We start from the raw sequence: 72,089 nt of genomic DNA, 5'->3' as shown, positions 1-72,089 counted from the left end.
TCATAGAAGACAACTCCTCATTCAATGAAGATTAATTTTATTTTCCCAAATTCTAAGGCTGGTGAATATACAGGATGACTGTACTGGAATACTATTGGGGACCAAAGCAAATGAATGATCAGATTATGAAACTCATATCCTTTTGAAGGTAGCTACAAAAGAGATTTTTTCAAAGCTGCCTTAGGCCATTCATGCTTAGAAAATACTCTCATGATCATTAACTTCAAGCATTACTACTCATTTGACTATATAGATGTTACTATATAGTTAAAAAGGTCAATAAGTCTCATGACTTTATACCTTATATTTAAGATGTTTTTAAAAAATATTTGGATATGTTGATTGGGCAAATGTATTTGATCAATAAAATATCTATTTAAATAAATCATGAGCTTCTATCTTCTAGTTATTGGTAAGTTTTAAAGCCAAAATATATACACAGTCATATAACAAAACCTATTAACTTGCAAAACGTAGAATATGTGATTTCCTTATTTCTGAATAACATTGATCATTTTCAAAATAACTTTTTATTGAGATTTGCCATTAACTATTTTATTTGAAAGATTGAAATTTTGTACCAAGTGAATCCAGGTTTCATGTGCAAATATGCTGGTTCTTTTATTTGGGGGTAGGGAAGAGGTGGGTGATGATGGGACTTTCCCAGTATCCATAATAAACTTTTTAAAAACTCATAAAATGTGTTTATTGCTTTTACTACATGTCAAACTCATCAATAAAGAACATTTTAAAACTAATTTTTCCTTATTTAAAAAACTCATAATATATAAAAATACATGAGTTATTGCTTATTCAGGAATGTATTTGTGGAAAATTACAAGATTGGTAATTTAACTTTTTTGTTTTCCCAGCATTTAAGAGGTTCCCTATAAACATTTCTATCATTTGATGAATATGATAGAATAGCATGTTCTTAAACCAACCATACTTCATATTCTTCATAAAATAAAGTATCTTGCTAATGCTAAATAAACTCATATTTCTGTTTTCAATTTTTTAAATAAGAAAACAATATAAGTCACATGTTCTTGGATACCAGTACCATGAAGCCAGACCAGAGTCCAAAATTATTTTTGGAAAGTCAATATGTGAAAAGTAGTTGCTGATATTGGCATAGATTTTCTTGTTGTTAGTTAATCTGGAAAAATGACCAATCTCCAATAATAAAACATGCGTTTAGCTTTTTAAAGTGCTCTTTAAAGTTGTGAAGAACTTAAAAGTCCCTCTTTTCAATAGTTGTCTACATCCCATGAATTTATTTAAATACCTTTCTTGGGAAGCTGTTGGAGTTTAGTGAAAAGAGCCCTGCCCTCCAGGTCAGGCATCTGGATTCCTGTCTCAGCACTGCCATTACTGAGGTGTGTCACCTCCTGCAAATGGTTTAATCTCAAGGTCTCAGTTTTCTTATCTTTAATGAGAGGATTAGACTCAAGGATCTCTTAGGAGCGTCCCATCTCATTGTTTCCTGTGACTTCTGTAGAATGAAGACTTGGCTATGTACATGCATGTATATGCAATCTTGCTGTTCAGTCCAGGAATTTTTTTAAAGGCATTTTTTTAAAATCATGAATATTTTATCAATTAAAGGACTGGCATACTATAAACACAGGAATTAATGCATTCACTTTTCACAGTTCTGTTGATTATGAGACTGTATGTGGCTTTGATTCTTCATGACAGGGATTCCTAGATTTACAACAATTCTAAGTCTTTATTATTGTGACAGTTTCCCCCCAATAATATGTTACTCTATTTTAAATTAATTACAATTTATTTTATTTATAGATTTTTCTACCCAAATCACTGCTATACCACCATAATCACGGCCATCTTCATCTTTTGCCTACCTAGTTGCCACAGCCTCTTAACTGGTCTCACTCCCAGCTTCAATATGATCTTTTCCAATCCATCTTCCCCTTCAAAAAAGAAGTGATCTCATGAAGACTCCATGTCATTCCCCTGCTTAAACTATCAATTATATGCCATTGCCCTTAGAATAAAATCCAAACTCTTGAGCAGTGTTCACAAGGCCTTCACTATCAACCCACTGTTGTCTTCAGCAACTATCTTCTGCAGCCCTCACTGAAGTGCCCAGCCCTCTCCTGTCCATGGCAGCATCACTCTTCCCCTCATGGCCTGTCTAACCCTTCCTGTTTCCAGAACCCCACCACATTAAGTGCTTCTTCTATGTCTTCATATAAAATCTTGTACAAACCCCTATTATCACTTACCACATGGTAAAACTAACCCTGTTAAATAACCCCACTAGACTGCTGGTTAGGTCTTTGAGAACCAAAAATATGACTTCATCTTTGTTTCCTGGGGTTCTAAAATGGTGCCAAGCACTTAGTGAGGTCAATCAATATTTTCTGAATGAACAACTACATGAATAAATAATTGAAGAAAATTTGGGATGATTGCAGAGCTGGAGTGGGAATCACATTTTGACATCATAATTTTCTTCATTTGCATGAGGGGTTTGAAAAGTACTGATCCTAATAAGATTTTCCTTCTCATCATTTTCTCACTCATGAATCATTAAGTTGGGAAAATGAAAATGTATGTAAAGCATATCAAGTATATTTCATCTTTTGGGGTAATGCCTATCTTTACTCTCAATTTTCTTGCCTGAAATTTATTTTCACGGCTTCAGGGGTAGGAAATGCTAGTACTTAAAACTGGTTTGGAAACATTCTCTCTGGCATTTTAGAATGTTGCTATTTCTTTTACTATCCTATTTCCCATTTTGAAATTTATACTAAAACATTGTTTTTATCGAGTTTTACATTTTAGAAAACACAGTCCCATACACTGTCTCATTTGAATCCAGGACAAATTAAATAGCATAGTGGAGAAATCACATAAATAATGGCTCAGTTTCTTTAGCTTGCAATTTCATCATTTTTGAATGTTTACTTAAGATAACAAAAGCTTAAAGAATTTTTACAAGATTACATATTACTTTCAGATAAAAAAAAAGTAGGTAGTGTTGCAATGAAAATGTTGCACCACTAATGCAACTTATCATAAATCAGGATTTGGTATATTTCCTTCCTTCACGGTATATGTGTATGTAGGGAGGACAAGAGAAGGAATTGAAGGAGGAGGGAGCAGAAGATAAGGATATACTAGATATCTAGGTTATATGTTTTAGGAATAAAAATAATTTCGGCTTCCATAGCTAATCTTCCCAATTTCTTCTCCCTGTTTACTGCCAAATGAGCAAAAGAAGGCACCTGTTGTATTTTAAAACCATTTTTGCACCCACTCTTCAGCTTCTTTCTTCAGACTATATCTGAACTGCTCCCACTGCAGCCTTACACCCTGATGCTTGTTTAAATGAATGATACCTTTGGGTGAGGTAACATTTCAGTCTACTAGTAGACATCCATTACTTCACTGTGAATGGATGATCTGAGAAGGGGATGCTGAAAACTATATAAGGGGCCCTAGCATGAGGGCCTTGAGTGGAGTGCCACCTGAGAGCATCTTACACTGATTAAAAGACACGCCACCAAAGTGAAAGTCAAGACAGAAAAGGGAGAACAGGAGGCTCCAATGACACAATCTTTACCCTTCACAGTTTTGCTTTTGGACACCTCTGTTCAAACCCCTAGCGAAGGGGTCTGAACAGGGTGGAAGGAGTTGAAGTCAGCTAAGACCATAAAGGAAAGTTCCTTATGTTTTGTTAAATGAAAAGGGCCTTGGGAGGGGGCATGAGGGCTCTCCTAGAACCCTGTGCCCTAAAGAAAATGGCAGAAGAGCAAAAGTTAAAATGAAAACTGTACTACAACTTGTGACCATCTGTCTCTCTTCCACCTCACCTCTCTGTGCTGTTGACTGTTGCCGTGTATCTGTGGCAAAGAAAGAAGACCATGCAGCAGTCAGAGAAATCAGAGGACACCACTTCAACAATTATCCAAAAATAGGACAGACACCTATCTGCCTGCACTTGGACGTGTCAGGTCATTCAGCTTGGCTGCACAGCTGGAGAAGTTGTTTTGCCATTATAGGAAAAGGTAGGGGTGGAGAATGATGAAAGAAAGGAAGAGACATGACTCAGAGTGGGAAAGAGCACGTAACCAAGGGCAAATATTTCTCCCAGACATAAATGGTTCAGGAAGAGATAGGAGCTACAGGTCATCTTTGGAGCATTCTTTTCTCTCCCTGCCTCTGAGTAGCTTGTCATCGAGCACCTGCCAGTAACAAAAGGGGAGAGAAGGGCAGGAGGCAGGACCTGCCTCTAACTGAATGGCACACCAGTTCCAGCCAAGTGCTGGCTCAGCTAACTGGGACAGTGAAACAAGGAGTCATTTGGAAAGTTGCAGGGATAAACACAGCATTTCCCAGGGAGGCAGGTGGCAAAGATAACATGTTTCTTTTACTGAGGAGGACACCGGTTGGAATCCTTCATGCATTACAACAGTGGGAGAATCCTGATCTCTGGTACAAATAATAACATTTCCATTTGTTAAGCATTTATTACTTGCTGGGCATTTATTTAATCTGCACAATAACTCTATGATGTGGGTTCTATTATTGTTTTTCAGATGAGAAAACTGATGTCCTTAAGTTGAAGAATTTTCCCAAGATCACATGGGAGTCAAGATCTGGGCCAAGAGAGTCTGACACCAGAGTTCAGGCTCTTAATCACTACAGAGATTATCGGCTATTTCTAGGATGTGGGTATGGCTGTTCTAATGACTAATTCTGCCTTCCGACCAAAATCTTCTTTTTTATTCATTGTTCAGTCATGTCACCTTTCCTGCTATGAGAAGCACCTTTTTTCTTTCCTTTCTCCCATAAGTGGAGTCAGTACAAAGTCCTCAGTGGTGGGAGCGCCCTACAACCTGGTATCTGGGCTCCCTGTACCTTCCTCACTCTGCCCCCTTCTGATCCCTGAGCCCTCCCCCAGCCCTATTCTCTACTTTCCTGAGCACACCATTTCCTTCCCTGTATGATCTGTGCCCTAGGCCCTAACACTCCAGCTAATGTCAGAAAAATATCTTTCAGGAACTTCCCTGGCAGTCCAGTGGTTAAGACTTCGCCTTCCAATGCAGGGGGTGTGGGTTCTATCCCTGGTCAGGGAGCTAAAATTTCACATGCCCCAGGCCCAAAAAATCAAGACATAAAACAAACAATATTGTAACAAATTCAAATAAAGACTTTAAAAATGATCCACACCAAAAAAAAAATCTTAAAAAAAATTTTTTAAAAAGAAGACTATCTTTCACATGCTATTATTCCCATGTTTTATAAATTTCATAAAATTGTACTACCTTTAACAAAAACTTTCTTATTATGTATCAGAAACACAATGATGATCTTTCTCCTCAATACTAAACACCTAGACATGTAAAATTTTAATAATTACAGTAATAATTTCTCGTTAGGCTAAGCATATACCTTTCGAGATAGGGGCCATATTTCATATCTTCATTTGGTTGGAAATTTCTTATCAGTTTGCACAGCTTTTAGTATGTTATCCAATCCTATTGTCATTTATTTTACCTTGAAAATTCCAGGGAAAACCATATATAATTTTATTTTCCTCCAATAAGATAATTTGCTCACGAGAAATTTTAAAAACAGAAAAACCAGATTGGCGTATACAATCATATTAATGGCTTGGTTGTATATTGTCATACTGCTTTTCAATAGGCTTGTACAATTTACAATTGCAATAGCAGTGTATGTGTCTCCACACATTATCAGCATTCATGTGTATATATGTATATCAGTAAAAGTTACATATATATGTAATTTTTACTAAGATATTAGGTGGTATTATAGAACAACATTATAGTATTCCATTTTGCACACATAAAATTTTAACAAACATTTTTCTACAGTGATAACTCATACTGTGATCCCCACACTCATTTTCCCCTAATTTTTCATTCACTTTAATATAGTAATGCTGTCTGTGCTTTGCAATAACAGTTATGCTGAACACCTATCATAGGGCATGGTGTTTATATTTCCCACTATTGGCAATGGCGAGCAGAGATCCACCCACTCTTCTGCTCTTCCTTCCCTCTTTCTCCTCCTCTTTGCTCTCATCCAGTCCAATGAACTGAATATTTTAGATGGCTTTGAAGGGTGAAGGCTTACAATGTTTTGCTATGAGACAAAGAAAAACTCAGTGGATCACACATGATCTTGATTTCTTTAGAACTCTGTCTTAAATGATCTCACAAAGTTTAATATTCTTTCTGATTGAAACTTTGCAAATAGTGCACCAAAATAAAGAAATCACCAAATGAACATGTCTGCAAAAACAAACATTTTTTACATACATATTTTCTCACAAAGCAGTTGTGGTAAACTAGTCAATATCATAATAGGGAGCCATATGGAAAATGAGAAGTCATCACACTGGAATATATATAAAGCGTAAGATACAAGCAAGCCTTCCTTCCCAGTTTAGATATGACTGTGTTGAGGCAGTCACAGAAATAGCACACATTATTTAGGGTTAGGTAATATAAACTAAATGAAATCTCCACAGAGTATCTAGCATATTCGATCAATTTCATGGTAGCCTCCGTGTGCAGGGGCCATGAAGAGGGCGGAAGGGGTGAGGGAGGGCCATGATCAAAGCATTGGAAATAAAATATCAAAAAAAAAATTTTATCGTATAGAAAAAACAAGTGAGCAATCAACTGAATTATTTATGTACATTTTATTTAGACAAGAGAAAGATCTTATGAAGATTATAAATTTGAAAATAGACCCCTGAAAAAGAGCCAGAGTTGTTGATATTATTTATTCTAAAGGTGAGTAAAGGGCCACATAAAAGATGAAAAATATTGTACAAAGAACGATTTTATTAAAACTATTTTTTTTCTGAGAGAGAGAAAGACTAAGTGGGGTCATCTTAAGTGATAATTTTATTAGAGTAGGCACATGCAAAAAGAATTGTGATCCTAAATATATTGAACAAGAGGAAATGGCAAAAAAGATCATAAACTACTTTTCATGTTAGAACTTTTGGAATGATGAGACAGATCAGATGCAGGCAGTCTCTATGCTGCATGATGAACTAGGGATTCATGTAAAGATTTCCATGATTTCATGATTCTTAGAGTTGAAGAAATATTCAGAATTGGAAAGGAAAATCCTCCCAGTCTTAAAATCTTCAATGAAGTTGGCCCAGCATGACACGCTTCTAGTGCAGGGTGGGTTTGGGCTACTTTGAAGCCCTCCCTAAGGCCAGTGCTGCCTCAGCTCTTGCCACAGCCAACACGTTTTGGGTGTGGCTAATGGGAGAATTTAATACAGCTCAACTCCTTTCGTAGCAAACAAACAAACAAACAAAGCAAAAAAAGAAACCAACAACAACAACAACAAAAACCCATCCTGGCTGCTGTCCAGTTTGTAATTCCTGATTTCACATCCCATGAAGACTTCAGTTTATAGAAATGCAAAGAACTGCCAGTTCCCTGTAAGCAACTTGGACAACTTAGCCTGTAGGGTTTCCCCTTAAATGATGCTTCCTTCAATTTCCTTCAAATATTTCTTTAATAGTATGTTACTTCCTTTTCGGAGTTGGGATTCCCTGTAAGGCATCCAGGCTGCCTTACTACTGCTCTTCCTATGATGATGTACAAGCTCTGTTATGCATGTATTTGTGGAGGTTTTTCTTCATCCGTGGTTCTTATATATGAGGATTTTTTGTTTTGTTTTTTAGTTTATTTGCTGACATAACTTCTGCCTTTTTTTTCATTTTCCCAAGACTGAATGATTATTTAATAAAAAGCATTCCACACTGTATAGAAACCAACACTCTCTCCCATAATTCTGTGTATATGGGACTACAGAAATGTCACTGTCCCTGTCCCACATCTTCAAATTGACATTCTCAGGTCACAACAATAAGTCTTCCTAAAGGGGACCTTCTGGAAAAACAAGCTATTTCCTCGGCTCATATTTCCCTCTTTTTGTAGCAGGCACCAGCCATCTATCCAAGAAGTATATATTGGGGAGTAAGGAGGGCATCCATCAGCAAGCGCACAGCTGTTGACAGCCATAAGATTAGAGAGAAGCACAAAGGGATAGATCAACACACTGGCAAAAAAATCCTGTGACAGCTAGGGAATAACTCATTTCATTCATAGGGGAAACCCCACCGTTTGGTGCAAGGACATTGATGAGGTAGGCCACTGAGTTACAGAGCCACAAAGAAATGATGTCACCTAGGAGGCGAGGAATAACACCCACAAAAATCCTAGTATGTCCTCTTCCTGATAGATAGTTACTATGGAGTCACAAAGTCCATGGTACTTGGATTCTCTGCCAATGAATTGTACCATAGATCTCAGGGTGCTCACGTGAAAGGGATGAGTGATGAGAGTAGCAGCAGAAGAAGCCATCATCTCTCCAGTTGTCTCCTTGATAACTCGGTCAGAGACGAAACTTCTTTCTGTACATTTCCAAATCATGACTCCTCAACCTTGTCACACTACTGGTAATGTTGTAAAACTTTACCATGGACCACAGTTCCAAGGACCCCTGAACACAGTCTTGGAGTTAAGCCTGTGCACAACCCATACTTTCCATGGATGTTTGCAATGTGCTGAGCCTAACAAAAAAGACCAGGAAGCTGACATACTTGCCGCCCCTAAATATTTCGTCCAACTGTTGGAGGAAGAGGCTCATATCCCACCTTCACATACAAGAGCGGCTGGGACAGGATGGTGAGACGAGAGCCCAGGAGCACCTGACTGGTAGCGTCCGCCATGATGGCACCCACTGAGGGACATACAGACTGAGCCACCAAGCAACGGAGCCTGTCTGGGATCATGTGCCAGGGCCACAGGGTTCACTGGCCCACCCTCGTGTGCGCACACTCACTCCCTGCCCAGCTTCTGCCTAACACCTCCCTAACACCTTCAGAGAATAAGCATTTTCAAGTTTCCTCTAGAATGCTGCTTTTCAAAGTTTAATGTGCATACGAATAACCTGGCAATCTTGTTAAAATGCAGATTCTAATTCAATAAATCTGGGATTGGACCTGAGATTCTGGTTTATAACAAGCTCCCAGCTGATGCTGCTGGTGAGGCTGCAGGTCCCTTTGGGTAGCAAGGCCCTAGTAATTAGCTTGAGTAAGACATGGAGAGAGATGAAGATGAAGTAGCTAAAGACAGAGAAAAGAAGAAACTGAAAGAGAGATTATTTGACCCTCTGAAAAGATTCTAGGGCTTAACTGGTGGCGCAGTGGTTAAGAATCTGCCTGTCAATTCAGGGGACGCTGGTTCGAGCCCTGTCCGGGAAGATCCCACATGCCCCAGAGCCACAACTACTGAAGCCCCCGGGCCTAGAGCCCGTGCTCCTCAGCAAGAGAAGCCACCGCAATGAGAAGCCCGTGCACGGTAACGAAGACCCAACACAATCAAAAAAGAAAAAAGAAAAGAAAGATTCTACAGTCTGTCCCATAACTATAATCCCCCATACTAGGTTTAAAACACATTCACATTCCCTCTGAAGTAAGTTGAACTGATTGACAGCAAAGCCAGCAGTGCCGAATTAAACCCATCCTCCAGTATGTACAAAAGCTCATGTTACAGACCAAAATTTTCCCTGGAATTGGTTAAAAAAAAAAAACCTTCAATATACTCAATATATAATTATAAGAAAGTAAAGTTCTCTATAAAGACCAGACCACTTAATAAATGGTCAATATGAACTGATATATACTTTTTGAAGAGTGAAATATTTTATGATTAAGCATTGTTGCCTCAAAGGGAGTGGTTGTAGACATAAATTTCCCCCAGGTAAAAGCAACTCCTGGTAAATAGTTTATTTACTAGGGAAAGGGCCAAAAGGAAAGAGAGTTTCCTTTGTTAAATAATGGAGCTCTGACAAAGCCAGATGGGTTGGTTACAAAACAAAGGGCTTTTGTAAAGGACTCCTCCCAAATATTTACATTAACTTAAGAAAAATATGAAAGTTTTACAGTGTATATCTCCTTATAATTTCATGGTAGTATTCAGGGACTACTACCATTTTTGTTCTTCATCACTTCATTAAAATAGAATTTTTAAATTAATTATTTGTTAAAATAAAATATGTGATGTTCTAAATTTAGATTTACTTGTAGGCTGTTCAAACACTCTACTAGTATACTATAAAATGCCATTTATCTCAGATATATATTATATTACATTATACATTATATTACATTTTGTTGTCCTATTAGGTTTGCTGAGAGTTAGTCACACTTTGAATAAGATTTATGGAGTTTCCATATTTATAAAGGGTGATCAGAATTTTGTTTCACTTGAATAGAAGGAAATGTAGTCATCGTCCACATATCTAAAATTCTGCTTCTCTCAACTAGATGTTATGTAGCAATCTGGCTCACCACTTGACACCAATTTTTCTGAAACATTGCTATGCCCGAGCCTCATATTAAACATTTTCAATCTTGGGTTAGTTAGGACTGTAATTAGCATTACTTTTATTATTTATATAAATCTACCTAGGTAAAAAACAAAATGAGCCAAATGTTGATATTTTTACCTCTCTTTTCACGTTTTCTGAACATATTATTCCTTGATTATATCAGTGTTTGGACTAAGACTTCCTCTCTTTAATAAATGTTGGAACAATTATTTTGGTAGGGCTATTATCCAGTTATTAAAATAGTCAAGGTAGGTAGAGCACTGCTATCATGATGAAATGATGAACTGAACCTGGAATTTTAGCACAAATAAGAAAGAATTCAATGTGATTTGTGTTTGCTTACATTTAGCATTTTCTCAATATTTAGATTTACTTGTATGCTGACAAATCAGATTGTATTATGATTTTGTTTTTAATGTAATTTATGGGGGAAAAACTCAAGGAAAAATTTACATATAAAAGAAAAAGGAAGTCTGTAGATTTTGAATACCTACTCTTAGAGACAAAATTTCGCTGCATTTTCAAGGAAAAATCACAAGTTTCATCATATTGAGTTCTAAATCCGGAACAATAATAATGACGATGACAATAAGATGGCCTAATTTTTGAAAGTAAGGTAGATTGTCAGCTGCTTTGAAAATCATATTCTGTTTAAAGCCAAGAGAATTTATTTTGTGACCTGCTGGGCCCCTTGATCTGAGGCCCTCTGTCAAGCATTGTATTTGAGAATCCTCATATAGAAAATTTGCATTTAATGTAAGATTAAGAGATTTAGTTATTGTTGTTACCAACTGTTTAATACAAAGATTTTTAAAACATATGTAAAGCTTTCTGAGAATGAAATAAAAGATAGCAAAGGGTATATCGCAGAAATTAGATTAAAACGTGAAAAATTGAAAGCCAGTCGCTGAAGACCACACACAGGTGATGTAGATTTGGGCTTCTCACATCTTGCTGCATTCACACCCTCACCTTGGCCTCATCTTGGTGGGATTTACTTGTCAGTCCCTTGACTTTGGGCTGAGTCATATGACTTGCCTTGGCCAACAGAAAAGGACAGAAGTGTCAGTATGTCATTTCCAAGTGTAGGCTTCTAGAAGTCTTGCACATTTTATGTTGTCTCTTGTGCCTCTGCTGCTCCTTGGAGCATGAGAAGAACCTGCCCTAACTAGCTTGCTGGTCCAAGGAGGGTGAGAGACATACGGAGCAGAGCCAGCACAGGCCTGCCATGGGAAGCAGAGTTGCCCCAGCCATCCCAGCCTAGACCAGCTGAGCCCCAGCCAAGCCAACCCATGAATCTGTGAAAATAAATGGTTGTTCTTTAGAACCACTGAGCTTTGTAGTACTTTATTTGTGCTGAATTATTGTAGCAATAATTGATACACCCTAAAATTCAATTTTAAAATATGTGTTAGATATATGATGACAAAGAAAGAACCAGTTCACTGCATCTTTTGCTTTTAATTAGCTGTTGTGAATTCAGACATAGTCATCTGTACTGATTTAGTACTTACAACTATATTTTTACCAATTTTACTTAGGACACAGACAAGAATTGTACTTTTCTACAGAAGATTTCCTACTCAAAACTTTTCCCAAGAATTAAACTTATTTCAATAATACTGAATAACCAGTCAGATTGATTTGGTCTCGAATAACAAAGATTTTACAGGAAAATTATATAGTAAACTGATACAGTAAAAGCTAAAGGCTAAAGATATTATTCCACCATCAATATTTTGAGCTAATTAGAAGGATATAAGCCTTAATATAAGGCTATCAATGAAATATAAATGTTGGCAGAAGTTCTAAAGTTACATATTTGGAATTTGAATTTGAGGGTTTGTTATAATTCAGAAAAACCAGATAGATCTTATATGTCACCAGCAAAATCTTACCAGGATTATGTTTTCTTCCAGTTTATTGAGATATAATCGATACACAGCACTACATAAGTTTAAGGTATATAGCATGATGATACATACATCATGAAATGATTATCCCAATAAGTTCAGTGAACATTCATCATTTACTATATATATAAAATTAAAGAAATAGGAAAAAAAGGTTTTTCCTTGTGATGAGAACTCAAGATTTACTCTTTTAACAATTTTCATATATAACATACAACAGCGTTAATTATGTTTTATCACTCACACATTACATCTCTATTACTCTTATAACTGGACGTTTGTACCTTTTGACTAGCTTCATCTAATTCCCCCTCCAAGGGAAAGAGGAAAACTAGTGAATGATGACACTTTTGAAATGTTTACTGATGTTCTTTTCTGGATGCCCATGGAGCCTTCCCCTACCTCACCTTCCACCATACCTAGGGAAGGATTATTACAACGAAAAAGCAGAGATAAGGCTTCTCTTGATTCCAAAAGCCTTGGTCCTGGGGGAATTCAGGGCATTAAAGAAATTGAGTGATATATGAGCAAGGCTTCCTGCTCAAGGGAGACAAAATTAGGAAAATAAAGTAATTTTTGACACATGTGTTTCCCTAGCATGAACCCAGATAAAAGAGGATCTGAGAGCAGAGGTACTTGTGCCTCCTGCTTCTGAGTAGGGCCTGTATAGATAGCAACCCTCTAGAGTTCCTCTGCACGGTGGTAGGGCATTTATTCTGTTCTCTACACCACATTTACCATAGGAGGCTCCATGATGCTGCATCAGGCCTGCCCACCCAGATTCATCAGACTTACACAGAGCCCCAAGAAAAGGACAGAAGTAGCAAAAGGTGTCTCTAGCCCTAAGGGTCATATTGAATCAGCATGAGGACATTATAGCAGCATCCTGAACGGACCAATGACAGACAGGATATGTACCTATCAGCAGATCCAAGATGTACAACTAAGGAAGAGACTCTCCTCCACAGACCCACCCTGAGACTCCTTGGCAATAAGCCCCTGGAACTTAGATGCAATACAACCTTAACAAAATGGAAGAAACTAGGACTTGATTGAGGTGAAGGTTCTGCCACCTGAAGGAATGGGGTTTGTAAAAGACATTAAGTTCAGTTATTAATAAAAGAGAAAGTTATGCCTCACAGGAGACCAGAATAATATCTATGTTTTCCACTTTAAAAATCTGAAGCAAACCAGGCAAAACAAAAGTATTTGATCAGGCTTATGGTGAGTGTTCATTACACTATTTGGTATATCTTAGATGGTTGAACTATTTTACAATAAAAATACTATAAAAGAAAATACACTTATTTCAATCCTGAATCTGTGGACTGAAATTTGTCTCCTTAACCCTAGCATCTGTTTTGATTTAGGCAGTATCCTCAGTGGTTTAAATGCATCACCTCATTGAATGTTCACAGCACCCCTCTTGGGTAGACATCAATTATATTTTTCATTTTACAAATAAAGAAAGTAAAGCTAATTTAAAGAAACAGTATAAAAAGAATACTTTTTCAGCCATCTTGATCAGATTTTTAAGATGTAGAAATAGTTGTCCTTTTTTTTTTTAAGAAAATAAATAGAAAAAAATCATTTAAGAGAGTCAAAATGTAAAGACCAATGAATTCCTCAAACTGAGGAAGATTCCAGTGAGGCCTTCAAACCAGAACAGGGATAGGAAGGGACTGGGTGATGAGGCAAAGTCTTCTTCTAGAAAGCCATTTCTTTCCATGTATAAAATGGAAGGTATGGAAGAAGGTATGGCAGGTATGGGAAGAAGGCCTGAATGGGATCTGGGTTATGAGGGTGAATAGGGGAAGGTATGAGAGGTGGTGATGGTGAAAACAGGGTAAATACTCAGCTGAAACACAGATTGTAAAAATATTGCCATTTATGTACTTGTGTATAAATAGTCACTGCTCTAAAATGTACTCCCTCCCCTCCTGTCCTTCTCCCAAGGGCCCCCAACTCCCAATAAGCCAGCAGCTAGCTGGCAGGACACTAAGGCACAGCTCCAGAGCTGTGACTCAAGCCTAGAATGACTGCTTGGTGGCTCTGCCATACTAGTTATTAAATTGTTTTTATATCACACCTAGTGATAATTCTTATTATAATCTAAGCTACACTCACTTTTTTGAACTCATCAACAAAGGCACATTTGGGCAGTATCAAGCTTCTGAGTGTTGAGAAATCTTGGAAAGATGACTGCTTTTTTAAACCTTCATATCATTATAAGCGGTCAAACCTTAGACTCCTAATCCTGGAGTGGGAATGAGATGAAGCCAGCTGAGAGTATGAAGAGGACCTAGGGTGGAAGGGATGGGAAGAGGAAGCTGTGCTCAGGGGTTAGGGAGCCTAGAGAAAGAGATGAGAGAACACGAAAGGCAACAAACGTCACAGTACTGCCACAGCCGTCCTCATTACACTACTTAAGAATCCCACGCCCCGCAAGTTGTTAACAGGTGCTATAGTTATTTATGAATTTTAAAATGTTTCATTGCCCCACAAAACTCCTTAAGAACACATCATTTTCATGTATTTAAACTTCAGTTTCCTTATTTCGAAGACGGCCGGTTTGATGACCTGTGTCCTTTCAGCTCTCTATATAGTAACATATAATGCATGAGCTGACCTTTAAGGCTGCTTTCTAAAAAAAAAAACGTAGAGGGCAAATGAGTTGCCATTTATCCATTTTTTTTTTTTTTTTTAGTAAATGATTTGGAGAAGTTATTAACTTGCCTCTAAGCCTAAAGTTATATCTGTGGGTATCAAAAAATATATATATCTCTTTACATCATCTATTCATTTCAAATCTCTGCTAACAGTCTTCTACTTCATCTTTTCTTTGTATCTCATGAAGTTGGATGGAGCCAGTTATCCCAATCAGCTATTATAACCAGAATATGATCTGTTTCTCTTTGGTGCCAGCTTCTTGTTGGGGCAGGTTAATGAAGAGTTTGTGGTTTTTCTTCTCATTAGGAATTCATTTTGGCATTGACAGCGCTTCACTGATCATTATGATTCCATGTGCTGTGCTGACTTTGGGGTGGACTTCCCCAGGGAGGCTGCTTTCCCTCCTTTGAGTGCTAGTTAAGCATTCACTCACAGGCCTCCCCACAAAGTCCATTCCTTGCTGGAATGCAGGACATGCTCTCTCCCTGTTCCTGTTGACTTTTTTCACAGTCAAGATTACTCACTGCAGCTGAAGACTGAATAACAAAAGATGGGAAACAGCTTCCACATTTTTCCATAGAACAAAACTCAACTGCTTTGCAGCCAACATTTTTATGAAGGAGTTAGAGGAATAGCAATCTTTTCGCAATCATTAGAGGTAGACTAGGCACTACACAACACACTGAGCCTGACACCTCCCTTTTCTAGAATATTATGTTTGTTAACATGTAATCTGTTCAAAGCATTTAGAAATGCAATTTGGCAGAAGTAAAATTAAGAAAACCCAACTTTGGGAAGATCTTTAGTATTCTAATGATGACTAGTCAGCATAAGTGAAGTCATGCCAACATTTGTGACATTTTCTCTGCCATCTAGTTGAAATTGATCTTTTCTCCAAAAACTGTATTGCCTTTCTGCTATCAACAATAACAAAAACCTGTGCTTTGTCATTCTCTTTTATATGTTTATGTCTTCTCTCCACCTTGATAATCAACTCTAGGAGTTCCATCCTCTAATTCCCTTTCTCCTCCTCCTTTTGTGTCCATCCCCATTTTCCCTCTTCTAGACTGCCAGTATTTTTAATGTATCCTGTGCCCTTTCAGGTATAGTACCAGCTTTTTCATTTCAAATCATAATTTGACTTTCGATCGCATGTGGAACATAATGCAAAATGTCCTTTCCGTTTTAGGATAGTGAATCTCCTTATTATTGCCCCAAAGTAAAATGACTGATTATTACTCAATTCATCTTGTGCCACTTTATAATAAGGTAAAGAAAACCCCGATTTAGGAACAGATAAAATATTTTCATTGCTAACAACTTTTTTAAAAATTCTAATCAATTACTAGAAAAACTAAGCCTCCTCTAACTCACAGCCAAGCACTTAAAAAAAAAAAATCTTCTCTGGTAAACTTGAAACTCCAATTAAATATTTGTACAATTGTAAATATTTTATGTATTTTGTAAATATGGCATCACCTGTTTCCTTAGTTCCAGGGGGGAAAAAGTAATGAATCAATAGAAGAGTTAAACATTTTTATTTCTTATTTCAAAGCATTTGAGAGACATTTCAGAAGCGGTTGGTAAATGTTAAATTCTGCATGCCTGCTTCTCCAAGTTTCCATCCACACAGACTAGATGTAAACCAGTGTCACCAAAAGCACACCACACACGCACCCACACAGATTCCTTCCTTGTGTTTAGATGTGAAATGCACCTAAAGGTTCCGGGTCATTTTTCATCCCTTCCTCTGTGAAACAGGGAGATAGTTGTGTCTTAAGCAGCGATGGAACGTGGGCGATGAGAAGAAAAGGCTTAGAACAGGGCAGAATTCTTTAAGAAGCTCGGTTGCCCATACTGGGCATCTCTGCAGGCAGTCGACTTCCTCCACTCCCCACCCCTGCTGGGATGATGCACTGCGAAAACATTAGCTCCCCTGCCCGGACGCCTCTCAGTGGCTTATAGTTGGAAAAATGTTGCCCCAGGTTTAAAATATCTGCCCAAGCAGCCCAGACGGTGAAAACACTTTCTCATTGCTCTTTATTCCTTGCGAGCGCTCCCCGCCCTCTGCTGCCAAAACCTTGGGGATGTGCCTAGACCCGGCGCAGCACACATCCCGGCCAACCGCGAGCAGAACAAACCCTTGGCGGAGAGCCAGGAGGCTCCCTCCCAGCCACCGCCCCCCCCACCCCCGCCAGAGCCTCCCCACCCCCCCCACCCCCATACAATACAAGATCTTCCTTTCTCAGTTCCCTTAAATCACAGCCCAGGGAAATCTCCTCAGAGCCTTCATCCAGCCACGGGCCAGAATGTCGGGGGGCAAATACGTAGACTCAGAGGTAGGCTCGGGTGGGTGTGCTCCGGTATCGCGGCGCGCAAGAAGTGCTGCTTCTGCTATCACCCACTCCAAATATTCCGACTGCTTTGCTTGCCTCAGCCCTCTCTCGACGTCGGAGCACTCCTCTCCCCTGGCATTGCTGAGGAATGGGTCTGGGCGGGGAGGTGAAGAGGAGGCAGGAATGTTTTATGTTTTCCTGTTAGGAAGGGGGTCAAGGGAGCCCCTAAGCTAGAGGATCGCGGAGAAGGGGGTCGTCGGGGTCCTCAAGTTGGGTCTGCCAGACCGAGGGCGCGTTTCTGAATGGCTCAGGGGCACTGCCTTATTGCGGGACCCCCACGGTCCGGCCCCAGTCTTCTGGGAGGCAGAGAGCCAGAGCAGAGGGTGGGAGCTCATTCACTCGCAGTCTTGGGGACAAGAACAAGGCGCCTGAACCGGCTGGACGGGGCGACAGCGCGCGTCTTGTTTGCACTTTCCAAAGCTCTTGGGCCACCTCAAGAACTCTTCCTGCATCTCGGCGCCTGGCAGGGGTGTCTGGAGAGGAGCGGACCTCCCCTCCCCCTAACTACCACTTCCCCCCCGCCCTTCCAACCACCTCTCGGCGCTCGGTCTCCGCCTGGGTGTCGAGACCTCATTTTCCCAAACTCAGCCGCCGTTCAGCGACCGGCCGGCAGCCTGGGAGTGACCTGAGGGTGGGCCGGGGGGTTGTGCAGGTTAGATACCGTTCTAGAGAGCTTAGGAGGGTCTGACACTTGGCTCGACCCAAAGATGGGGGATGCGGGATTGTGAGCACCAGGGGAGTGGTGGGAGCTGCGCAGGTACAGAGACTGCAAAGGGAGGGTGGGGGACGCGGACAGGTGCGGAGGATGTTCCATGGGTCGGGGGGTTCCAGCTGGGTCTTAAGGATGAAGCTAGAAGGGATTATGGAGAGAAGGGAAATGGAGGCCAGGGACGGGAACAGGTGAAGAGCTCGGGTAGAGGGTGGCGTGGCGGAGAGAGGGGCTGGAGAAAAGTCGGAAGTCTGGTCTTCTCCCCTGCGGGGGTCTCCGCGGGGTGCCGCGGGCAGGGCGTGCACAGGGCTGAGGCCGGGGCGGACCGCACGGCGGGGTCTGCCCTGACCCCTGGCGGTAGCGGGCGGGGGAGGCAGGAGCTCCCTGCCTGGTACCGAGGGGTGTGGTGTCCTCTCCTCGATCCTCTTAAAAAGCTTGCGGCTCCAAGGAGTTTACTGTGCGCGGAGCCACCGCTTCCGAAGCGGTTAGTTCGATTTTGAGCCTCGGGGTTTGCCGCGCTACTAGGCTGACTTTTCTGATCGCCGGTTTTTGTTTTTGAAATTTTCTTCCTACCGCCGGTGCCACCCTCCCCCTCCTGGCCGTCCGCCCTCCGCAGGGACATCTCTACACTGTTCCCATCCGGGAACAGGGCAACATCTACAAGCCCAACAACAAGGCCATGGCAGAAGAGATGAACGAGAAGCAAGTGTACGACGCGCACACCAAGGAGATCGACCTGGTCAACCGCGACCCCAAGCATCTCAACGACGACGTGGTCAAGGTAAGGTGAGGCGGCCAGCAAGGAAGGGATGTGCCCCGAGAAGACACTGAGAGGGCTGGGACAGCTCTCCTCTGGCCAGCAGCCTGTGTATCTTTCCCTGTCTTTGCCACACACTCACCATTTTCTGGGCTTGATGTGCGGGAACTCCCGCGGTTGTCAGAAATGTCACATCTCCCCTCCCCACTCCTGCCGGTTAGTTCAGCTGGAATTTAGCTAACTTGAGTTTTGTAAGAGTTCGTTTAACTGCACCCTTCTCCTGGCAAATGAACCTCTGGATCTCAGCAAGAGACAGCCCCACACTCCTTGAGAGGGTGAGATGTTTGCGCTGCAGGTCACCCTTTTTCCGTTTTCAGGTTGAAAGTCTAAGTGAAGGGTGGCTCTCCACTGTATATAGAATTAAGCAGTGAGATCATTTGGTAAGGTCTTGTGCCAAAGGTGACAACCGGAATACTAAGTGAGCAGGTTCCCTCAGCTAAAATTAAGATAACCTGAAGAGATTTTCTTAAAAATAACAAAGTAGGTAGAAATACTTCTGACTAAAGATGAAATATATATATATGTGTGTGTATGTATATATATGTATATATATACACACATATATATACAGAATAGAATCAAATATTTAATATTTATATGAAGGGTATTTAACTGGAAAAACATGGCGCTTGTTGTACACAGCTATGCATAGTTACACAACCAAAATAATATGTGCCTTTTGATTTCTCCTATAGACCTCTAGTTAGGTGTGGAAAGTTGCCTCTTTAGTGACTGCTTGGGTAAGCCTTCCCTGAGCTAATGGGATGTTCAGGTTGGAGTTCCTTTTCATACTTTAAGGATGTGCTTGGTGAGATTAAAAATAGGTTAACTGAATGGGTATTGGCTAAACTTAGATCTGACTGGATGGTCACTTTTTGATTATGATTATGTTACTCAACTTTGACCCTTTGAAGAAATCTCATCAGAGGAATTTGTTGCTTAAACCCATCTTGATTGGGAAATCATAGGCCTGAGCCATCCTTGGCAGAGGGTTTTCTTTCAGGAAGGGGGATGACCAAGGAAATTCCTGGCCTGGAAGATTAAAGTGTGAAGACCCCCAGAGCAGCCAATGGGGTGGATGAGCAGTTTCCGCCCACGCAGCCTCCTATCCAGGATGGGAGGGGCCATAGTTCAGAGACTGTTCACATTTATGAATAATATATTTCAAAAAGGGGAACAATTTAATCTGCAACTGGAAGGAAAATGTAACTGTCAGAATTGACTCTCTTGGCTTGCTGGTGGAGGAAAAAGGAAAATTGGAGCCTTAGCAGGCTTTTCTACTAACCAGATTATGGAATATTTAAAAGCAGCAGCAATAACAAAAATAGCTTATAAACTGGAAATTAGAATTGCTAAAAACTATTTACTAAAAACATTGCCTTAAAGGAGGAAAGGGCATTTTTGCTTGTTTCCCTTCTCATGTAGCTTTGGACAAGAAGGAAAAGTGCCAGGAAAAGATGCAGATTTCAGAAGGGCCTAGCTTCATTAGAGCCTCCCTGTTGTTCCACTGCAGCGTTGAGTGGGATTCCTGAAGCAAGTGAACCTCACAGGATGAGTCAGAGAAGCCAGCAGTGTAGATGTGGGTCTCCACACATAGCATGACTAAGTTGAGAAAGAAAGGCCCCAGTGGGAAAAGAGACTTCAACACAAATGGAAAAAAGGCATAACAGACTTAGAGGAAATAGTTCACATAATAGCATTTCAAAGAGCAAGTGTGGGGATCCTCATATTAAAGAAATTAAAAGGAAGAGTTAGAACAAGCTTCTGCTGGCCTAGAGAAAGCAAACTCCACCCACTTGCTCATAGAACTGTGAGCAAAACAAGACAATCAGACAGAAAAAATCTACCTCGAGAAGAATTTGGTAGGCCCACTTACTCAGATGTCTTGCTTAAAGAGGCCTTCAGAGAATGCCCTGCAAAGAGAGACACAAAGAGTACATCTGCCAGTAGGGCCAGGAAAGGGGGCCTACACCCAGTGGAGACTCCTATTTTATAATTTTTTTTTTCTTTGAATCCAAGCACAAATCTAATGATAGAAACAGTGATGATCCTCTCCATGTTACCGAGACAGTAAATAATAAATTTCTCTAAATTTTACTTTTGATTACACAGACTTCTTAAAATAATAAAGACACCCAAAGCTTCACGCTTAATGCATGGTAGCTTAAAACTTCACATGATAATAAAGAAACAGTGGCCAACTGAATCTACTGTTAGAGTTACCAAATCAGGTAAGAAAAGGTCTGTTCTAAAAGCAAGCAGCTCTGTAAAAGCTGCCAATTCTGTCCGATTCTATAGTCACTAACCACTTTTGGCTATTTCAATTTAAATTCCAAGTAATTAACATTAAATACAATTTAAAATACAGTCTTCGGTCACACTAGCTACATTTTGAGTTCTCAGCACTTAAGGCTAGTAGCTACTGTAGTGGACAGCACAGATTTAGAACACTTCCACCTTCATGGAAATTACTATTGGACAGCAGAGGACTAGAGTGTTCATTCTCTCTATATTAAAAATGTCCCCATATCAAGTTTAGAAACTTGTAGATGGAGATGAAACGAAACACTGATGGACAGTGTGAGGAGCAGCATAGTGTATCTGCACAGTATCCTTTTAGTCCCATAAAACAGCTATTTAGGGTAGGGAAGAAAACTCAGAAGATGGATGTGTTGTGATTTTATACTTCAAGAAGGTAGAGTATTATCACCTATTCCACTAGTGATAATGACATAAATTAGACTGAACAATTTAGTTCCAATAAAGTTGGTTTCTTATTTCACTAAAGGTTTGCTACACCATATTATGAGATGTCTGTATAGACATTTATAGAAAAAAAAGAGTAAGTTATGAACGCTTTTTAAAATTTCTTCTAATTAAAATGGTCATACCTTCAGACTGTCCATTCTCCCTCTGAGATTTCTATGTTTTCTTATGCTCACATTTCATTCATATGTTTATTATGTACTATTTTGATTTTCTAATAAAGAAAATGACTTCAAATTTATGATTCTGATATCACATTAGCCATCAATCAATTTGTTAAACTCATCATATGCTAGACTAGACACTGTGCTACGTACTACAAAGTGTAATTCCTAAAATAAGTCCTAGAAATCACAAAGATTAGAGTTAGTGAAGACAAGATGCATACAGATTAAAAATACACACACACATACATACATACACACACACACACAATATCACAACAGTAAGTCACTTCCAAATGCTATCTAATTGGTCCTTTTTTTATTTGCCAGGAAACATATAACTAGATTTTTAAGTTTCATTAATCCGTGTTACTTATTCTCTCTCACATATGGGTTTGAATTTTCACTTTCTTTTTCAACTGGCATGCGCTTTTATGCAGTCTCTATCATAAGGTTTCTCATTATCATTTTGGAAATATACCAAATATATACTATAATAAATCAAAAGTAAGTAGTATTGAATATTGCATAATAAAAAGTTTATTTAAAAGTGAATCATTAATTATCTTGATCTTGGTAATCATTTACAATATGGATGTATATCAAGTCATCATGTTGTACACTTTAAATATTATATTTGTCAATTATTCCTCAATAAAGTTTTTTTGAAAGTGAATGGTACTGATATTAAGTGTTAGGGAGACCCTACTTGGATAGGGCATTAGGGTGAGAGAAGGATGCATTATAGATAGTTTAATGGAGAAGGGCATGAAGGAGGTGCAATGTGAGTTGGGTCATAATCGACAGATGGAATGCAAATAGCTGAGAAAAGTACAGGAGGTAATTCTAAATGACAAGGCATGGAGATGGGAATGTCACACACAGGGCATAAGTCTGGAAGGTTTAGCAGCCCATTTTGACTGAAATTAGAGTTCATGTGGCATAGTGGTAGGTCATAGAGATGAAACGACTGATCGTGGCCAGATGATAGAATCCTGAATCCAGTACTCCTGATAAGTTTGAACTTTATCATGTCAGCAGTGGGAAGCCAAGAAGACTTCAAGCTTAGAATGACATGATGAAGGTGGGCTCTTTGGAAGATGACTGGTTAAGGTACAGGATGTAATAAAAGATAGCCAGTCTGGATGAGGAGCAAACAGTTACGATGTAATTGCATCATGGTCTGGACATGAAATGAGAAGAACAATATGCAGTGGCACTGGGAATAAAACCATATAGGTGCAAAATGACAGAATTTTAGAATTGGAAGAGAATGTAATGGTTACCAGGTTAACCTCCAATTCCCAGTTCCTTTTTTTAACATTAAGAGAAACTTAAGGGTTAAAAAAGTTTAAATTTCTATCCACGTTTTCACATGGTTAGTGTCCAAAACAGATATTTTGAAATATAACATAAGGCATGAATAGATAAGATTATGTGATTTTCATGGATTATTGTCATGAGAGGAGAAATGAGCTGAGATGATTCTGAGCCTAGCTCTGAGACAAATCAGTACATCTGAGAGGAGATCTTTGTTAAAAATAAAAATACGCATTTGTATCTTTCTTTCCTAAAATTTGAATTAATGATTCTTAAATATACACAGATACAAAATTTTCTTTAGCAGTCAAGAAAAGGGATGCGCAGGGTAATCAGTTTGGGTTTCAAAATAACGGCCTAATGCCGCCATGATCTCTTTCAACTATAAAGCATTCTAGAGCAACTAGTAATTAATATTAATATAACAGAGATTTTAAATTTCATGTTTGCTTGATATAATCAAAGCATAAGATTTAAAAGGTCAGGCTGGCCCAAAGCACTCAGCGCCATGTTAATAGTCTCTTCTGTTGGAATTGGTTTTGCTTATTTGTTTGTTTAGGAGATAGCCTCACAAGATAGTGACTAATACTCTGCCACACATGAGAATATGCATGGAGTTCAGAATCCCCAGCTTGTAAAAGAGCACTATGGTCATGTGTGGTGGGAAATTATTCTCACATCACTGAGCAAATAACAATATTAAAATGGGGGACATTATTCATTCATAACCATCTGAAACACTTTCAATTTCAGTCAACAGTGACATACCTTTTAAATGCTTATTAAAAGAAAGTATTTTTTCTTTCTCCACCTCCAAATTGTTGTCCAAAAAACTTGAAGAATTAGCTCAACTTTGGTTCTAACTGAATAAAATTTCATATTATTTATTAAAATTTAAGATAAGATACACCAAATATTCTTGAATTATGAAAAACTTCATGATGTGGGTTATTCTTCCAATCGACAGCAGTGCTGGCTACCTTTTAAAGGGGTTTGAAGTAAGAGCAGCTGCAAACTATTGCATCTGGAAAGTCCAATAACTTCAAAAACCACCTGCTTATGCATCCTGCCCACTCAAGTTCATAAAATAACAGACACTTTCATATTCTAAATTAAACTGCTTTTTAGTTTGCCCTACTTTTAACCGTAAGTTATTGTTCTCTATGATGAAATATCCAGAGTGAGCTGATCCCTAGAAGAATAGGGCTGTGTGCACTGGGCTATGGGCTCCTGGGCCCTTTCATGATCCTCCTGGCCAGATTTGCAGCGGGAAAAGGGTAGGGCTGTTATTTTCATACAAAGATGGTTTAGGCCAAGAAACACACACTCGTCTTCCACTCTCTGGACCCTATGTATACTATCTAAGTTACTATACACTAAGGCCCTGGAGAAAAAGATTTGCATGCTATACTTTTGTTAAAAGAAGTTTTCTGAAAAGGTAGCCCTTAGCCCCTAGAAATATGCTTAACCACAGGTGCTCAGAGGCACCTGGACAGAGTAGAAAGAGTACTGTGCCAAGAAAAGAAATTTTTGTGACTTTTGTTAACTTTCTTTTTTAAAACTTGAATGTTAACGATTCTTAAATATATAGACACAAAATTCTGTTTCTTTAAAAATCAAGAAAAGGCATGCACATAGTAATCAGATCAGTTTTGGTTTCAACCTAAGGGCCAAACTAGAAAGTGTCTAGTCCCATATGTGTGGGACACCAAGGAAGGAGGGGGAAGGATGTCAGGGCAACAGATTTCTCTTCCTCAGCAGTCCCTGAGAGTGGAGCTCATAAGCAAAAAGCAAACTTGTTTAACTAATCAAAGCTAATAAACACCAGCCTTAAAAATATTTTGAGCAAGCTATTTTACGTTTCTATGCTTCAGTTTCTCTAACTATAAAGAAAAGAATGAGAGTCATTCTCATATAATAGCATTCCCCTCCCAAACCCATTCACCTTTCAATAAATGATTACTATATATCTATTATGTGCCATGCACTACAATATGGAACAAAGATAGATGTGAGTACTGCCCACAAAGAGTTTATGACTATCTTCCTTGTCTCTCTTCATTGCAGTTTCCTTTGAAAACTTTTGCTGAAATTCCTTTACCAAATTCTACTGTATGGTAAAATCTTAAAATCTTTAGGGCATAGTTTAAAACATGCCTCATCTCTAATGCTCGAATTGTTCCTGAGCCAGTAAGTAAGGCTAGGGGAAAATAAGGAACATATATTTATAATATATATATATATATATATATATATATAAAATATGTAATATATATATATATTTTAGAGTCCAATGTACCACTTTTATTTAGGAAAACACCAAAGGAACATATATTTTTTAAACAATTTGCCCCTGTTTGGGTCCTATAAAAATTATAATTAACTTATAGAAAATATTTCAGTTCTTCTCTAATATTCTCCCTTCCCATATTGTTGCTTGACTTTTAATCATCCTATTGAAAATTTAAAATTTTCAACCATTTTAAAAACTCATATCCTCTTTACAAACCCAAGAGGGCTCTCATATTCACCTGAGCATCAGAATCATCACAGGAATTTTTAAAAATACAGATGCCTAGGCCCACTACATAGTTACTAAACTAGAGTATCTAGGGATGGGGCCTAATCTAGGGCCTCTAAGCTCCCTAGATTGTGAAGTCAGGTTTAGAAATTATTGTACCCAAGGCTGGCTTAAAGATATACACTTGAATGGTTCTACCCTAAGAGAACAGTTCAGTCACACTATGTAATTCTAGATGTTCCTCCTGCCAGAAGAACACTTGAAGGTTAGGCCAGTTTAAACTCTGCCAAGGAGTTCTGAAACACCATAGAGGGTTCCCAAGTCAGCCTTGCTCAGTGGTCCTCCATCCCTTGAGGCCACTTGGGCTTACAGCCCACTGCAAGCTTAGAGCCTCAGAGTGGCCTAGGGGTGGGGTGGCCATATGTTCTAGGTTGTCCCATGCAGGCAAGTTAATAATGGTCAATAGCTATCCTGAATAACTATTAATTATTTTTAATTATTAATTATAATTAATTATTAACAATGCCCCTTTCATTCTCAGAATTGTCCCAGTTTGGAAGAAAAATTATATGGTCATGAATGAATTGGCAATGACCTGTCACTGATTCCTGTACCTGAAATACATTGGAAGTCCCTACTTGCACTATTTTTTTAGCAAAATGGGCAAAATTTCCATTTAAGAATGTCATGCTTTTCTTTCCTCTCCAGTCTCCAGTGTCACCTCTCTCCTATCCTTCATTGGCCATAACTTGGAGGAGTTGCTCTTAAGTGCCAATCTACTCTACCCTCAGACCTTAGTTTCTTTCCCTGCAACACAGGGTTAATGAAACTGACATCCTTCCATCACATATTTTGTCAACTACTCAATCAAAGATTAAAATGTTTAAAATAGTTTTAATTTTTTTCAGTTAGTCCAGGAAACATAAAATGGCATGCTTTCACATGAGCCATTGTTTAGAGTGGGGAAGTGCCTTTAATTTTGTCTTAAAGGAAATCTGCATGATCCATGTACTGAGCAACTACCAAGGGAATTTAATTGGTAGAACAGATTTACACCTGCACAGAATACATATTTCCTGCCTCTCCTATTCTGATGTTTTAGATATAAAATACATTTTGTTTTCTTTATTAAACCTTGAGAAGATGTCTCTTGTTGGTCATTATTTCATAGCAGGGGAAGACACAACTGAGCTTCCCTTTAGCCACTGTTAGTTATTTAGGTAATTAAGAAGCAGGCATTTTTAATTTTGAGAAGGCTTAAATAAGTTTTGATGGTGTATGTGTGTGCTTAATATATTATTTCATAGCAATTTAAAAGTGAAAATTTTAAAAGGTGAATTCAGTATTTAAACCTTTCTTGAGCCCAGCAAGGACATTATAATACAAATGGGCATTGATAGATTCTATGTAAAAAGATAAATTGCATCCTGAGATTATACCGGGTCGTCTCACTGATGTAGGCATCAAACACAATTACGGTTTCTCATTTATAATGAAGAACTGAGAAAGATTCTGATTTCTGAACCCAAGTAGTGAGAAAGTAGGAAACTGGGAGGAAAAGAAGCAAAGACAAAGAAAGGACAACAAGGCCCCTTCTCCCTGCCCTGCCACCTACCCTGTGCTGGACTGGGCTTTGCACGTGCCAACTCCAGGAGCCCCCCACATCCATTGCTTTGCACGGTGCTGTCATGTCTGATGACACGATCAGGTTCAGGCATTGATTGAGTATTAACTCTCAGCTCCTGCCCTGAAGAGTTTATCAGGAAAGCAAATATATAAACAAATCTGAGTGAGGTCACTGTAACTTAGGGATGCGCTATAGTTGGACACAAAGCAGAGAGTTCTCAACAATCTCCAAGGCTGAGCACCAGGCATGTGTGGCAGGAAAGGGATGCCAGCAGAGGGAGCAGCAGGAGCAAAGGTACAGAGACCTGAGGGCACCTAACATGTTCTGGGCACCAGTGGCAGGTCAGTGTAGCCAGAGCAAGGGACACAAGCAGGAGCCAGATCCGCATGACCTTCTGTGCCCAGTCAAAGCACCTGTCCCTGTGTAGGCCACAGCAACCCACAGAGGTGTTTTTAGGCCAGGAAGTGACCTGATGAGATATGACATCTGCTAACAGAAAGGGCTAACTTCAGTGCAACGGGGCAAACCAAGGGATGCCAAATGTGCAGGTGGGACATGGAAGCCTTCCTCCAGCACTTTCTACAGGTTAGCTTGCTGGCACAGATTATTTTACTTACTCCTCCAACGGCCCTTTGAGGAGGTGCTATCATTTTCAGTTATATTCATCTGGCAGATAAGCAGATTCAGACCTGACCATTTGCTCAGGATTTCATAGGTAGGAAATGGTACACTCAGAATTTGAACCCAGACAGTTAGACCCCAGGACCAGGGTTCTTAACCACTGTGCTCCAGTGCCTCTCTGTAATAGATCATGATCCAAGCAGACAGTGGTGTCTCCATAGTGAGGAAAGACATGACTGTGTTCTCAGAGTGGCTGAGCAGCATTCGGCAGGGGGATTCCAGACATGGTCTGTTTTGGGAGTGACAGGCCTACAGTTCTAAGGTCAGACTTTAGATCCTGGTAGGTGAGTTGGGAAAGGAGGAGGAAGGACCAACGTAAAGACCAAGATAAAACCCCACACACCTCAAGAAATATGCAAGCTGGGTGAGCTCCCAACAAGGCAGGGAGGGTCAAATCCCAGAGACAGAAGTGGGGTACAAAGTGGGGATGTGTCCCAGTGATTAGAAGTGGAACACACACTCAGGACCAGACAAGCTGCAATGCTGGCTTGTGTTGAATTACCTGAGTCTTTAAAGCACGCTGACTGCCCAGGTTGGCCACAGCTCCTGGGCTGCAGCTGATCCTGCCTGGATGTGCAGGGAGGGCTAGGTGTGAGAAAATGAAGCAGGTCCTGACAGGCACTTTGCATCTAATAGCTTCATTTAAGGTTCTCAATTTTTCTGTCCAGTTTCTACAGATATTCGTGCCATTACAGCAATACATTGTAAAAATAGGAAACAATTGAGAAAAATCCTAGTTTTATGCTAGTGGGAGAAATGCCTATTTAATCCTGAAAGTAGTTTCTATGAGACTTCCTCCCTAATAACTACATATTTGTTCTCAAAAACAAATACCAGAAGTAAGGAACAGTGCATTTTTACAACGTACCATTAATCTCTCAGAAGAACAATTAAAATGTTCCATCAATCATGGCTCACTGTTTTTTTCTATATTAGTAATAATAATATATAGCTGGAAGTGGGCATACCAAAACGTGTCAAGGAAATGCAACTGCATTCATTGGATTTCATTGCCAGTTATTTTGGTTAGGTCAACAGAGCCCTCTTTCTCACTTGTTCTTAAGTGTCAGGCTTTTTAGTAGGGAGAGAAATTGTTTGTCTAAAATGGTTAATAACCACCAGTTCACCAAAATATTTTGGGTAAGCCTATTATTCTAGTTATAAAGGTAGGAATGAGAGTCATTCTCAGATGGGTGCTCCCTAGAAAGGCCATTCAGCAAATATTTAGGAAGCACTTACTCTGCACTATGCATGGATCCTGCCATGCATCCTTGTGCACCAGAGCCTGCCTGACAGAACCACAGCCATCCACCAAGGCTCACCTCAGATATCTGGGCCTCTGTCAGCCTTCCCTGACTGCCCTCATCAGAACTGGTCATCTCTTTTCTTGGCTCCCACCACATTCTGTTTTTGTTTCTATTTTAGCATGTATCAAAGCCCTCTAAGCATTCTGCTTCTCTATCCCCATGCCTCTCTCCCCTCTTCTCTTCCCACATCATATGCAAGTCCTTCAAGACAGAACAGTGGCCCCTGGTGGCCCCAGGACTGTGGCTGCCCAGTGCCCACCCAGGGCCCCACACGGAGTCTGCTGTCAGAAAATGGATGCCAACATCATCAAAAAATCTACAAACAACAAATGCTGGAGAGGGTGTGGAGAAAAGGGAACCCTCTTGCACTGTTGGTGGGAACGTAAATTGATACAGCCACTATGGAGAACAGTATGGAGGTTCCTTAAAAAACTAAAAATAGAATTACCATATGATCCAGCAATCTAACTACTGGGCATATACTCAGAGAAAACCGTAATTCAAAAAGAGTCATGTACCACAATGTTCATTGCAGCTCTGTTTACAATAGCCAGGACATGGAAGCAACCTAAGTGCCCATCGACAGATGAATTGATAAAGAAGTATATATACTTCTTTATTATGATAAAGAAGTATATATATGATATACTCCATATATACAATGGAGTATTGCTCAGCCATAAAAATAAACGAAATTGAGTTATTTGTAGTGAGGTGGATGGACCTAGAGTCTGTCATACAGAGCAAAGTATGTCAGAAAGAGAAAAACAAATACCGTATGCTAACACATATATATGGAATCTAAAAACAAAAAATGGCCATGAAGAACCTAGGGGCAAGATGGGAATAAAGACGCAGACCTACTAGAGAATGGACTTGAGGACACGGGGAGGGGGAAGGGTAAGCTGGGACAAAATGAGAGAGTGGTAGTGTATATATGGACATATATACACTACCAAATGTAAAATAGATAGCTAGTGGGAAGCAGTCGCATAGCACAGGGAGATCAGCTCGGTGCTTTGTGACCAGCTAGAAGGGTGGGATAGGGAAGGTGGGAGGGAGGCAGACGCAAGAGGGAGGAGATATGGGGATATATGTATATGCATAACTGATTCACTTTGTTATAAAGCAGAAACTAACACACCATTGTAAAGCAATTATACTCCCATAAAAATGTTAAAAAAAAAAACAAAACAAAACTTCATGTCTAGAGGAAAAGTGGACATGCAAAAAGACCAATTAAAGAAAAATATGCATGTACTTTAGTAAAAAAAAAAAGAAGAAGAAAGAAAGAAAATGGATGCCAAATTGAATCTGCTGAAAAGAAACTGAAATTTCTTTTTTAAGTAATTGAATGTCTTCAGTGAGCTAAAAGACAGTAGGATTATGTCACTGAGTGTATTCCTTTGCTCCTTTTCTCTGCAGCTGCCACATTTAAAGCCTTATAAGGAAAAACATATCCAAATAATTAAGAAAGAAATCCAAAAACATTCACTCTGTTTACTAAGGTAAAGAGACAACCTGCTCTAATATGTATATAAATTTATTATTTAGAATGTTTTAATCTCCAGTTTGAAGAGGACATAGATACATCTCTCCTGAGCCTTCCAATAAGCAGGCTGAGGCACCTGGATGACTTCCCAGGGCCTGCAGAATAAGGCTAATCTCCTAAGTATCTCGCAGGCAGGGCAAGCAGATTCCTAGAATGCCAAAAGATGCCTTTGCTGCTGCTTGGCACTGCCCCCTGGGGCCAGAAGTATGAAGGCTGAGAGTTGGGTCTCAGGCCACATGAGAGCTCCCTTGCCAAGAGAGGGGTAGAAGGACTCCCTGTCAGACTCCCCATATACCTTTGGACAAATGCAAACATCAGAGAAATGACTAGGTCCGGAGACAGTTCTGAAGAAAAATCTAAAACCTTTCTCAAAGCCTAAAGGAGACAACAGCTTTGAGAAACCCAAGCCTCTTCTTCCTATTCTTTCGCTTTATTACTTCTAGATATTAAGTACACAGAGATCTGAGATTTTACTAGCTGGGATGTGGTATCCACTATTTCAAAAGCATAGAAGTTTGTACCTCATAGGTGGTCTGTCAGAGATCTCAGATCTCTTCTCAGAAGAATAAAAACAAAAAACAAGCAAAACACTTAAATGTTTCTAGAAGGGGTCAGACATCATTTGTTTCATTATTGATGTCTGGGCCAAGTGAAATGAATGTTAGCTCCTTTTCCAGATATGCTTCTTTCTATCATTTCCCATGATAGGAGGTTGATTTACTATAATAAGGATAAGAGTAAGATGTGTCAATTTGACCCCAAATAGTTTTCTCATCAATAAGCTAAGTATAGGAAATCAGGGTCATTATTCAGTTAAGCATAGGTAGGACTAGAAAGTTGCCATTAAAAAAGGGTGATGATGTGTAATGTGAATTTTAGGTGTGACTGATATCTAATATACAGCCAAGACCAGAGTCGTAGCACATTTAATGCTTTATCAATGACTGGAATGAACAAGTTAAAGAGGACTCTCAACTTACAAATGACACTAATTACAATGACCTTATTAACATATATAAAAAATAACATCAAAGTGATTTTTGGCAAATTACAAATAGCCCATAAAAATAAGATAAAAACCAATACAAAGTAAGATAATGTTAAAAGACTAGGAATAAAACATATAGCTATTAAGCGGGAAACAAATAGGTAAATATATGAAAAATAAGAAAATATCAGGAGAGGGTTGTCATTTCTGTGGGAGCTTGTGATGTGGAAAATCAAGATGCTTGGTAAACACAATGGATATGGAAACCCTTTGTAATAATTCCACAGCCCCTAAGGGACCAAGATCTCCTGGGTGAGAATCACTATTGTAAACACACCCTTAAATGAATCCATCATGCTCCACACCCCTTGAGCAATAGGGGACCAAAACTAAGTCTATCAATTGTGTCTGAACATTAAACATCTCAATAATTTAATGATATTTTAAAGGAAGCACAATGAATGGAATCAAAAGGAGAATTAATCCAAAAAAAACAAAAATGTCACAGACAAGATTCTCTACTTTATTTGCTATTGGTCAGACTTATTAAATATAGGATCTGTTTTGATCTTATAAGGAGGTAGAGATGCTGGAAAGATCCTAGGGAAGAGCAAAAGGAAGGAGATAAAAGATGAAGAGAAACACCCAGGTAGGGCTGGGGAGGGACTGTTTTGTCTGGCAGTTTGTTAGAAGAGTTGAAAGTGAACATAAAATGACAACTGCCTTTAGTTACTGCTAGGTTCTTATGAGACTTAACAAGGAAAATACTGCTCAGACACAATCACCATTCAGGACAAGGAAAAAGGAGGAAGGGGTTAGTTGAAAAAAAAATAAAAGTTAGGTTACATGGGAGAAGAAATTCCAAGTAATAAGAGCAGTTAATCCCAAGAATGTGTCACAAGAGGTTGTTCTGTAAGAGTAGTGTGTTAAATTACTTGTCTATGTAGCTTCTCAAATCCTTCTACCTCTACAGCTACAATTTGGTGTATAAGAATACTGACACAGTCTCATAATTAAGCACAAGCATATGTATGAACACTTTCCTCTATTCCTGCAGGATACCTGGTTTGTTTGGGGGCAAAGAGGAGTTGATGTGGCATTGTGTTAACAGTGGTTGAGAATGCAAGTGGTAAACATCTGAAAGTAGAATACTACAAAATGCATGCATTGTATGTACCAAAAGGTCAGTATGAAACATTATCTTTATGGCAAGCCTGCCCATCCAATCCCTCCTACACATTGCATAGTCACACAATTTTGCAGCTTGTATAAATCCCTATTGTGATTTAAACTCATGAGAGAGTGTGGCTTCTGCAAAGGGTGGCTGTTTTGTGACTTTAGACCAGTGGTCCTTTACCCTAGCTACAAATCATCTGGAGAACATTTAAAAATACTGTTGTACACGCTCCATCCCTAGAAATTCTGATTGAATTAGTCTAGGATGGGGCCCAGGCCTATGTATTCTTTTCTCTTTGGAAAGCTCCCCAGGTGATGCTAATGTACAGCTGGAATTGAGTCTGGTTTCGACTCGCAGAATTTCTTAATAATAAAACTGTGTATCATGACAAAACTTTCAGGACTGTAAGGGCTACAGTGGGGAAATTATTACTTCTCTAGGTCCTCATCCTGCAGAGACCTTAAAATTTTTATTAGAATATCATATTTATCACTCAAATTCCTATTACCAAAAAAAAGATAGACTTTGTATGTGGGATAAATCTCATGTCACTTATGTAATTCAGTCCTGGTGTTTTTCCCTTTCCTTTGCTCATTCTTTCTATTCTCCCCAAGAGGAAGATCAGCAGGTTAGAGTGTCAGAACATCATCCCTATCCCTCTTTTTCACTTGGGTTCATGGTTCAGGCATACTAGGAATGGAGCTGACAACATGCACTGGTTTTTCTCCTAATGGTGCAGAGGCCACAGGAAGCTTCACTGGACCTAAGGATGGCAGGTGTCCCACACTTCTCCAGGGCCTGGCACAGAGAAGAGAAAACTCACTGAGAAGTGCTTTACTGATGCCAATCACTCCTCAGAGCAGATGGGGAAACTGAGCCTCAGATGAAACCTGAATTCCAGATCTCTCTTGGACACTGACCTCAAGTGTTACCTTGGGCCTTGGAAAAGTCACTTGGACCCTTTGGACAGCAGTTTATTCATCTAACAATCAATAAGTTGAACTAGAAGATCGCTAAGTCACTTATATTTCTAAAATTCTGTGATTCCAGTTAACCAGTATTCATAAAAGTGTGGAACGCTGTGTATAAAAGTGTATAAAAGTCCATGCAGAGATAATGGTGGAGGACCCCCTCATCAATACTATTTTTATTACCTTCTTCCTAGATTTTACCAATTGTCATTCTTACTCTTAATATTAAGGCTGTGGGACTTAACTAAATCATCTTTGAAATACTGAGCTATCAACAGATGGCATCTGAATGCAAATATACTGCAAATAAATATTTGGTCCTGAAGAAGATCAAGAGCTGGAGTTCATTTCCCCTTCTCATTTGGGCTCAGAACTCTGCGGTCTTTCCTTTTACTGCCCTTGCCTCCAAACTGGCTGTTTGTGTTCAAAGATGGATCAGAAAATCAGTTCCAAAGTTGATTACAAACTTTCAGTAATTTTTGTTTTTTATTTTTTGCAACCAGCCAATTTCTCTTAGTTCACATAACAAAGAAGCTCATAATTATTTGCAACTTTAGTTAGAGCAATGGTCTTAAAAATGTCTAGCTAAATAGAAAATGCTCAGATTTTCTGAGTGCCGACAGTTATCAAATTCACCTAGTTCATATATGGCCACATTTCTGAAGTTCTTTTAACAGCCCAACTGTGAGCAATAGGATCAGATGACTAAGAACTACAGGACGGAAGCACTATTACTTTGAATCATATTTTCCCATTACCCAGCTATAAAGAGTCTGTTTCTCTCTGACCCATATAAAGTTCAGAATTTAGGACCCTATGTGATTTTAATCCCATCATTTAGCACCCCAGCTGTATGAATCTGAAAGTAAAAATGAGGTTGTTTGAATTCCAGACCCCCTGAACATTCTCAGGGAGCTCATCAGCTCCCTAAGCTAAGCTATAGGTTTAAATCTAAACCTAAATCTGTAGGTATGAACCCAAATTTCATGATAAACAAAAACTGAATAGATCTGTCTTCCCTGTCATTACTCACCTTTTGATCATTCTTTTACCAAAATTACTATGACTGGGTTAGAATAATAGAATGCAATCAATAAATGCAATCACTAGCCCCTGGCCAGATAATAACACATTCAGAACTTTCTTTCCTAAAGGAGATTTTATCGTGTTTGTGCTCTTGTAAATAGGAGAAAGAGAGAAATATAACTTAATAAATGGAAGCATTCACTAATTTATTCAACAAATATTAATTTAGTATCTACTAGATTCCAGGGAGTTTACAGTCTAGTAGCAGAAATAATCTCACACACATACAAAATAAACCATTAAATAAGTGTGGGGTGTGGGGTAGGCGGGATGAAAAAAATGGTCTGGTCTAAATTCAAGAGGTTAGTGATTTGGGGAGGGGCAAGAAAGTGACTTCCTCTATTACCCTAAAAGTAAGCTTGAGCAGCCAGAGGCCATGTCTATTTTATTGGCACTGTCCCCTTTTCAGTGACACCCGTAGCCAGCTCATAGACCCTATCCTGTCTCTGTTTGCTTGGTTCATTTATTCCATCCTCAAAAAGTAGGTATTTCATAACTACTGAATGAAGGAATGAATGAACTCACAAGGCCACAGTACTGTAAACCAAAAGTGCCTGCAATAAATATGCATGCATTCTAGGCTATAAATGTTTCTAAAGTTCAGGTACTCTCTCAGCAAATTGTATTCTGATTTTCTAGAGCACCAGTTTGCAACCAGGGATTATTTTTTGCTCCCCCTCCCAGGGGACACTTGGCAATGTCTGGAGACATTTTTAGTTGTCAAAATTTAGGAGGTGCTACTGGCATCTGGTGGGTAGACGACAGAGATGTTGAGAATCACCCTACAGTTCCCAGGACAGCACCCTCACCCTAACAACAAGGAATTACCTGGCCCAAAATGCCAACAAGTGCCCAGATGGAGTAACTCTGTGGTAGATCTTGGGAGCTATGTCTTGGGAGCCACATGATGGGCTGTGATTATCCTTGCTTAGACCTTACAAGGACCCTAGTGTAAATCCTTTTCCTCACTAGCCAAGCAATGTTCAAACCTACAGAGATTTATTTCATTAATTTTCTATTTGTTTAATAAACAGACTTAAAGCACTGGAGGGAAAAATATTCAAGCAGTGAGGTAAGACGAAAACTATTAGTAACACTAGGTTGACTTAAGTGAATGGTAGGAAACAACCTCTGCCATCAGGAAGTGAGTTGTAGAAACTGAAAAAAAGTTAAGAGTGTTTAAAAAGCTCTGGTTCAAACAAATGTCTATGTGAACCAATGGGTAGCTTGAAAACAGTGAAGACATTTCCGTCTCTTATGTCTTTGATGGAATGGAAAGAGCTTTTATTTTCTTTAGTGCAGTGATCATTCATATTTTTCCCATGACATGCCCAGAAGTTTAAAGAATAACAAACTCCCAAGTGTAAACACAGAATTTTGTGAGAAAGTGAGCCCTCTGGATGAATCCTTATCATTGTATGTTTGGATAAAATAAGATTTCCATGCATTAAACAATACAGGACTTTCTATTTGAGAAGTAAGCTTCCAACACTTTGAAGGGCTGCAGTTATTTCTCTTCAGGGATGACAAACATAAGCGCCCCCAAGGTATGGCTCCTCCCTGTTCAAGTTCAATGCTCTAGTCTCAGTGCTCCTATCACTGGCCCTTGCTTGGCCTATTTTTACACTGTGAACTGTTCCGTGTCACTTGTTTGGTAACACTCAACATCAACAAGTACCACCAAATCAATACCAGAAGCCTGAAGATTAAAAAAAAAGGAATCAAAAGATATGTAGCCTGCTTTGTACCAAGCCACCTGAAACTAGGTGCTTTTTGTAATAATGAAAATGTGAGGCCATGTGGACAGGAGAGATAGTTCCAGATTCCTGAAGAAGGCTGACGGCCAATTGGTCTCAGGTACACCAAATGTGGTTTATGTTCCTGACTGGGATCCCCAGAAGAAAGAGTACACAGCATACTCAAGGAGGTATGAAAATGCTCTGGAATCCCCAAATCGTCTCATCATCAAGGACAGTTTTTAGCAATTTCAGAAGGATGTATATTCGTTTCCAAGGGATACCTTAAAAAGTATCACAAACTAGGTGGCTTAAAGCAATAGAAATTTACAGTCTCATGGTTCTGCAGTCTGGATGTCCAAAATCAAAAGGTCAGCAGGGCCATGCTCCCTCTGAAACCTGCAGGGGAATCCATCCTTGTCTCTCCCTAGCTTCTGGTTTTCTGGCAATCTTTGGCATTCCTTGGCTTACAGCTGCATAACTCAAATCAATCATATGGCCTTCTCCTTGTGTCTTCACATTACCATCTACTTATAAGGATGCCAGCCATCTCAGATGGGGAGCCCACTTCTACACCAGTGTGACCTCATCCTAATTATATCTACAAGACCCTGTCTCCAAATAAGGTCACATTCTGAGGTACTGGGGATTAGGACTTCATCGTATCTTTTTGAGAGGAACACAATTCAATGCATAACAGGATGTAAACTAGGAGTGTATATTTTTGTTATCAGAGCAGGGAAATTTAACTTAAATTTTCAAAGTGTAATACAAACCCAAGGATCATTTATTCTCCCTCCTAAGAAGAGCAAAAGATGGAAAAACCTGGTGGTTGCCTTCAGGTGAAAGGCAAAAGGAAAGGAAGAATAAGGCAAAAAGGAATTAATCTAAAGCAAAGAGAGTCTTGTCTGCTTGGTGTTGCTGCCACTTTCAGACACATCAAGTCACTCAGTCAGCTGGAGCATCTTCTCCCGCAGGGCTTGTATGCCTCATGTTTACAATAAACTCCAGAAGGCTAACACACATGCAAGAGATGAGCTAATCCTTCTTATTTGCTTAATGGCAGAATGGAAAATAAGCACCCACCTGCACAAAATGGTTTCAGGAATGCCAAGAGGTTCTCCTGTTCCAAGATAGCTCCTCCATCCTCCCAACACTGCTACTGAAATCCCTGACACTTCCCCACTTCTCCTGGTTTGGGTGCCTGGGCCAGAAGCTCCTGATGTAGTATTGACCATTGCCCCTGGCACTGTCCCAAATATTTTTTATAAGTTAAGTCATTTAATACACAGAATAATCTTAAGAAGTATGTACCATTATACCCACAATTTACAGATAAGAAACTAAGGCACAGGGAGGTTTAGTAGCTTAGCAAAGCTGAGATTCAAAGCAGCCCTCATGCTATCAAGCAGGGTACCATATTGCCTTTCAACAGTAGAGAGCAACACAGTAACTAACTTAATATCATGCCCACTCAGATCTGAGTGTTAGATTTTTCAGATCCTCTCACCTAGCAGAGAGCTAAGACAGCCTAAGACAGTTTTTTTTTTCTTTCTCGAAGTGTCTTACCTATAACCACTTGCATCAAAATGAGGGAGGAGGTACAGACACCAGGACCCTACTCTCAGACACAACCGACTCAGAATCTCAGTGCCCAGAAATCTGCATTTTAACAAAGAAATGAGTGGACTAATGTTTGAGAACCACTGGCCCTACAGGAATGGAATAGGGAAAGGTACAATGTTATGGTAAACCAGAAAAAGCCACAGAGAGGTGACAAGGCAATGGGGACCCTCGTAACCAATGGTCAATGACTCAGGGGGTCCTGACCAGAGAAGAGCTTGGTTGCTAGAGAGTGAGGGTAATGCTGAGCATGGAGGTTTGACAGCAGAAGGAGGCCAGCCACATCCTCTGGCTTGGATTCACATGCCCTGTCCTGGTAGAAATGGTTATGCTAAGTCAGGGCAGCATTATCTGTTAGTTTGGATGGGAAGTATGGTTGCAGGCAAGGGAGAGCAACCAGAGTACGTGGATTCAGAAATTCCTACGTGATTCTGATTGAGCAGGGCTTCATAAGCAGAATAAGGACTGGTGTGGGGTTAAAGAGAGTTGTGTGATGGAGGATCCAAGAGACCTAAGTCCTGCGTTTGGTTCAGTCACTGATTACAACCTCCCTGAGACTCAGGTTCCTTGTCTGTAAAATGGGGAAAATAACACCTGCCTTGAAGGTCCTCACATACAGGATGTGATGAACCAATTGAGGCATATAGTACTCTATAATGTATGTCATTGCTTTTCCAAAACCTCTGTACAACTCTCCTGCCTCAGAATATATCCGCCACACTCATGCCCTAAGTCCATTAATGACACAATAAAGGACAATTGGAGATGATGCTCTGCCTTGCTCTGTGCATCCCCCTATACCCCTGCCAGGAAAAAGAACATAGTCACCTAAATTCATTCTAAAGTACAAATTACAATGTAGGCCTCCTGCACTGGGGAAACACACACACACACACACACACACACACACACACACACACACACAGACACACAGGAAAACATGAGGAAAAGTGGAGACTAGAGACACCAAAGAACAAATTCACTCTCCTCACTCTATCTCTTCCCCACTGGTGTGCTCTACTGATTCCCCGAAGAGCTGGGCTGCTACTTCTGCTTCTACCCCTGCTTCCACTCCTCAACATACTCCAGTGCGTGCCCCCTGCTTTGGGGCCAGATCTACACAACTGTAGTTATTCAGATCATTGAGGCAAAACCCAACAAAGCAACAACATGCTTTAACCAATATTTTCTAAATCATTCTTCCTTAAAGCTGAAGACTTCTGAGTTTGAATTGCCCCCTCCTCTGTAGGCTTTCCATGCCGTTTAAGTAACTTAAATGATAACCAACCCTACACTTCATTTTGATCAGATCGTGGTATTATAGAGCTATGGGGAAAAGAACATCTCTTTTAATAAAATGGGATACCAAAAATATCGATAAATAAAAGTGCACTTGTGAAATTGGAAAAGAATTCATAGTAGATAATATGATAGTTAATGTATGCCTACATTCTTTCAATGGACATTTATAGCTCCTTTAAAATATTATACATATTGAAGGAATATTTGCTAATTAATGTGTGCATAGTTCTACTAGGAATTGTGGAGGATACCAAGATGGGTACAACAGATACAGACCTACCCTAGGTCCTGGTTTGGTCCATTCATTTATTAGTTAAGTGACCTTTCCTTATTGGGGAAATAAAAGACTATTTTCCTTTCTTGTTATGAAGATAACCTAGAACTTCACAAGTTTGTGAAGAGAAGCAGATGAGTGAAATAGGACACTATATGTATAAAATATCATTATTCTGAGGTCTCTGTAATGTCTGAGAAGCAACAACAGGGAGGTCAATCCAAACAGAGACACTCAAGGGTCCCAGCTAGAGGCCCAGGCCAGGGACTGCAGGTCCCCTCTGCACCCCTCTTTCTACACCCAGCCCTCTTCTCTCACTCAGAGGTAGGTATATACCCACCTTTCTGTCCTCTTTCAGCTTGAAACCCTGGTTAGTAATGCAGCCCTCTCCCTTCAGGCAATCCTGTGCTCTCCCACAAGGTGAAGTTGCCTAGCACCTGCTACCCCAAAGCAGCCCAAGAACACTTCAATGTTCCCACCCCAGGTTTACATTTTTCCTAGGACCATGTGTGGATCCTCTGGAAATCCAAGCAATCATAAGCATTAAGGATACAGTCCAGGCCTCCTCTTTTCAATCGGGGCTGCAAGAACACTGCAGCTTTTTTCCTACAGTGGTGCTAGTTCAGCCCAGTAAACAAATGGGTATTTTGCCTTTGCCCCTGAGAAAACACATAGGCATTAGAGCAAAGTTCCTGTGTTCTGGTAACATTTAATTGTGCTGGTTCTCAGCCCTCTCTACACCCACACACTCATGGACAACATTTATTCCACTGACTTCAAAGGCTGTTCAACATGTTGGAAATATGTGAGAGAACACTGAGGGGAGTTTGAAATTAGTCTTAACCCTCCTTCTGTATGTGTGGGTTTGGTTCATGTGTTAGGATTTTAGAAGTACGTATTTGATTTTTAAAACATGCATTTGTTTATACTGGGTTTAGAGTCATGAAAAATAAATCAGGATTTCTATTGCCAGTTTTTGTGTTTTTCATAATAAATAGTAGTCATTCATCCTTGTCCAATAATAAATATTTATAGGTTTAAATTAGGAATAGCTTTTCAAGAGAATTTCCATTCATTCATTATCCATCAACTTCCAGATGCCAGCCAGCACATGAGGAGTTTCCAGAAAGAAGCAGGAAGCAGACTAGGGCTTCCAGGCATGGAGGGGAAAGAGTATCGGCAACAAAAAGAAGTTGTCACTAAATCCAAATGGATGTGTCATTCGCTAAGAATCATTTGCATAAGATTCCCCAGGCCCCAACCCAGAGAGTGTGATCTGAGTCTGAAATGGGCCTGAGCATCTGCATTTTAACAAGCATCCTCCCTCCAGTTGATTCTTTTGCAACACTACCCCTGTGCTGGTGCATTCAAGACATTATATTCAGAAGTCAAGATTCAGTGACACGTCTTCCAGGTGGAGCTGGCTCTTAGTCCTTGGTGCATATCTGGGTAGAAAGCCAAGCACTTTATGGATATGCGCTGATAGCACTATCAATTGCCTAAAACTTTTCTAATATTCAGTTTGATATGAATTGTAGAAAGTTGAAAATGCTGCATTTCCTTCTCATATATTTCTAGACTTTGCTCCAGGACCAAATTCCAGGATATTTATGTACATTCATTATATACATTTTTCTATAAGCTTAAAAATTAAATTATCTAACAGAAGAAAGAGCAATGTAATAGAAAATAAAACATGATCATCAAAATAAAGATGGTTTGTTTTAGTCATCTCTAGCTGCATAACAAATGACCCCCAAATTTAGTAGCTTAGAACAACAAATATTTACCATCTAACAGTGTGTCAGAAATCCAAGTGTGACTTAGCCGAGTAGTTCTGGTTCAGGGCCTCTCACAGGCTGCAGTCCAGGGGACAGGGCTGGAGTCATCTCAAAGCCCGACTAGGAGAAGACCCATTTCCAAGCTCACTCGCATGGCCAATGGGAGGATTCAGTTCCTCCCAGGCTGCTGGATTGAGGACTCAGTTTTTCAGTGGCTGTTGGCTAGAGTTCTCCCTCAGTTAACTTCCACACAGACCTCTCCATAGGGCCGCTCACAACATGGCAGCTGGCTTCCAGCAGAGCAAGCAAGCAAGAGAGCAAGAAAGGAAGCAAGATGATGCCATGGTCTTTTGTAACCTAATCTTGGAAGTGACCACCCCATCACTTTTGCCACATTTTACTATTTAGAAGCAAATCAATAAATCCAGCCCACACTAAAGGGGAGGGTGTTACACAAAGCATGAATACCAAGACATGGGGGAGGGGGGGATCACTGGGAGTCATCTTAGATGCTATCACAGAATACATGAATTTGCTTTTTCATAGTCAATTTATCATCCTATTTACACTTTGCTAAAACTAAATGTTAATGTAAAACAAATCCTTCTGATACAGGTTAAGGAGTACATTCTGGGGGTAGAGTCTAGTAGTGTTGAAAAGATATTTTGAGGTTATTAATTGAATTCAGGTTTCTATATGAGGAGCTGTACACCTACTATGCCAACCAATAGCAAAGAGTGTTAGTTACTATATCACTTAAGAATGCTCTCTGCTATAGGTAATAGAAAATCTGAAGAGCTGTGGCTTAAAAATAAGAGCATAAGGAGAAGTCTAGAGGCAGACAGCTACTGGCATTGTTTCAGTAGTTTGGTAATAGCAAAAGCAGCATCTTCTGTTCTCTTAATTACACATGTCACCTCATGATCACAAGATGACTTCTCTACACTAAGGCAATACATCATTTTCTAAGTAGGATGAAAGGGGCAAAGGGCCACACCATATACCTCTGCTTCTTTTCATAAGGAAGATAAAGCTTTCCTGGAAGTCTTGCCCAGCAGACTTCTACTTAGATCTCATTGACCAGAATTGGGTCACATGTCTACTCTAAACTGACCACTCACCAAGGAGACTAAGATTACCCTGGCAAGTCTATAACCAACTATAACTTAACTCTGAGATAAAAGAATTATTTCCAAGACCTGAATAAATGAAGATTCACTTGGCAGAGAAGTGGGACTGTGGATTTAGAGCAGGCAACACACATCTTCTGTAAACATCTTGTTTGTTATTATTTATGTGCTCCATATATCCAATACAATCACAATTTTGTGATTTTTTTCACAATTTTGACAAAAGTCTAAAAAGATATTTTCCCACAGAAACAGACAAGGCAAGCATCATTGCTTGTTAAATCTCAAATATACTTAAAGTTTCCTTCTTGAAAATTCCTTATTCATAAATAAAATGTCCAAATTTTGAGACAAAAAATGACCCCATGGTTTTTTAATCTTGTGTACATATAAAATGTTTTTTAAATATTTCCATTGCATACATTTAACAAGATGAAATCTTCTGAGACTTACTGTATTAGCCAGCTATTATTAAAACACAATGAGACAGATTGCTTTTCTTGAACATCTGCTGATAGATTTTTGTTAACTTACATTTCCAAAATTATAGCATCGTAAGTCAATGTTGCACAAAAGTATTTAATGTCATTTATAAAAATCTAGTTATATAAACCGTTGACTCCTTATAAAGCATCTATTAAGACACAGAAATATCACTGAAGCATATTTATGCCTTTGATCTTGCAGTCTGCATAATGATTCGGGCCAGAGGCGCAACTTGTTCCATAGATTACAGAACAGAAAATCAGTTCTTGGAGAAGCTGTTCAACCTCATCTGAGGCATCCCATTCTAAGAAACTAAATGGCACCTGCATGTCTTGGTTTTTGTGTTTGTTTAAAAGCAAATCTCTAACTGCTGTTCTGCTCCAAATCTAGGTGAGCAGATAAAATTCTGCTCTGAGCAAGACCTGCCCTCCTATAGAGGGATAAGAGGAGCATGTCCCTGAGGGAACGGGACGCCAGAGTGACAGCTTTGATAAGGGATAAATCAAACCAATGATGCATGTGAACGATGAGCACACTGGAGATTGTCAGAAACAGGCATCATCATTCATTCAGTGATGTTCAAATTCACATACAAGCCTAGCTGCCTTTTACATTGACTACAGAATGTAGCATCCAGATGATTGAGGATGTATGGTGACAGCAGACAGCTGTGGAAGAGCCTAGGAGAGTTTCTAAGTCTGAATTCCAATCCTGTGCCTGCCATTAAGTGGGAAAGTATTCTTGATCCAGTCATCTGACAGCTTTGCCCATCGATTTCTCTATCTCAAATGGGACTCCTTTTCTTTAAGGATTCCTTCAGCTTTAAATACCTATGAATCTGCTAAAGCAACTATGCTTTGATGGATGGAATTGTGAACTACCTTTAGATGGAATGACTGATTACTAACAGAACTTTGTTGGGTTCAGTGCATTATGAATACATATCAAAATGTACAATAAGGATATTTTTCAAAATATTCCCTCCAGTTTTCTTCACCCTAGATAAATGTACAGAAATGTCTGTATTAGTGTTGAGAAAAGGACACTTCTCCTAACCTCACACAGAGATACATTTCAAGTCTATGTCTTAGAAGACAGTGAGAGACTTACAGGAGACCTAGAGATATGAATGGGGTAGGCAGAGAAGGGACCTGGGGAGAGAGATGTAAGTTCCTAGGGAAATTATGTGGAGGGCAGGGCTGGATCTAGGCCTGGGAATCAGGAAGTTACAGTTCTAATTTCAGCCTTTCCACTGATTCACTTGGGACCTTGAGAATGCCTGGCCCATTTAAATCGTGCCTCAGTTTCCTTATCTGCCATTTAGAAAGAGTCCTTGGCTAGGTGCCCAGGATTGTGAGAACATAATGTTCAGGGCCATGGAAATTCAATCAGTACCAAAAATGCAAAACATCCTAGTTACTAGATGTCCTAACTTAAAATGGAAACATTAACAAGAGTAATTCCTTTAATAATCAAAATGTGAATGTTTTAGAAAGCATATCTATATGGGTGAAAATTAAGCGAATTAAGGCTACTGGAAGAGCTTATAGTCCTAGGGATACATAAGCAGAAAAAGGTCAAACTTGGGGTAGGACAAGTTCCAGTTTTGCCACTTATCATCCTTGTGTCCTTGGGTAATTTCTTAACCTCCCACAGTAGCCTCATATGTAAAATGAGAATAAGAGCACGCATCTCAGAGGGTTGTGTTAAAGATGATTACAGATGGAAGTTAGCTCTTTTGAAGCATTGATGAGGTTTGAATTCACAGCCGCCATATACTTTTCAGCTGATAGTTTCTCTTATTGCAATTAAAAAGCTTAGTCACCCAGAGCAAGTACTTTTTTAATGCCATTTATTAAGCATTTACTGTATTGCAATGCTCTATCCCCATGCTAAGCACTTTGCATAAATTTTCTCATGTTCTCTTCACAAAAACCTATTACTATTACTGCTGCAGAAATGGAGGTGGAGAGAAACGAAACATTATTTCTGGCTTCATTGTGTTTCCTTAACCTGCCTTATTTTTTTTCTCAGCTGCATCTAATTGGTTCTACTTTTAATATTATTTTAAGCCACTTAAAGTTTTTAAGACTAAAGCAGCAACTAACTGAATATATTTATATAACATGTTAGTTTTGTCATGTTGCTGTCCACCCCTGGAGACCTGCTCTAAATTTACTTGGATATTTGAGGATAAATAAATCATGCTCACTGCAGTTTCTGGAAAGCATTAAAAAACACTAAACTTGCTTTGAAATAATCAAAGCAAGTTAAAATAAAGCTTAAGAATTTCTAAAATATTCATTGAAAAAAGGATTTATATTTATGTTTAGAAAAATTAACTTATCATTGAGAAATCTTACACACATGCATATGTTCATAGATCTTCACTAAGGACCAATTGTGTATATATGTGTACGACCTCATCGTAACACGCTCCTCAGAGACCACACTGTGGGAATTCTTACAGTTACCAAAGGGTTAAATTCAATAAACTCTTTCTTGTTAATGTACCATTTAATTATGAAATACTATAATCGTCTTAGAGAAAATTTGAAAAATATTTTTTTAAGCAATGTGGTATTGAAGAAAGAGTCGGTATCTTTCAAACCAGATTAGAAATTCAAATCCACCTCTTATTTACCTGGACAACTTATTAAACCTTACATTTTTCTATGAAATGGGAATAATAAATTACAGAGTTGCTGTAAGTTAAATGAGAACAGTGTTTGATCATGATAGCCAATCAACAAATGTTAGTAACTATCCATTCCCTTGGAAAAGAATCTCTAGGCAGACGTGCTTAAATTCTGTTCTGTAAAGAGATAGGAATCCTCTGTTCCCATAAAGTGCTTACCAGCCTTCTTTGGTAATAGACTATTTTCTAAGAAAAAGCAATGGACCCTTTTCTATTGTACATTCAAAATGTATGCACCCACTTCAGGGCATTCGTGGACCAACACTGCCCATCCTTTGACTCAGATTAAGAACACCTGCTCTAGCGCATTCATTCTGACTTCACCAAATCCTCTTACAAAATAAGGTCATCTTTAAAAAATACTCAATTCTTTGGGTACCTTTCAGTTGGATGAAGGAAAACAGCAGGGCTTTATTTTTAATAGCTCTAGGAAAATGCATTATCTGAGCAAAACCCCACAGTAGACAAGTAAACTGCACAGAAACTTCATTAAAGGACTGATCTGACTTGCCACATATTTAGAACAGCCTTTGAAAACACACAAGTAAATGTTTACTTCTGAGTCTAGATCTAAATGAAGAAAGAAAACATTAGAACAACAATAAATTTACTTAGCTTCATTTAGATAATTGTGGACATACCATTTTTATATATTACATATTCTTAGGACATTGGACAACAGATCAAGAAACAGAATGTTCTAGAAAATAAACCTTAACTATTGGTAAGTATTATGTACTTTTTATGAAAGAGGTTTTGTTGTGTTGAATCAAAAGTGGCTCCTTGGCACTGAGAGGCTCCATGGAGTCACCCAAGTTCTAATTCCCTAATCCTGAGATTAGCTGGATTGCTGCTAGCAGTCATCAACTTGTTTGGATTTCAAACTACATTAGATCCCTTCATATTGCTGCCACCACCAAGCAGTTAAGCTGGCTCTGTCCTCTTCTTTTGGTGGTAATTTTTTTACCCTATGCTTCAGTTTAGTCTATATAATCCTTCCAGAGGGATAAAAGCTCCTGGGAATTAATTGCTTAAGTGAACACGTACTGTGGGAGAGAACGCTATTTGGGAAAGGGGCCAAGTTTGCATTCTGTCCCCACCATTGCTTTGCGTTTGACTTCAGCAAGTCACCTTCACCTCTCTAAACCTAAGTATCTTCTTTTGTAAAATGACAGCCTACCTTCCCAGATTGGTTTGAAATCCCAGATCACATGGAGACAATGCATGTAGAAGCACTTGGTAACTGTTAAGTGCTATGTGACTGCAAACTCATTTGATTACTTCCTAGTGGCCACCAAAAGGGACTAGTACAGGTGTGGATCACTGATGTTTGCATCTGTCCTTATTCAAAACCTTACTGTTTGCTCAATTCAAAAATTAAGTTCTCTCTTAACATTTTCTTAACTGCCTTCCTAATTTTCTTCTTGCTTTTAATGTCACCTCTGCTCCCTCTAGCAGGAAAACCTGAAGCTCAAAGCTCAAAGCTCACCTTAGGCTTTTCTCTCTCCCTATCCTTGAAGTAATTAAGTCCTGTGGATTCTTCCTTTAACATCCTGAAATTCATTATTTATTCTTTTCTTTTTTCTTTTTCATGGCCTATTCCAGTTTTGGCCCTACCATCTCAAACTTGAGATACAGCAAGAATCTCTCTGCCTTGAGTCTCTTCCTTTTTTCTCAGGCTGGACACTGATATCAAATTCATGTTGATAAATGATTGCATTGATTGTGGCTGTATTCCTCCACTCCAACATCTTCAATAGACCCCCACTGTATATAAAATAAAATTGAATCTGGCCTCAACCCATCTTTCCAGCCGTGGCCACACAGGTCTATCTGCCTGTGACACTCACTGTATCATCCTTCCTTGTTCCTGGGGCCTTGCTCACTGCATTTTCAAGATCCCTTCTTCCTTCCTTTCCAAATCATACCCCATTTTCCAATCCCTGCTCAGGTCCCACCACCCCATGAAGACTTCTTGAATCCTCAGAGCTCACAATGATCTAATTTCCTGAAGATATTCTACCAGTTGAATGTTTGAAGAGTTGATAATCAGTTATGAACTAACTACCATTTAACACTGTGTGTGTAGTTGTCTTGGAGTCAATTAACTTAGGTCATGTCATTTACATTTTATTGAGTGCCATGTATACTTATCCATGTTGCTGGGTTTTACTTGAAGGCAGGAATTTTATCATATCCATTTAGTTTCCCCCAGAGCAGCAGTTTTCAACCTTTCACACAGCAAAGAAGCACCTGGAGGACATGTTAGAAAATCTCCTTGATGCCACTCCTAGGGATTTTTGCGGGGCCCAAATCTCTGAATTTCCTACAAATTCCAAGCGAGGCTTATGCTGCTGGGTGCCTTTTAGCATCTTACACAGAACCTGTACATAAAAGCTAATATATATTTATGCATACACAGAAATGTTTTTTTTTTCTTTTCTTCTTCTACTTCATGCTCATGTTCTGTCACTTCTTCCTTTTAGATTGATTTTGAAGATGTGATTGCAGAACCAGAAGGGACATACAGTTTCGATGGCATCTGGAAGGCCAGCTTCACCACCTTCACTGTGACGAAGTACTGGTTTTACCGTTTGCTGTCTGCCCTCTTTGGCATCCCAATGGCACTCATCTGGGGCATTTACTTTGCCATTCTCTCTTTTCTGCACATCTGGGCAGTTGTACCGTGCATTAAGAGTTTCTTGATTGAGATTCAGTGCATCAGCCGTGTCTATTCCATCTACGTCCACGCCTTCTGTGACCCGCTATTTGAGTCTATTGGCAAAATATTCAGCAATATCCACATCAACACGCAGAAAGAAATATAAATGACATTTCAAGGATAGAAGTATATCCGATTCTTTTTTTCCCTTTTAATTTTCTTGGTGCCAATTTCAAGTTGTTAGCAACAATATATGAATGAATTTTCTTGGTTCAGAGCAAAGAAATCACTCAGTTTTCATAACTATTATTTGTCTCTTCTGAGCTATGTCTTCTATTTTTGGGGTGGTATGAATTTTTAAAACCCACTTAAAATATTTTCCTTACATTTGGATCATTGTTTTATTGGCTGAGATATGAGCCTATCGTTGAAAGATAATTTGAGAGAAATATGAAGAACTGAGGAGGAGAAAAAAAAAAAGAACTAACAACCTCAACTGCCTATTCTAAAATGTTGATCATTTTATGGTAAGGGAAGAATTCCAGGCTATTGCCATTGAGTGTACAGGTATGTGGGCAGTTTTCAACCAACTCTTCCCTCTGAACTGTTAGTGAATTGCTGCCATTCACTTTAATGATCCAGTGGAATCTAGTGATCTTTAACAAGTTAGAAAATATAATCTGCACATGATCCGACTAATGGCTTACTCTCCTGAAATTTTAACCTGTGATACCTTCTGTGCCTGAATATTTGTTATATAGATGGTGATACCTAAGTGCCTTCCTGTTCTTCAGGTTTTCCTTTTCAAATAGGGTCCACCTCATCAACTTTCATTAGGTCAGCAGCCTCCCTGAAGACCAAAATTAGAAAAATCCATTACCTAGTTCTTCACACTTGTTTCTGACTCTGAGATACAGAATCAGATGAAGTTCATGTCTGCACTTGATGACACAACATCTTTACCCATATCGAGTATGGTCCACATCAGCCCCATTAAACGAATTAAGGTGGATAAACGGGGCCAAGCCCTCTCTGGGCTGGCAGGAGTAGAAGCCAACTGTCCCCGTCTCTCACCAGCTGAATGAGGTCAGCATGTCTATTCAGCTTCGTTTATTTTCAAGAATAATCACGCTTTCCTGACTCCAAACTAATCCATCACTGGGGTGGTTTAGTGGCTGAACATTGTGTTCCCTTTTCAGCTGATCAGTGGGCCTCTGGGGAAGGGCTCATAAAATGGAGGCCATTGTGTGAGACTGTCAGAGTTGTTGCAAATGTGACCTCTTCAAAGTAAAGCACTTGCAACTGTCTGTAATGCTGTGACACATGGCCCCTCCCCCTGCCAGGAGCTTTGGACCTAATCCAAGCATCACTTTGCTCAGAAAGAAGATGGGGGAGGAGGCAGTAATAAAAGATTGAGGTAATTTTGCTGGAATAAATTCAAATTCTTCTGAACTCAAACTGAGGAATTTTACCTGTAAACCTGAGTCATACAGAAAGCTGCCTGGTACATCAAAAAGCTTTTTATTCCTCCTACTCATATTAAGATTCTTCCCAGGGGGACTTTATTTTTAACCTTCAGTTATGCTTTTATTTTTATTTCCATACAACTGTTGGAATTCTGCTTGGTTTTTTTGTTTGTTTGTTTGTTTTTTGGCCTCTTCCAGTTCTCCTGACACTTTAATTGCCAACCTGTTACCTACTTAGGTTTTTTGCATTTAAAACAGACACTGGCATGGACATAGTTTTACTTTTAAACTGTGTACATAACTGAAAATGTACTATACTGAAATATTTTTAAGTGCAAAGATATTTTTATCTTTATATGAGGAAAATCACTTGGGAAATTGCTTTGTGATTCAATCTGTAAACTGTGTATCCCAAGACATGTCTGTTCTATATAGATGCTTAGTCCCTTGTACAAATCAAGTGCTGGTCCAAAAGACAGCTGAAATTTTATATGCTTACTGATATTTTACACTTTTTTATCCTGCATGTCCTGTAAAGTTATAAGTCTGCACAATAAAAATGTTTAACAGTTTGTCAGCTTTATTATTTTTCCTCAAAACAGGTCTGTATGTGTTGATTTCTGTGGTGTGTGTGTGTGTGTGTGTGTGTGTGTGTGTGTGTAATGAGCATATTCATGGTGTGTGTACATATTTGTAGTATGTTTTTGGGGGTGGTGGTCTTCCAGTTTTCAAGACCACATTTTCCACATTTAGTTGGGCTCTTTCTTCTAAGGCCATCAACATTCATGAGTTACTTCAGGTGAAAGTTATAATTAATAAGAAATATTTGTTTAGCAGTTTACTCAATGTTTTGTTTTATGTCATCTAATTTGAGCTCCCAACAACTTTATGTGATAGATATTAACTTTCTCCATTGATAAATGATACATTCAGGGAGGGGGCTTTGCTTTGAATTTTTGCCATTTCTTAACTGGAATGTTTTAAGATGCACATTTCAGAAATAATTTATTTTGGCCTTGGCTAAGTTTACATTAAGAGCTTCTGTATTAGTCACGGTGCTCCACAGAAACAGAACCAATAGGAAATACGTATATGAAATATACGTATATGAATATATTAGGAAACTACATATAGAGAGAGAGAGAGATTAAGGAGTAAGAAACTGGTCCATACAAGTTAAGGAAGCTAAAAAGTCTCAAGGTCTTCAGGGTAAGTCAACAAGCTGGAGACCCAGGAGAACTGATGGTCTAGTTCCAGTCCAAAAGTTGGCAGGCTGAAACCCAGGAAAAGCTGATGTTTCACTTTGAGTTCAAAAGCAGGACAAAACCAATGTTCCAGTACAAAAGAATTCAAGCAGTAGGAATTCTCTCATACTCAGGAAAGGATCAGTCTTTTTGTTCTATTCAGTCCTTCAACTGATTGGATGAGGCCCACCCACATGAGGGGGCAATCTGCTTTACTCAGTCTACCAATTTATTTTTTTTCCTTATTAGTCATCCATTTTATACACATCAGTGTATACATGTCAATCCCAATCTCCCAATTCATCACACCACAACCCCCACCTCCTGCCACTTTCCCCTCTTGGTGTCCATATGATTTTTCTCTACTTCTGAGTCTCAATTTCTGCTCGGCAAACCAGTTCATCTGTACCATTTTCTAGGTTCCACATATATGCATTAATATACGATATTTGTTTTTCTCTTTCTGACTTATTTCACTCTGTATGACAGTCTCTAGTTCCATCCACATATCTACAAATGACACAATTTCGTTCCTTTTTATGGCTGAGTAATATTCCATCGTATATATGTACCAATCTTCTTTATCCATTTGTCTGTCGATGAGCATTTAGGTTGCTTCCATGACCTGGCTATTGTAAATAGTGCTGCAATGAACATTGGGGTGCATGTGTCTTTTGGAATTATGGCTTTCTCTGGGTATATGCCCAGTAGTGGGATTGCTGGGTCATATGGTAATTCTATTTTTAGCTCTTTAAGGAACCTCCATACTGCTCTCCATAGTGGCTGTATCAATCTACATTCCCACCAAGAGTGCAAGAGGGTTCCCTTTTCTCCACACCCTCTCCAGCATTTGTTGTTTGCAGATTTTCTGATGATGTCCATTCTAACTGGTATGAGGTGATACCTCATTGTAGTTTTGATTTGCATGTCTCTAATAATTAGTGATGTTAAGCAGCTTTTCATGTGGTTCTTGGCCATCTGTATGTCTTCTTTGGAAAAATGTCTATTTAGGTCTTCTGCCGATTTTTGGATTGGGTTGTTTGTTTGTTTTTAATATTGAGCTGCATGAGCTGTTTATATATTTTGGAAATTAATCCTTTGTCCGATGATTCACTTGCAAATATTTTCCCCCATTCTGAGGGTTGTCTTTTCATCTGGTTTATGGTTTACTTTGCTATGCAAAGCTTTTAAGTTTCATTACGTCCCATTTGTCTACTTTTGTTTTTATTTCCATGACTCTAGGAGGTGGATCAAAGGATATCTTGCTGTGATTTATGTCAAAGAGTGTTCTTCCTATGTTTTCCTCTAAGAGTTTTACAGAGCCCAGTCTTACATTTAGGTCTCTAATCCATTTGGAGTTTTTTGTGTGTATGGTGTTAGGGAGTGTTCTAATTTCATTCTTTTACATGTAGCTGTCCAGTTTTCCCAGCAACACTTATTGAAGAGACTGTCTTTTCTCCATTGTATATCCTTGCCTCCTTTGTCACAGATTACTTGACCATAGGTGCATGGGTTTATCTCTGGGCTTTCTATCCTGTTCCATTGATCTATATTTATGTTTTGGGGCCAGTACCATATTGTCTTGATTACTGTAGCTTTTTAATATAGTCTGAAGTCAGGGAGTCTGATTCCTCCAGCTCCGTTTTCTACCCTCAAGACTGCTTTGGCTATTCGGGGTCTTTTGTGTCTCCATACAAATCTTAAGACTTTTTGTTCTAGTTCTGTACAAAACGCCATTGGTAATTTGATAGGGATTGCATTGAATCTGTAGATTGCTTTGTGTAGTATAGTCGTTTTCACAATATTGATTCTTCCAGTCCAACAACATGGTATATCTCTCCATCTGTTGGTATCATCTTTAATTTCTTTCATCAGTGTCTTATAGTTTTCTGCATACAGGTCTTTTGTCTCCCTAGGTAGCTTTATTCCTAGGTATTTTATTCTTTTTGTTGCAGTGGTAAATGGGAGTGTTTCCTTAACTTCTCTTTCAGATTTTTCATCATTAGTGTACAGAAATGCAAGAGATTTCTGTGCATTAATTTTGTATCCTGCAACTTTACCAAATTAATTGATTAGCTTTAGTAGTTTTCTGGTGGCATCTTTAGGATTCTCTATGTATAGTATCATGTCATCTGCAAACAGTGACAGTTTTACTTCTTTCCCAATTTGTGTTCCTTTTATTTCTTTTTCTTCTCTGATTGCCGTGGCTAAAACTTCCAAAACTATGTCGAATAATAGTGGTGAGAGTGGACATCCTTGTCTTGTTCCTGATCTTAGAGGCAATGCTTTCAATTTTTCACCATTGAGAATGATGTTTGCTGTGGGTTTGTCATATATGGCTTTTATTATGTTGAAGTAGGTTCCCTGTATGCCCACTTCCTGGAGAGTTTTTATCATAAATGGGTGTTGAATTCTGTCAAAAGCTTTTTCTGCATCTATTGAGATGATCATATGGTTTTTATTCTTCAATTTGTTAATATGGTGTATCACATTGATTGATTTGTGTATATTGAAGAATCCTTGCATCTCTGGGATAAATCCCACTTGATCATGGTGTATAATCCTTTTAATGTGTTGTTGGATTCTGTTTGCTAGTATTTTGTTGAGGATTTTTGCATCTATATTCATCAGTGATACTGGTCTGTAATTTTCTTTTTTTGTAGTATCTTTGTCTGGTTTTGGTATCAGGGTGATGGTGGCCTCATAGAATGAGTTTGGGAGTGTTCCTTCTTCTGCAATTTTTTGGAAGAGTTTGAGAAGGATGGGTGTTAGCTCTTCTCTAAGTGCTTGATAGAATTCACCTGTGAAGCCATCTGGTCCTGGACTTTCGTTTGTTGGAAGATTTTTAATCACAGTTTCAATTTCATTACTTGTGATTGGTCTGTTCGTATTTTCTATTTCTTCCTGGTTCAGTCTTGGAAGGTTACACCTTTCTAAGAATTTATCCATTGCTTCCAGGTTGTCCATTTTATTGGCATAGAGTTGCTTGTAGTAGTCTCTTAGGATGCTTTGTATTTCTGTGCTGTCTGTTGTAACTTCTCCTTTTTCATTTCTAATTTTATTGATTTGAGTCCTCTCCCTCATTTTCTTGATGATTCTGGCTAATGGTTTATCAATTTTGTTTATCTTCTCAAAGAACCAGCTTTTAGTTTTATTGATCTTTGCTACTGTTTTCTTTGTTTCTATTTCATTTAGCTCTGCTCTGACCTTTATGATTTCTTTCCTTCTGCTAACTTTGGGTTTTGTTTGTTCTTCTTTCTCTAGTTCCTTTAGGTGTAAGGTTAGATTGTTTCTTGAGAATGTTCTTGTTTCTTGAGGTAGGCTTGTATAGCTATAAACTTCCCTCTTAGAACTGCTTTTGATGCATCCCATAGGTTTTGGATTGTCGTGTTTTCATTGTTATTTGTCTCTAGGTATTTTTTGATTTCCTCTTTGATTTCTTCAGTGATCTCTTGGTTATTTAGTAATATATTGTTTAGCCTCCGTGTGTTTGTGTTTTTTACATTTTTTTCCCTGTAATTCATTTCTAATCTCTTAGCATTGTGTTCAGAAAAGATGCTTGATATGATTTAAATTTTCTTAAATTTACTGAGGCTTGATTTGTGATCCAAGATGTGATCTATCCTGGAGGATGTTCCGTGTGCACTTGAGAAGAAAATGTAATCTGCTGTTTTTGGATGGAATGTCCTATAAATATCAATTAAATCTATCTGGTCTATTGTGTCATTTAAAGCTTGTGTTTCCTTATTAATTTTCTGTTTGGATGATCTGTCCATTGGTGTAATTGAGGTGTTAAAGTCCCCCACTATTATTGTTTTACTGTCGATTTCCTCTTTTAGAGCTGTTAGCAGTTGCCTTATGTATTGAGGTGCGCCTATGTTGGGTGCATATATATTTATAATTGTTATATCTTCGTCTTGGATTGATCCCTTGATCATTATGCAGTGTCCTTCCTTGTCTCTTGTAACATTATTTTAAAGTCTATTTTACCTGATATGAGTATTGCTACTCCAGCATTCTTTTGATTTCCATTTGCATGGAATATCTTTTTCCGTCCCCTCACTTTCAGTCTGTATGTGTCCCTAGGTCTGAAGTGGGTCTCTTGTAGACAGCATATATATGGGTCTTGTTTTTGTATCCATTCAGCAAGCCTGTGTCTTTTGGTTGGAGCATTAATCCATTCACGTTTAAGGTAATTATCGATATGTATGTTCCTATGACCATTTTCTTAATTGTTTTGGGTTTGTTTTTGTAGGTCGTTTTCTTCTCTTGTGTTTCCCACTTAGAGAAGTTCCTTTAGCATTTGCTGTAGAGCTGGTTTGGTGGTGTTGAATTCTCTTAGCTTTTGCCTGTCTGTAAAGCTTTTGATTTATCCATTGAATCTGAATGAGATCCTTGCTTGGTAGAGTAATCTTGGTTGTAGGTTCTTCCCTTTCATCACTTTAAGTATATCATGCCACTCCCTCTGGCTTGTAGAGTTTCTGCTGAGAAATCAGCTGTTAGCCTTATGGGAGTTCCCTTGTATGTTATTTGTTGTTTTTCCCTTGTTGCTCTCAATAATTTTCCTTCATCTTTAATTTTTGCCAAGTTGATTACTATGTGTCTCAGCGTGTTTCTCCTTGGGTTTATCCTGTATGGGACTCTCTGCGTTTCCTGGACTTGGGTGGCTATTTCCTTTCCCATGTTAGAGAGGTTTTCGATTATAATCGCTTCAAATATTTTCTCGGGTCCTTTCTCTCTCTCTTCTCCTTCTGGGACCCCTATGATGCGAATATTGTTGCATTTAATGTCTTCCCAGAGGTTTCTAAGGCTGTCTTCATTTCTTTTCATTCTTTTTTTCTTTATTCTGTTCCACAGCAGTGAATTCCACCATTCTGTCTTCCAGGTCACTTACCCATTTTTCTGCCTCAGTTATTCTGCTATTGATTCCTTCTAGTGTAGTTTCCATTTCAGTTATTGTATTGTTCATCTCTGTTTGTTTGTTCTTTAATTCTTCTGGATCTTTTTTAAACATTTCTTGCATCTTCTCAATCTTTGCCTCCATTCTTTTTCCGAGGTCCTGGATCATCTTCACTATCATTATTCTGAATTCTTTTTCTGGAAGATTGCCTATCTCCATTTCATTTAGTTGTTTTTCTGGGGTTTTATCTTGTTTCTTCATCTGGTACATAGCCCTCTGCCTTTTCATCTTGTATTTCTGTGAATGTGGGTTTTGTTCCACAGGCTGCAGGATTGTAGTTCTTCTTGCTTCTGCTGTTTGCCCTCCCAGTCTACCAATTTAAATGTTAATCTCATCCGAGAACATCCTCATGGCAACACCCAGAATAATGTTTGACCAAATATCTGGGTACTCCAGTCAAGCTGACACATAAAATTAATCATCACAGCTTCCAAAAAAAATTTTTGCAAAGGGATCTTCTCCTAATTTCTCTCCCCCTGAAACTCCTTTCATGTTGTTAACAGAGTCCCTCCCTTTGCTGGGCTCTCAAGCAAGCACTGAGGCTGATTATTTAGTAACCCAGGCTGGCATTTGTGTTTACCCAGTAAATCCATTTCTCGTATGCAGTGTGGAGACACGCTTTTGACCGTGGCAGCATGTCAGATCTTGGCCAAAGTTATGCCAAAGTTATTCAAGAAGAATCAGTGTAGTGACTTTAAAGAAAAGCTTTTGTACAGCAAAGGAAACCACTGACAAAACAAAAAGACAGCATACTGAATGGGAGAAAATATTTGCAAATGATATGACTGATAAGGGGTTAATATCCAAAATATATAAACAGCCCACAAAACTCAACATAAAAAAATAAACAACTTGATTGAAAAATGGGCAGAAGATCTGAATAGACATTTTTCCAAAGAGGAAATGCCAATGCCAACATGCTCATGAAAAGGTGCTCAATATCACCAATCATTAGCATTAGGTAATGCAAATCAAAACCATAACGAGATATTACATCACATCTGTCAGAATAGCTATCATCAAAAAGAACACAAATAACAAATGTTGGAGAGGATATGGAGAAAAGGGAACCCTCCTACACTGTTGGTGGGAATGTAAATTGGTACAACCACTGTAGAAAACAGTACGGAGCTTTCTCAAAAAACTAAAAATAGAACTACCATATGATCCAGCAATTCCACTCCTGGGTATATATCCTAAAAAACCAAAAACACTAACTTGAAAAGAAACACAAACCCCAATCTTCATAGCAGCATTATTTCCAATTACCAAGATATGGAAGCAACCTAAATGTCCACCAAAAGATAAATGGATAAAGAAGGTGTGGTATATATATATACAATGGAATATTAGTCAGCCATATTGACATGTACACATTGCTCTATTTAAAATATATAGACAACCAACAAGGATCTACTGTATGGCACAGGGAACGCTGCTCAATATTCTGTAACAACTTAAATGGGAAAATAATTTGATAAAGAATAGATACTTGTCTATGTATAACTGAATCACTTTGCTGTACACCTGAAACTAACACATTGTTAATCAACTATACTCCAATATAAAATAAAAAATTTTTAAATAAATAAATTCACTGCTGTGTCCAAAAAAAAGAATGAAATAATGCCACTTGCAGCAACATGGATGGACCTAAAGATTATCATACTAAGTGAAGTCAGACAGAGAAAGACAAATATCATATGATATCACTTATATGTCATTGAGCAATTTTTTCTTAGGATGGTTTTTCTTTTATCATTAACTCATAGGATTCTGTCAGTTCCACCTCCAGTGCTTTTAAACTCTTGCCTCATCTCCCCTGTCACTACCTCCGTATAAGCAACCATCATTTAAATCCTGAACTATCCTAGCTAGTTTTTCTGTTTCCACTTTTGCCCCCTAATCTAACTCACTTGGTCATTTTGCTACACAGCAACACAAACTGTCACACATATGTAGAAACACACACAGCTTAAAACCCTCCAGTAGCTTCTTATTGTATTCATTATAAAATCCAATCCCTTTACCAAGGCCCACAGAGTCTTACATGACCCAGACCCTACCTGTCTCTTCCATCTTAGCTCATACCACCACCACCTTACTACCTGTCCTCCAGACACACTGATCTTTCATTCCCAAGAACATTTTAAGTCCCATCTCGTCACAGGACTTTGCACAGCTGTTCAATCAGACTGGACTGCTCTTATACCTTCCTCTCTACTTTGCTACCTCCTTCTCATCCTTTAAGTCTCAGCCTCAATATCACTCCTTAGAGAGGTCTTCCATGTCTTCCCTATCTGAAGCAAGTCCTCCCTTGTTAGTCTCTATCTTAGCCTCTTGCCTATTTCCTTCACTGCACATAATATTGAGAAATTATTTTATTTTTCAGTTTATAATTTTTTGTCTTTACCTCCCTTAAGATACAAACTGCATGAAGCAGAGATTTTTACCATAATATACATTCAATTAGTATTTGTTAGATGGATAGATTGCTGGATAGACGGATGGAAAATATGAAGGCATGAAGTGCCAAGTTTCTGCTTTACTGCTAATAGTGTCATGAAGAAGGTCACCTAACTTGTTGTGAAATAAATTATAGCATTACCAACAACATACTTGCCATTTGTTTTTCTTCCCCAACTTCATTCTTTTCTCCATGATTTTGTTCCCCCATTGAAACTTTCTCTATTGTACCCCATTTGAACACTCTGATATGTTAAAACATGAGTTTCCCCTATGAAAATTTTAGCAAGGACTACCATAGATATTTGATATATACAGTTTTTCTTACTTGAATAATGGCAAACACATGTTGATACAGTTATTAAGGAAAAAGATGATTTTCCAGCAGCTGTTGACTTCATCAACTCCACTATGTGATGAGTCACTCAAACTTCTACAGAGCTAGAAAGTTACAAGTAAGGAAGAGGAATTTTATTATTGTAATGAGAGAGGAGTGGGAAGAGTTAGATAGGGGAAAATGAATAAAATCAACTGGAGTGACAGATTTGATGCTACAGAAAGTTGAATAATTTATACGTCAAAGGGAAAAAACTATAATCTACCTAGTATTTTAACAGAACAAGTGAAAAACATGTGGAAACTGGCATAAAGGTGGGGTACTTGCAGCAGGAAGAAGGCAGTCATTAAAAAAAGGTAACAGCTGCCAGTCTGAGCCACTCTATGAATGGGCAACGAAGAAACCTACTCCTCTACTTCATTTGTATTAATATCATGCTAACTATTAATGAGATAATAATTATCCCAGGCATTAGTCAAAGTCCTTTTTGAGAGGATATTTTTTAAGCTCTTCATCACATTGCACGAACACTTGGAAAAGGTGAGATTTAGTTACCCACCAACTCTAAAACAAATTTCTATCAACCATATAACACAAGTAAGCACTCTGTGAAATACACAGCACAATGTTCACATTGATGGATATAATTTGGCTTGACACTGACTTTGCATTTTCACTGTGATTTTGTCCTTTTCTTCATTGCCTTTCCTATTGCCCTCAAAATAAAAATAGGTTTCATTTACTGAGCACATAAGGCAGAGCAGTATGCTAAGCATTTTACAAATATTCCTAACAACAACCCTATGGCTTATGTGACCTTATCTAAGTCAACTGGATGCCACTGCTCTGTTTTCGAGATCAGAAAACAGAAGCTCAGAGGGGTTAAATAGATTACTCAAGGTTTCCCAGAAAGTTTAACACCCATGACTATTAGCTCCAAAGCTCTTCTTTATGGAGAAACTCACTATGTTCTTGGGAGAAATTGCAAAAGGGGAGTACTATTTGGCAGTATTAAAATAGTGTCATCAAGGGGGAAAAAAGACAGTAAATGGTTAAAAGCCATGCAGATAATATATTCCCTAGTCCAAGGTTCTGTTCACATAGTTGTTCGTTTTCTTCCTTTCGCAGGAAGCAACTATTTGGTACAGTAGAAAATAGAAAAACAAGCAAGACAAAATGGGTAGGACAAAGGCCTTTGTCTTCAAGGAAGCTCAGTGAAGCACCAATGAAAGCGACTCTTAGAATTAATATTTTGTTATTTTTCTCTGAGAAAATAGCTTTTTGTAAAATAAAAATTACTGACAATAAATTTTATGGTTTAGTATAGTGGCCTTAAAACTGTGGAATATAGAACTATAGAAGTCAGAAGTACTGATAGATCCCCTAAGAGAAAAGAGGTGGGCTAGGGGTAGAGATGAGAGGAACAGTATCTACCACTTTACCTCAAACAAACAAGGTCCATTTTAATTTCTTTTCATATTAATTTTCAGCATAATATTTTATTTGATTAAATAGTTCCATCACTAAGAAAATTTGAAAACCACTGCCTTGATGAAATAAATACATCTTTTGTAGCAACTTAGATCTTAAATGAAAGACTAGTGCTTGCTTTTGTGATTATTACTCAAATATGTCCTAATAATATTTTTTTGAAAATCCAAGCTAAACTGAGATGACCAAGCTCAGAAAACATCTATCAAAACCATGAAAAAATATACAATAGCCTTGTAAACTCTCATACTCCAGATCTAACAGAAATGAGTAATAATTTGAGTGGGATGAATAGGAAAAAACTAGGAGCATCATTTCTATTCCTGAGGAGGAAACAAATTTAACAGTGAGGTTTTGGCATTAGGACAAATATCTGGGATGACATCAAATATTGCTCAGGTAACTTACAAATAAAATATCAGCCTTCAGTATCTACATTGGACTAAAACAACTTCTTTAGTTCTTATTTCACCTTCAACCTTAAACAACAATGAATGTAAATAATAAGAAATACTGTAGCAGAAAAAACTTTGAAGTTAGAAGCAGGGAACTGTAATCAAATCCTCAACCAGGGCTTCCCTGGTGGCACAGTGGTTGAGAGTCCGCCTGCTGATGCAGGGGACGCGGGTTCGTGTCCTGGTCCAGGAGGATCCCACATGCCACGGAGCGGCTGGGCCCGTGGGCCATGGCCACTGGGCCTGCGCCTCCAGAACCTGTGCTCCAGGGCGGGAGAGGCCGTGGCAGTGGGAGGCCCGCGTACCACACACACACAAAAAAATCCTCAACCAACTTCAAAACCAACTATGTGACCTTGGATAAGTCACATAACTATGTTCTCCTAAATCAGCAGTCATAATGCCTCCTATCTCATGAGACTGGTTCAAATTAAAAAGTAAAAATGCCTAAAACAGAGCCAGACCTCATGGGAAATAGAAAGTTTTAAACAACCCTTCACTCCATCACCCTATCTCATTCTTTCCAGTGTCTCAGGGTACCTTACCTGCTTTTCTTAACACATCCAATTGGAAGAATCAACATTGTGAAAATGACTATACTACCCAAAGCAATCTACAGATTCAATGCAATCCCTGTCAAATTACCAATGGCACTTTTCACAGAACTAGAACAAAAAATTTTACAATTTGTATGGAAGCACAAAAGACCCCGAATAGTCAAAGCAGTCTTGAGAAAGAAAAATGGAGCTGGAGGAATCAGGCTCCCTGACTTCAGCCTATACTACAAAGCTGCAGTAATCAAGACAGTATGGTACAGGCACAAAAACAGAAATATAGATCAATGGAATAGGATACAAAGCCTAGAGATAAACCCACACACAGATGTTCACCTTATCTTTGACAAGGGCAGCAAGAATATACAATGGAGAAAAGACAGCCTCTTCAATAAGTGGTGTTGGGAAAAACAGACAGCTACATGTAAAAGAATGTAATTAGAACACTTCTTAACACCATACACAAAAATAAACTCAAGGGCTTCCCTGGTGGCGCAGTGGTTGAGAGTCCGCCTGCCAATGCAGGGGACACAGATTCGTGCCCCAGTCCGGGAAGATCCCACATGCCGCGGAGCGGCTGGGCCCGTGAGCCATGGCTGCTGAGCCTGCGCGTCCGGAGCCTGTGCTCTGCAACGGGAGAGGCCACAACAGTGAGAGGCCCGCGTACCGCAAAAACAATAATAAATTAAATAAATAAATAAATAAACTCAAAATGGATTAGAGACCTAAATGTAAGGCCAGATACTATCAAACTCTTAGAGGAAAACATAGGCAGAACATTCTATGACATAAATCCCAGCAAGATCCTTTTGGACCCACCTCCTAGAGAAATGGAAATACAATAAAGAATAAACAAATGGGACCTAATGAAACTTAAAAGCTTTTACACAGCAAAGGAAACCATAAACAAGACAAAAAGACAACCCTCAGAATGGGAGAAAATATTTGCAAATGAAGCAACGGACAAAGGATTAATCTCCAAAATTTACAAGCAGCTCATGCAGCTCAATATCGAAAAAACAAACAACCCAATCCAAAGATGGGCAGAAGACCTAAACAGACATTTCTCCAAAGTAGACATACAGACTGCCAACAAACACATGAAAAGATGCTCAACATCACTAATCATTAGAGAAATGCAAATCTAAACCACAATGAGGTTTCATCTCACACTGGTCAGAATGGCCATCATCAAAAAATCTAGAAACAATAAATGCTGGAAAGGATGTGGAGAAAAGGGAACCCTCCTGCACTGCTGGTGGGAATAAAAATTGATATAGCCACTATGGAGAACAGTATGGAGGTTCCTTAAAAAACTAAAAGTAGAACTACCATATGACCCAGCAATCCCACTCCTAGGCATATACCCTGAGAAAACCATAATTCAAAAAGAGACATGTACCACAATGTTCATTGCAGCACTATTTACAATAGCCAGGACATAGAAGCAACCTAAATGTCCATCAACAGATGAATGGATAAAGAAGATGTCGCACATATATACAATGGAGTATTACTCAGCCATAAAAAGGAACAAAATTGAGTTATTTGTAATGAGGTGGATGGACCTGGAGTCTGTCATATAGAGTGAAGTAAGTTAGAAAGAGAAAAACAAGTACCGTATGCTAACATACATATATGGAATCTAAAAAAACGGTACTGATGATCCTAGTGGCAGGGCAGGAATAAAGACGCAGACGTAGAGAACAGACTTGAGGACGTGGTGGGGGAAGAGGAAGCTGGGACGAAGTAAGAGAGTAGCATTGACATATATACACTACCAAATGTAAAATAGATAGCTAGTGGGAAGCTAGCTAGCTGCTGCTAGTGGGAAGCTGCTGCATAGCACCCGATGCTTTATGATGACCTGGAGGGGTGGGATAGGGAGGGTGGGAGGGAGGCTCAAGAGGGAGGAGATATGGGGATATATGTATACATATAGCTGATTCACTTTGTTGTACAGCAGAAACTAACACAACATTGTAAATCAATTATATCCCAATAAAGATATATATATATATATATAAACACACATCCTAGCCATTCTCTTGCCTGTCTTCATAAACCATATTTCTTCTTGTGCTTATCAATATGGACTGAGTCAAAATGTCCAAAATCTACCCGACGTTTTATTTCAAGGACCTATCATTGTCCGACTTCCATTTCTTGTCTCTATATTCATACTAGAGGAGGGACATCTGACTGGCTCAGCCTCGATCATAGACTGGCTTCTCCTACATTTGTTGTCCATTCTAATCCTATCAGTGACAGCTATGGCAGCAGAGTCACCTGGTTTGAAAGGTTATCCATTCAAGGGGTTATGGAAGGAAGGGAAGTTAATTAGAAATAGGGATATGGCCAGCAAACCAGCAAACATGTCTCTTACAATCTAAATATCCATAAAACTCTAATCTTCCAAACTCTTCCACATTTGTGTTCTCCATATTCCCATGAGATAGGAATGGAGGTGTCCCGTAACCTACATATGGAAAGAATAAAACAACATGGACAAAAGACTTACCTAGGGTCACTTAATGAGTGACTGGTGGAGCAAGAAATAAATCCAGATTTTCTGAGAGCTTAGGCAGCCTGGTCTCTCTTTAACAATTAAGATTGAAAAGATTTCTAAATACAGCAAGGGCAACAAATGCTGAATCAGTATCAACTGTAAAGACAGAAACACAGGCACAACTAGAAGAAGGAACTACCCCGCTCACTAAATGGAATAAATCAGCTTGAAATGGACTTGTGTCTCAACAATGCTGTGCTTTCACTCCTGGGCAACTTCCTTCTGTAGAGTTATATTAATGCCAGTCAGGAAAGAACCTAAGGGTTAAATCCTTGGCACTAACCCTAGAGGGCAATGGAGAACTTTTCCCCCCATAATTCAGCCAGTGAATAGGAGTCTCTTTCATAAAAGTCTCAGAAAACACAGTTAATATTCAGCCACTACCCTCAAATTAAATGAGGATTTATCTTACTCTAAAGGACAACTATTTCATTATTTGTACAAATTTAAATGACACATGATAAAAGGAGAAGAGACACAAAACAGCCGCTGTCGGAAATTTCAATAAAAGATCACTGCTGGCCACTCTTAGTACATTGGGACCATGTTAAACATAAATGTCTTCTGCACCTGACCCACGGTGGGTTAGAGGAGGAGATGGGAGGAAGGTTCTCCCAGCTTTAAGCAGCAGAGCGCAAAGAGAAGCATCATTGGGATGAGGTCTAATAGCCTGCCTTATGAATAATGTCGCCAAGCGAATTTGGGAGTTGTCATGGTTCCCACCCTATGGTCCAGGCTCATTTGTAAAATAGAGCAAAGGGAGTCCAGTGCTTTGAGAATGCCAATGCAAAATTATAATAATTGCTTATTACATAATATAGTTATTAAAGTGTTTTCTGTGTTGTTCAGGAAACAAGGCATGTTCATGGATAGAGAAGATGAAAAAAAATGGGCATAATTGTGTTTTCCTCTTGTAACTTTCCCAGGCAGAGACAGTTGCTCTGCCCTCGAGGCCTTGAGACATTTTATTCGTATCTCCACTGAACTGTAAGCTACTGGGGGGCAGAGACCAATTTTTAGCCATCAGTATGGCCACAGAGGTCAGCGTAAGGACTGACAATAAATATCTGCTAAACTGAACTGACCCTCTGTTATAGAACTTACCATGATATATTCCGTTGTGCTACAGGCATACAATAATTATGTTTTTAAAATGGAGGGGCCCAGTCTGATCCCTTTACATCTCTGTCACTATGGAACAGTGCTATACAATAGAACTTTCTTCAAGTATAGAAATGCTCTATTTCCAGTATAATAAATGGAAAGCACTTGAAGGAACTTTCTTCCTCTAAAAATCTGTATCTGCACTGTCCAATAGAAACCACCAGCCATATGTAGCTACTGAGCATTTGAAATGTGGTAGTGTGACTAGGAACTGAATTTTTAAATTGTATTTAATTTAAATTTAAGTCACCACTTGTGGTTCATGGTTACTATGTTGGACAGAGTAGCACTGGAGTCTAAAGTGATGCATGGCACATAGTAGTTACTATTCAAATGTTTCTGAATGAATGAATGACTACCTAATCCTTCCTAAAACCACATCCCTCCAAACAGCTGTCAGCTGCACAGTACTGGAAGCATTCAATACCTAATCATTAACTTGGCTGAGTTGGGATTAAATATGTGATCTAAAGGAAGAGTGAATTTGATCATTCTCTGGATATTGTGAGGAAAGCCTTTTGTGGCTAATTTGAAAGATACACTTAAAAGTAACTGATTTGCTTAAGAATAAGTCATCTACAAACCATATTTTCAATCCCAGTCTTATAGCTTAAGGCAGAGTGGTCAAGTAGAAAAACAATCTACTTGGGTTCTAATCCCACTGAATTGCCTACTGCCTGATATACTTTGGAGCTCAGTTAGCATAAAAAACACTTGACTTTTTTTATCTGCAAAATGAGGGAATCTTATCTGCCTTGCCCACTTCCCAGGATGTGGTGAACAGAGAATAAGATCACATGTGTGACTATATACAATGCTATAATGTGACAATATATAATGCTAAACAAAGGTTTAAAAGTTACTTATTTTTAAGTAATATCTAAAAATAATGATTATCATAGTAATGGTGCTTGTGCTATTAGCAAATGATTGGATATGTACTTTCTTGCACAGGAAAAACACAGGAAAAACATATATGTGCCCTCCAAAAAGGTCAAATTACTTTCTTCCACTTTAAATTGAATTCCGTTTTTTCTCCGCCATTTCCTATCTCATAAGGTCACACCCTGCTTACTGGGTGGCTTCAAGTGACAATTCTGAAGCTATTCCTCTCACCCATCTCTCAACATTGTTGGATGTGGCTGTTGGCACAACAGGGTTATGTTACAGGATCTGTGTTTGTAGAAAAAAAAATGTATTGGCATATTGTTTTCCCAGCCACTCCCCCAAGAAGGAGATTTCACATTGTGTTTCTAAAGGTCCCCCTGAAGAATGATTATATGGGCTCCTCTCAGAAGTGAAAGGAATGGAAAAAGCAAGACTGGAAGGCAATTTGGACAGTATCCTTCAAGATTAGGGAGACAGCAGCTGTGTGTAGACTCCACAAGCACTGGGAGTCCCTCTCCCGATGTCTTGCAGTGCCTCGATATGTGACAGGACCTCAGAAGGGATCTTAAAGTTCCTAAAGAGGCAGGACCCTGGGCACCTAGCTCCTGGCCTTGGCAATGACCTCAGTCCCCCAGGAGAACCCCCAGCCGTGAGGAATGGTACAAATCTGAGTCTTTTATTTTTTTTATTTTTATTTATCTTTTTTTTTTTGGAAGAGTTTGAGAAGGATATGGAATGGTACAAATCTGAACACTGACTACTACTTCAGCTGTGATCTTTGGAGACCAACTATAAGAGACCCTCAGGACATTCGCATGGCAACAAAAAGGACCTTATCATGACAAGGTTTGACGTTTCTACCAGTCAGGCTAAATGGGAGCTTGGAGCATTTTAAATTTATTTAGGAAAAGGAAAGAAATGTAATATTACTCATATCCTGTGTTTTGAAGAAAAATCATGCTGCTATCAACTTTATTACTGTGTCTCAAAGCAGGGCTTCCTTCTACTCCACATTTTTTATAGAGGCCATAGTGAGGTGGCTTTTTGACCCACCCTTCGTCAAAGCCTCTATTTCCATAGAACTGTGAGGGCTGAACTGGAAACAAGCCCAGTTACACTCACTAGGCTGTGTTCAAAAACCACTGTTTCTCTTCAACCCTCAAACAATTTTCTTAGATCAAGAGAGTGTACCTAAGGAATTGACAAGCAAATTTGGTTGCTCATGAGTTTTAGGTTATTCTGGCAGATATCGGCCACCTCCAGTAGCTATGGGTGAGAATTGTAATTATCCTCCCCCACAATCCATTACCAAGTGATATATTATACTGAAAACACATTTCAGATCAAAGAAGCCACCTGTTCAAATATTCATTACAATAAGGTCCCCAAACAACTAGATAAGCTGACATGAGCAATGAAGTCCCAGGAAACACTATCTATGTATAAAATGGTCACTCAAGGCAGACGCATCAGTGTCCTAGTGAAGAATTCAGCTAAATTTCTGGTCAGAAGTCAAGCCACAGGATCCTGTGTTAAGCTGTTGAACAAAACCTGAATGAAGACCTGTCCAAGAAGGCCCCTATGAGGCTCTCTCTAGATTCTTACTCCCTGATGTTCATACAAAGGCAGTAATGCATGTACAACATTTCCAGCTAATCCACATAACTTGATCACCACTCTTTCACCAATGAAAAACCATTCTAGTATCCCTTACACAAACTAGCAAACCTTCTTGTATTTATTGGAGATAAAGTTTTAATAGGATTGCAGGTTATGGTTTTTCAATGCTAGTTGACTACCCCCGGAGAGTAAATTCTTTAGTCCAGTATTTCAGAAGTTAACTATCCACCACTATCCACTCTAAACATACACACACATATCTCTCTGTTAGTGCTAAAGAATTATAAAGTAACTCGGAGACTACAATAGTACTGCTCTCCCTTCTGAAGAGTTCTCTCCTGGATGGCTAAGAGGTTTGAACTCTTGCTTCTTCCCAGTCATAGGGCTTAACCTTAGAGTTCAGAGCTCCCCTTCGCTGTCTTTCCTCTAAGTCTCCTATACAAATAAGTCTCTGGTGAATCACAGGGCTGGCTATTGATAACCACATATATGTGAGATGATGATGAGTACACAGCTTGTGTATGCCCTGCTCCTGGTTTTCCCAGCCAAAACACTGGACCCATTCTTAAAAGCAAGTGCAAGCCCCATCGTACTGTTCCGAACTTTCAAAAGCCTCGCAGTTTCCAGTTATCTATTTGTTCCATTTAACCTCACAGTGCTTGTTCTCGCCGGAATGGGGATACCTGCAAAAATCCCCACATGGAGAATCCTGGTAGCTGCAATATATTGATTTTTTTTCTTTCTTCCAGGAACAGAGGATGTTAATAAATGGTGGATTCTATCAACAAAGGTCACTGAACAGCTATCCTGAGGGACAATGAATAACAGTTTTGCAAATCCTCTTCTTGAACTTTCTTTCTTTAAGAATCCTGTTATGCCAGTATCTGTTTTGAAAGGTGTCTCCTTCAGCTAGTGTTTCTCAAACTGTGAGTGCTGATCTATCACAGAATTGTAAAACTGATTTAATGGTTAATGGCTTTCATTCTGAAATGAAAATAGAACAGAACAGAATAGAATGGGACAGGATGGGATGGGATGGGATGACACAGGAAGGCATGAGATGGAATGGGATGGCATGGGATGGGATACGATAGGGTAGAATAGAAATAACAGAGTAGATCACACATAGCAAGGGTAATAGAATGACTTCAGTAAGACTTGTTTCACTTTTATGAGTGTGGGTATGTGTGTGTAGTGAGTTGCAATATAGAGCGTATTTCTTTCTGAGGATAATACCAAAAAAATCTTTTAAGCCACTATCATAAGTTATATGGAGATAAATTTTCTTTGGGTCCCAAATAAAATAAAAGATAGTTCTAATGGGAAACTGCCAAGTACCTACTAAAATTAGCTAGAGAAGAAAGTTGGGAGTAAATACCACCATGATCCCAAAATATCTGCCTGGGAAAACATTATTTTTAAAGCGTCAGAATAACCCCCTCATTAAGCCCAGGCTATTTTCTGGAATAGTAGAGTTTTAGTTTGCTTTCTCCCAGAAGCAGACACTGAGACAAGAATTCACTTGCAAATGGTTTGTTTGAGAAGAGCAGGGAACATCAGTTGGGAGTTAGGAAAGTGATACAGAGAAATGAAGACAGCTATGAGTCAGTTACCATGGTCAGCTTATGTACATGGGAAACTCAGGTAAATGGTACAGTACACACCAGAGAATTATCCCACCCAAGGAGCAAGACAGCAGGCATTTATATCCAATTTCCAATTCAGCTGAAGCCTGCTGCTGGGGCTGGGGGGTGGAAGTGGCAGGTGTTAATTCCTTGGCACTTCTAGCCTGCCCTGCTGCTGGGCAGAGTGAGGCAGAGAAGTTTCCACTCCTCCCACCAAAAAAAAAAAAAAAAACCCTTGTACCTTGAAATGCAGATACTGGGACCCTGCCACCATGAAGGAAGGGGGATTTGCTGAAGTTCCATGGTCACTTGGATTCACTGAGCTAAGATGGACAGATCCAAGGCATCTCCATATCCTAGGCAGGGAATGTCTCACCTGTGAGAGGTGTTACTCATAGGTGTGGAACAATTCCACAGGACTACCAAGGGGACTGGTAATTCCATACTTTCTCATCACTCATTCAGCTGCAGATTCACAAGGTAGTTCCTGGCTCTGTCAAGTTGTCTGGCCAGATAAATAAATAAATAATTACCAAGATGGGTTTAGCTCTGTAGTGAAATAAACCTTGGAGACTCAACCACAATGTCAACTAGATTCAAAGAAAGAGAAAAAGGGAGTATGTAATTCTGTATTCCTCAACTCCAACCAACTGAAGAAATTCAGCACCTTTGCCCTAGTAAGCTCCAGGGTTAATTCCATGGACTCTGATAAAGCATTAGAGACTCCTCTCCATCAGGTGGCGTAGCTTGTGCATGAGACTGGCTAGTTTGTGCAAGAAACTTTTTTCCCTTTCCTCCTGGACCCACAGCTAGACCAAATTTCCCAGCCTTTCTTGCAGTGGCCATGTGACTCAGATCTGGCACTGAAATCCAGGAAGAAATTATGTGCTCTCTTTCCAGGTCTGAGCCATAAAAAACTCCCATATGTTCCTCCATCTTTTGGCTGGATGTCTAGACTAAGGGCATCTATGAAAACCACGTGTTGAAACGACAGAGCATCTCTCAGCTTGGGTTCTCCAAAGACTGTGGGGAGGAAAGCGCCATACCCTACCCTACCCCACTCTCCAGCACTAATGGGCTTTTACAGGAATTAAAGCTGAGCTACTAAAATTTCAGGGTTTATCTGTTACAGCAGCTGCACCTACATTAAACAACACAGCCCCCCATGACAGAGGCTAGGCTCACAGCCAAGTTGGTTACCCCAGCTGTCTGCAGCCTGCTCCCCTCTTCCTCGCAGTTGTGGAGGTCCCAGCTTTCTTGACTGCCAAAGGAGGTAGTTTTAGACATATGGGGTGTGTAAGATGGCTGCGAGACACTGTCAAGGAGTTCTTTCACAAGGGAAAAAACTTGCACTTTTCCATGTTTTGTAACCAGAATTTTCCATAGTCATGCGGTGAGTCAGAGGCAAAGCAAGGATTTGTATTCTCCCTCTGCTAGGGCATCTCCCTTCCTCCAGGATGGGGTCTAGGCTCTGTGCTGAGAGATTTGGGGAATCAATCACAAGAAGGGTCATGACATTAGGATTCTACCTTCCAGCGTAGACCACCAAGCAGACTTTAAGCCCACCAGCCTCAGACAAGTGAGGAAGTTTAAAATCATCTGTACAATCCCTTTTTGGTCTAAATATAGCACTGTTCACTCCCTCTCCCAAGTGACTTTACCCCATTAGTATCTGCATGTTTTTAGAAATGCATATTCTCATTGTTTAATCTGTAAATTACATAGTCCGGACTCACTTATACAAAGAAGCAAATTGAAAAGTTCCACCCTATGGTGTCACCACACTTAGCTGCTAAGTGCTGCCATCCAAATGCACAGCAAATTAGTTTAAGAACTGGAAAGAAAACTTGTGCTAGCAGGGTGTCTTGAGGCTCCGGACTCTGTGCCTGGTCACCAGAACCAGCTTGTTTCCTCCAAAAAAGAATTCATGCAGCTCACGCAGTTTTGTGTGTCCTCAGGGAATTTAGGAACATTTCATCAGCCTTACCCTGAGGAGAAAGATTCCTCAGAGCAGTGCAAAAGGCACAGGGCAAAGAAAGGGGGAGGAGGCTCATGACACGTAGCAGGCCTCCGTTTACAGAGAAACGATGGGCCTGGGAGTGCTTTGCTTGGCCTATATTTAGTTTGTCCAGTGACATCTTTGCACCTCAACGCCATCTCTCACGCTAGCAAAGGCCTGTGAGACCGAACGTTTTTCTCATTGTAGCAAGGCTCTGACTCACTAGTTTTAAAAAATATATGAGAACAATAAGACCCAAGGGGACAAGAGAATTCCAAAAAAATAATAATAATAAAAGAAACAGTTGACCATTCCTTTATAGGCTGAATAAAAAAGTGACAGTCCTAGAAGTTTTCCAGGAGGCCTCTAATAAGCTCTTTTTTCACTAGAGCATAAACCCAAATTGCACCAAACACTAGTTCATAATTTCCAATGATTTCTGAAAAACATAAGCCTACTTTAATAA

The 72,089-nt window shown here is 39.2% G+C and overlaps 1 protein-coding gene, 1 long non-coding RNA gene and 1 pseudogene across 6 annotated transcripts; 2 read left to right on the top strand and 1 right to left on the bottom strand.

Moving 5' to 3' along the window:
- Positions 1-7,839: 7,839 nt before the first annotated feature.
- On the bottom strand, positions 7,840-8,764 carry LOC115853866 (mitochondrial carrier homolog 2-like; annotated as a pseudogene).
- An 8,483-nt stretch (positions 8,765-17,247) lies between these two features.
- Positions 17,248-50,823, top strand: CAV1 (caveolin 1). 5 transcript variants are annotated; one of them, XM_030857611.3, is made up of 3 exons: positions 17,248-17,350; positions 18,733-18,897; positions 48,610-50,823. In XM_030857611.3, exons 1-3 carry the CDS (start codon positions 17,321-17,323, stop codon positions 48,949-48,951), a joined length of 537 nt encoding a protein of 178 aa, XP_030713471.1. In that variant the 5' UTR covers positions 17,248-17,320; the 3' UTR covers positions 48,952-50,823. The 5 variants fall into 5 exon arrangements, with proteins under 5 accessions (XP_030713471.1, XP_030713472.1, XP_060161366.1 ...); XM_030857612.3 differs by lacking the exon at positions 17,248-17,350 and adding an exon at positions 17,671-18,038; XM_060305383.2 differs by lacking the exon at positions 17,248-17,350 and adding an exon at positions 17,671-18,059.
- Positions 21,129-34,524, top strand: LOC138842815 (uncharacterized). The gene is made up of 3 exons (XR_011377722.1): positions 21,129-21,164; positions 32,917-33,042; positions 33,776-34,524. It is a non-coding gene; the product is annotated as an uncharacterized lncRNA (long non-coding RNA).
- Positions 50,824-72,089: the final 21,266 nt, after the last annotated feature.

The sequence above is a fragment of the Globicephala melas genome, chromosome 9 (genome assembly GCF_963455315.2).
Source record: "Globicephala melas chromosome 9, mGloMel1.2, whole genome shotgun sequence".
Classification (NCBI taxonomy): Eukaryota; Metazoa; Chordata; class Mammalia; order Artiodactyla; family Delphinidae; genus Globicephala; species Globicephala melas.
The sequence above is the reverse complement of the archived record's forward strand: the minus strand, read 5'-3'. Positions and strand labels throughout refer to the sequence as shown.

Bases quoted from the DNA above. Each gene is read 5' to 3' on its own strand.
- CAV1 (XM_030857611.3), top strand. From the start codon at position 17,321: ATGTCGGGGGGCAAATACGTAGACTCAGAG. The intron at 17,351-18,732 runs GTAGGCTCGGGT...CGCCCTCCGCAG, and splicing joins GCAAATACGTAGACTCAGAG to GGACATCTCTACACTGTTCC. The intron at 18,898-48,609 runs GTAAGGTGAGGC...TCTTCCTTTTAG, and splicing joins TCAACGACGACGTGGTCAAG to ATTGATTTTGAAGATGTGAT.